This window comes from Eulemur rufifrons, chromosome 10, assembly GCF_041146395.1.
Source record: "Eulemur rufifrons isolate Redbay chromosome 10, OSU_ERuf_1, whole genome shotgun sequence".
NCBI classification, from domain to species: domain Eukaryota; kingdom Metazoa; phylum Chordata; class Mammalia; order Primates; family Lemuridae; genus Eulemur; species Eulemur rufifrons.
Window position 1 is genome coordinate 30,599,078 of NC_090992.1, and position 69,241 is coordinate 30,668,318.

General features: G+C 50.8%; 1 protein-coding gene and 1 non-coding gene across 3 annotated transcripts; both read left to right on the plus strand.

Moving 5' to 3' along the window:
* The first annotated feature begins 8,059 nt into the window (after nt 1-8,059).
* ANXA6 (annexin A6) lies at nt 8,060-59,731 on the plus strand. 2 transcript variants are annotated; one of them, XM_069483909.1, is made up of 26 exons: nt 8,060-8,158; nt 17,762-17,805; nt 23,817-23,907; nt 24,635-24,729; nt 25,305-25,418; nt 26,404-26,494; nt 27,419-27,498; nt 29,096-29,152; nt 30,688-30,781; nt 31,221-31,316; nt 32,625-32,683; nt 33,740-33,862; nt 34,918-34,976; nt 36,377-36,455; nt 38,142-38,223; nt 39,036-39,130; nt 39,767-39,880; nt 42,019-42,109; nt 42,899-42,978; nt 43,540-43,593; nt 49,382-49,399; nt 50,197-50,290; nt 51,448-51,543; nt 54,837-54,895; nt 56,465-56,587; nt 58,913-59,731. In XM_069483909.1, the coding sequence occupies exons 2-26, from the start codon at nt 17,788-17,790 to the stop codon at nt 58,970-58,972; spliced, it is 2,022 nt and encodes a 673-aa protein (XP_069340010.1). In that variant the 5' UTR covers nt 8,060-8,158; nt 17,762-17,787; the 3' UTR covers nt 58,973-59,731. The 2 variants fall into 2 exon arrangements, with proteins under 2 accessions (XP_069340010.1, XP_069340011.1); XM_069483910.1 differs by lacking the exon at nt 49,382-49,399.
* On the plus strand, nt 15,801-15,904 carry LOC138393344 (U6 spliceosomal RNA). Its single transcript, XR_011235163.1, has one exon. It is a non-coding gene; the product is annotated as a U6 spliceosomal RNA (small nuclear RNA).
* Nucleotides 59,732-69,241: the final 9,510 nt, after the last annotated feature.

Here is a 69,241-nt window from a genome sequence, read left to right on the forward strand (position 1 = left end):
CCTTGGAGATGACTCCCTGACCACTCCATCTTAAGTAGACCCTGGCACATTGCCCTGTTTTGTTCTCCTTGTAGCCCTCTACATTCTCTACGTGGTCACATTCATCCATTTCCCACTTCTTCCTCCCTGTTTAGACTATAAGCTTGCAGAGAGCAGAACTCATACCTCTTTTTGACTCATCACTGTAACCTCAGCACCTAGTACAGTGTCTGGCATGTGGTGGGTGTTCAGTAATTATTGTTGGATAAGTTAACAAAGGAGCAAATTCTACATTCTTATGCAGAAACCTGAGAAATTGTTCTATTTGACAAATGAGGAAACTGAGGCCCAGGAAAAGGAAGTGACTTGCGCCAGGTCACTCAGGGGAGCAGTGTCAGAGGTGAGATGAGAATCCAGGACCATCAGATTTTCAGTCAAGCAGTGGTTCCATTCTGCCATGATCACTCTCGGCCCTGATGCTAATCTCTCACTCCCATTTCCCTGGCCCAACACACCACATACACGTGTACACACAGCCTCCCCTTGCTCTCTGCTTACCTTCTGTCCTGGAGATTCCCAGCTAAAGTCCACAGCGATCTTTGGCTCACCCAGAACTGGACAGGTCACACTGAAGTTCTTCCTTAGTTGTACTGATGTTGCTGAAGCTTGGATGGTGGGTTTGGGGGAGGAAAGTGAATCTGTCATGGATGAGAGGGGAGAGAAAATGGAGACAAACATGCTGACTTGATTGGTAGAATGGCTGAGTTCATGGCAGGTAGATGGATGGAGAGGTGGATGAAGAGAATGAATGGGTGGAATGGTTAGATTGATAGAGTATGAGTGATGGAGGTGATTGAATTGATAGATGTGTGGACATGTGAATGGGTATAAAGAATTAATGGGGGATGGATGGGTGATGGAATGATGGACCTGATGGACCGGATGGTTGATTTGAAGGAGGATGGATGAATGGGGTAGTTTGACTTGCTTGAGGATAGGCAGGTGGATGCAAAGCCCGGGCTGGTGCAGGCTGGCTGGGTGGCTGGCTGCTGACTGGCTGGCCAGAGAAAGTGGCTGACTACATGGAGTGTTGCTGAAAGCTGACTGGTTGTTTGGAACTCCATAATCCACATAGCCCAAACCTGAGGTTTCCAAGGAAGATATCTGTCCCCATATCCTCCCCTTCCCTGCCCACCCGGAGCCCTAGACCCACGCACGGTTGATGTAGATCAGCATGTACGTGGTAGATACTTGTTTCATGCCACTGAGCTGGCCAAGCAGAAGAGGGAGCCAGCCAAGGAAGCTCGGGGCCGGTGGATGGTGAAGCCCTTCTTCACGTCAAAGGAGATGTCTGTCCCAGGGGGGGACTCCCGGTGCAGTGTCACCTAGGCCAGGGATGGTCACCTGTCAGGGAAGCAGGGCTGGATGATGGGTGCACAGCTGCACCACCTCTTAGTAGTCCTCCGTAGGGACAAAGAGCTCCTCTGGGTCTGGGAAGGAGGGAGAGAAAAACAAACTTGGGACAGATTTGTTGCTTCCCGGTGCTCTACCACCACCTAGGAGCACAAGGTCCTCCGTGGGGACTTTAAACCCCACTTGCCCTGCCCGTCCCCATTCTCCATGCTCTTTCTTTTGTCATAAAGAAAGGGGTCCTGGACTGTGGATGCTGAAGACAGGCCTAGTAGTTCCAGCTCTGTCATTCGTCATGTACAATAGTGGGAGGTTCAGCCCACTTGGTCTCCAAGGGCCCTTGTATGTAAGAAACATTACAGGCAATACTGAAATTGAAGTCAAAGTTCCTGGTTTGATTCCCAATCCTGCCACCCACCAGCCATGGGATGTTAAGCAACTCACTTTCCTCCTCTGAACCTTGATTCTTCTCAAATGTCAGTTGGGAGCAATAATCCCATTCTGGCCTACTTGGCAGAACTGATAAGAAGCGAACGAGATACTGGATATGAGGCACCAGGCCTGTGGGAAGCGAACATTCATCAAGCTCGCTCGAGGTGCTTTTAACAATCTCAAGTCAGGTTTGCTAAATGAATGAATAGTTGCTCCGGGCTGGTTTCAATAACAGAGACATAGATCAGCCTTCTTTTCTAACCCAAGGGCTCCCACAGAGAAATAATGGAGGCATAGGGAACAGAGCGGCAAGGCACCCACGGTCCAGGCAACACCATGAGATTGGAAAGGTCACTAGCTTCCCAGCTGTCAACGCTGGGATGGGGCAGGGAGTGGGGAGTGTCTGAAATAGAAAATCTTGGGAATAAACACTCATGGAATCTTTGAATTATGGAATTTATTCATTTATTTTTCATTTATCTAGTATCTTTTGAGTATCTGCTTTACCAAGCAATGGAGACAGGAAGAAAACAGGCATTAAACAAAAATATAATTATCAGTTGGGACCCGTGTTATGATGGGAAGGAACAGGATTCTAGGAGAGACAATGGGAAGGGGTGTAGAAAGTGCATTGGAAAATGGATCAGGAAGGAATTTCCGACAAGTGCGGTGATTTAAGGTGAAACCTGCAGTAGGAGCTAGTGAGAGCTAGTCAGGCAATGAACTTTCACCCATGCAGAGGGAATAATTTGTGCAGATGGAATCTCTCAATAGAATTTTGAGTGAGCCATGGAATCTCGGAATCCCAGAAAGAGGATCTTAAAGTCGCAGAATCTTAATCTCATAGAACCTTGAAACAAGCCCAAAGTCTTCAACTAGTAAATGGAATCTAGAATGTTAGAGACTCAGAGTCATGATGTGTGAAAACAAAGGGAATCTTAAGAGATAATTCATTCCCATTCCCCTCTCTCCTATTGTACAGATAGAAACAAACAAAACTAAAAGTGCAAGGTCATAGAACCCAGCCAGAACTAGCTCTCACCTCTTATTATAAATAGACCAGGACTCTATGCATTTAATAATAATAGCAATGCTTATATTCATTCTCATTATTGTGTGCCAGTTGCTCCTAAAGGATTTATATCATTGTATCAGTGAATTCCAACAACAATCCTGGAGGGTAGACACTTCTATAATACTTATGTATTATAACTGATTAAAAAAAAACACAGACCAAAAAAATAAATAAACGGTCGTAGTCACTGAGCTAGAATGTGGTCAAATCAGAAACCCAAGGCTTTTTTGTTTATTTTCTTTTTAATTTAAAGACTGTGCTGTAAAGCACTATAACCTTGCTTTTTATAAGTACACTGCTCTCAGGCCTAGAACTTTTCCCTTGGAGGTCAAGGTGAATGCTAGAACTGGAACTCTGCCTGGAAGACTCATAACACACTCCCATGTTCAAAGATGCCTTCTGAAGACCTCAATGTGCTGTTAAACCTAGAGCAATGAGTGTGTTTACAGGATCTAACAGACTGCATGCAGTCAAGGAAGCTGTCTGGGGTTCGGAGTCAGGGAACCTGAGTTGCAGCCAGAGGGCAGGCACTAAACAGCTTTGTTATCAGGGCAAGAAACAGAGCCTCCCTGGGGATCAGGTGCCAGGTCTTTTAGGAGGATTATAGTGCCTGCTCTGTCTACCTCAAGAGATAATGCATGGAAATGTGTTTCCTGACTGTTGAAGTATACGTAATGATTCTAAGATTCGGTGGTTTCCCTTGTTCCTTGTGAGCGAGAGCATGAAATGACCTCCACTCAATGGGGGGCAACTTGGCAATATTTATCAAAAGCCTTAAAACTATGATTATTATTTTATCTAAAACTCAAGTTTTTAGAAAACGATCTCAAAGCCATGCTGAAAAAATTAGAAACAATCTAAATGTCCAACAACAGGCCATTAGATAAATAAACTGTACTATTACCATATAACGGAATTTGATGCAATTATTTGAAATGTCTTGAAGAATATTTAATCACATAGAAAGATGTTCATAATAAAGTTTTAAAAAAGATAAAGTAATATTTGCAATAAGCTTCAACTTTTTGCAAATAAAACTGTAAGTGTGTGTGGCACATAAGTGCTCCATAAATGTTGCTATTATTGTTGTTGCTGTTACTGTTGTATAAGAAAAGAGTGATATGTTAGCGTAGTGTTAATGTAGGCTATCTTTGGATGGTAGGATTATGGCTTTTTCATCTTTTGCTTATCTACAATGAACACATTATTTTTATAAAAAGAAAAACAAAAACGATGGGAAAGGTGTTCTGTGATTTTTAAGCCTGTCGTTGGTATGCACACGGCTTCTCCATCTCTCCCACCTCTAAGTGGCCTTTCTACCCAAAACTAGGTGTCCTCCCGTTGCCAAGACCCCGTAGTAGAAAATAATCTGTTTCATGCCCAATGGTTAGAAACTCCTTATTTTCTGTCCCATGGAAAGAAGCAATCTTGAACTCTTACGGAGAATGCCAGGCACTGGGAGAGCCCTTAAGGGGTGGTGTTGTGGAGGAAGGCGGTCTTCCAGGTAGTCATTTGAATAGTGTCCCTTGGTCGTCCTTCCTCTAGTGAGCTTGAAGTGAAACCCATCTCTGGGAAGGCACAACGCTGCGCACTCTCCTGATGCAGGCAGAACTGGAACTTGCCAGCAGGTGGCAGTATGTGAACATTGCCAGCTTCCCCAGCCAGCATGGTGGAGAACTTGAACTTTCTCCTATAATCACAGAAACTACAGCCCAGAGAAGGGAGATGACAAAGTCTGGAATCTCAGTTCCTTGTTCTGGCCCAAATCACAGGATCACGCCATCTCCCTTCCAGACACACTTGGATGGGCCACTTACTTCATGGAGGAAGGGGCCTAAGACAGTGCCAAAAAGATGTCATTTTAACATGTTTCCCGCTCATGTTTGCTTCTTTCCAGGGTTTGTTTCCACCTGGAAGCAAGGCTGGATTCACCTCCTGGATGTTTAGGTTGTTTCCTTTTTGCACTTGAGAAATACAATGTTGGGCCTAAAGCTTCCTATGTATTTCAAATTATTTTCTTAGGACTGATTCCCAGAACTTAGGTGATCAGGTCAAAGAGAATGAGCAATAGATTAGCTTTTATTCCTACCCGTGGCTGCAGCTCAGGAATTAAGGTTCTGGGCTCTACAGTGAAGGGAACCTGCCTTTCAATCCTGCCTCCGTCACCTGTGCTGACTATAGGTGTGAACTGCCACACCTGGCTAATTTTTAAAAAATTACTACTCAGGAGGCTAAGGCAAGAGGATCCCTTGAGTCCAGGAATTTGAGGGTGCAGTGAGCTATGATCATGCCACTGTATTCCAGCCTAGGTGACAGAGCAAGACCCTGTCTCAAACAAAAAAATGTGTGTATATATAGATTATATAGATAGATAGATAGCTATAGATATAGATTTATATAAATGAATGAGTGTTGTTAAGGATGTGGAGAAGTTGAAAATCTCATATGTTGCTGGTGGGAATATAAAATGGTGCAGCCACTGTGAAAAACAGCTTGGTGGTTCCTCAAAAAGTTAAAACTAGAATTACCATATGACTCTACTATTTCATTTCCAAGTAAAACCGCAAGAGAACTAAAAACAAGTATTCAAATAAGTATTTGCATACAAATGTTCATTAGTAGCACTATTCACAATATCTAAAAAATGGAAATAACCCAGATGTCCATCAGCAGATGAATGGATAAACAAACCATGGCATATTTATACAAAAAGGAATATTATTCAGCCATAAAAAGGAATGAAGTACTGATACATGCTACAGTGTAGATGAGCTTCAAAAACATTATGCTAAATAAAAGCCAGACACAAAAGGCCATATATTATATGATTCCATTTAAATGAAACATTCAGAATAGGTAAATCTATGAAGGCGGAAAGCAAATTGGTTGTTGCCAGGGACTAGGGGTAAGGGGAATTGGGAAGGGACTGCTTAATGTGTGTGGGGTTTACCTTTGCAATGTTTGACAAAGCACTGATGACAATGTTTTGGAGCTAGCCAGAGGCAGTGGTTGCACAACATTGTGAACATACTAAATGCCACTTCAATTGTTCACTTTAAAATGGTTAATTTTATGTTATATGGATTTCATATCCCCCTTACCAAAAACAGCATGTCCTTCCTTTGCTCAATGCCCTGTGATGACTCAGAGGAAAACACAAAGTCCCTACAAGGGCCCCTGAGGCCCCAGATGATTTGGTCCTTATCTCTCCTCTCCTGCTACTCTCTCTCTCTCACTCATTCTGCTCCAGCCACACTGGCCCCCTTTCTGTTCCCTGCTCCAGCCATTTCCTTTGCCTGGAACACTCTTTCCACAGATACCTGTTCAGCTCTGCTGACTTCCTCGTCTCCTCCGTATCTTTGCTCAGATATCAGTCTCATTGAAGCCTCTGAACACCCTACAAAATATAATGCTGCCACTTCGCCTGCCACTCTGGGACTCTTCATCTACTTTTTCTTCTTTTTGTCCACAGCACATGCCACCTACTAATATACCGTCCTATTGACTTATTGTGTGTCGGTTTCCCCTTTGCTGGAACGCAGACTTCGCAGGGGCAGAGATCTTTGTTTTGTTTGTTGGTAATGCTCCTAAAATGGTTCCTGGCACACAGTAGGTGCTGGATAAATATTTATAATTGATAGATGAATTGTGAGCATTAAATGTGACATGGTAAGCAAAGTGCTCACAGTAGCGCTTGGCTCATAGAATATGCTCACTAAATGCAGGTACTATTATGATGCTTAACGAGACCCCACCTCCACCTTCACTGGATCCAGCCCCTTCCGATTCTGTCTCTGAAGCAGTTGCTTGGACTGACAGCAGATCTCATCTTATGATTATTTTAATTTCCTAGTCTCCCAGTAGAGTCCACTCATCTTTTTGGTTGCAATTTAACATGACTCTCATTCAGAGGCCAAGGTTAGGCTGAGTCCCTCTGTTCTGGGCCATCACAGCCCTCTGTAGTTTCAATGTTGCAACACTCTAGACTTCACTGTAACAATGTAACTAACTGTCTTCCCTCAAAGTAGAAGCTCCCTGAAGGCAGATCAGGGACCCATTCCCACTTGCTCGCTCAGGTCTCCCAGCTCAGTGCCTGGCACGCAGCAGGCGCTCAGTAAATATTTGTTAGGAAAATGAAAAAGTGGAAGAACATATTTTCCAACCAGATTGCCTTGTTAGAGACTTATCAGTCTGTGAACTGAGACAGATTCTGAGGCCAACCCTTGGAGGATGCTTTGGTTACCCCCATCTCTCAGATGATCCAGCGGGAAGTCAGAGCAGTTCTGTGCCTTGCCCACGGAGACGCAGGGGCTGAGCTGGCGGCCCACGTTAAAGCTGGACATCTCTCCTCAAGGAGGGATTCCTGCGGGCGCCAGAGAACGGCAGGAACTGACCTTTAGTACAGCTTCACCTCCTCTGGGAAGTCTGTACACATTCCTCCAAGGGAAGGGCAAAAACTCTCAGTTTCTCTGGCTTCCCAAAGAGTTTATCATTTGTTCATGTTCTAGCATTTTCCCCACAGCCCTGGATTACAACTGCCGGTCTCCTTGACTGCCTTCCCCCTGGAATATGCAGTCCCCAGAATCAAGGGGTGGGGCCCCTGCAGGGGGCCTTCTGGATCCTTGAGTGCAGCCTTTTCACTGAATCCAAATTTTACAGAACTGGCCCAGTTCAAATCTGGCCCAGCTCCACAACCTAGTAGCTGTGCTACCTTGGTCAAGGAACTGGCCTTCTCTGGGCTCTCCTTTTCCAGAAAGTGCATAAACGTCACAAAACCCACAGGCAGTTGAGCCCTGGAATCCGATCAGGTAGGTAAAGTGCTCCGCCTCTAACAAGCCTGTATTTTCTGTTTCCCTACAAAGCTTTGGCGAGTTGTGGGAATTTGGGGGAATGTGTCCAGTACTGGGAGTCAGGAGCCCTGATGTCTAGCCCTGAGTGGCCGAGTGATCTTGGCCAAATCCTCCTAACTCAGGTCTGGGGTCTGAGAACTGACATGGTTCTTCCGGCAGGGCCACTCCGGCTGGTGATATTCTAAGATTCCAAGAGCAAAGAAACTTGAAGGGTGGGGGTGGAGAGGGTTGGAGGATGGAGGGGGGAGGCGGGCGAGCCGGATTGGCCTCTGCGCGCCACGTGTCCGACCCCGAGCCGCCGGGTGTCCTTCGAAGCCCGCCCCTGCGCTGCGGCTGCTGCTCCGCTAACGGGCTCCGACCCAGCGAGCTCCGCGTCCGCGCGTCCGTCTGCGATCAGAGGCTTCGCCGCGCGGTGAGTGGGTTGATCCCGGAGAGGGGAGTCACTCCAGGAACCCCCCTCCTGGGGGCTGCAGGGACAAGGGGACAAGCGATAAACGCCCAGGCACCGGCTGATCGATGCCCCCGCCAGCAGCGGGAACTGGAGGGCGCGGTAACCCGAGAGTGTCGCGGCTGGGTGTGTCTAGGGGAGCGCAGTGGAGCAAATCTAGGGCCGCGCGGAGGAGCAGGAGGAGGGCGCCCGGGGGAGGGGAGTAGAGGGGAGCCCTGGCCCTGCAGAGGGTGTGGTCGAGGGCTGGGGGCGCCGGAGCCGGGGCGGGGCAGGCTGCTGGTGCTGCCCGCTTTAACTTGGGGGGTTGAAGAGACTTCGAAGGCCCGGGATTAGGGGCAGCTGGACGTGGGACTCAGGACCAGCAGAGAAGGGTGTGGCTGAGGACAAAGACTCAAGCGTCGGACCCTCCATTTGCATATGGAATAGCTTCTGTGTGGTGCTGGGGAGGGCTCTCTGCGTGAGAGGGGGTGGAGGACCTGCTGTCCATACCTGTGGGGCCCATGGACCCCCTTCCCTCTTTGGGCCACTGCTTGCGGATGAAGGAGTCTCCCAGCTGGGCTCCCAGGGCTCTTTCTGCTTTCCGTAAGAACAGGCCTTCCCAAAGCTTGGGGGCTTCAGATGACCCCCACATCCTAGCAAGGGAGTGAAATACCCTGAATCCGGATCCCAGCTCCTCCAACAATTTGCATTGTGACCTTGAGCCAGTGGCTTTCCCTCTCTGAGCCTGAATTTCCTTCTCCAAGGAAAGCTGATAAACTCAGCCTGTTTCAGAGGAAACAATGGCTGTGACAAGGGATTTGTCAGCTGCAAGGAACCATTACAGGCTTGAGAATCCTGATCCTAGGTTTAGGAAGCCTGGCCCAACCCTTGTAGGGCCTAGAAGGGGAAGGGGAAGGAGGTCCTTTGGGAGGACCAGTCTGGCCACTGTTTCCTCCCTCCCCCTCCTTTTCTCTAAACTGTGGTGGGTCTTTTCTGACAATTCCAAATTTGGACATATGGCTTCAGGGTTTGTGAAACGACTAGTTTCCCCCGAGAGTCCACTCTTTTTCCTCTACTATTCCTTCCCGCCTTGCCCCAAACACACCTTAAATTGCTGGCCACGCCAACTCAGACAGGATATCCTGACCTGCTTAGCCCTTCGAGGAGCGGTGAATGACCGCCCCAGTTTCAGCCCTGTGGACCCTGCCCTTCTAGCTGGCAGCCCCTGAGCCCTGCAGAGGGCACTGGCCTAGCGGTCAGTGCCGGAGTCCAGTCCAGATGCGCTGGGGTTTCTTGAGCAAGCCCTTTCCTCTCTGGGCCTTTGTTGCCTGCCTGTAGCAATGTCTGCTAAACTGGCTGCCACTTCCGGTGCGGGTGTTCTAAGATTTAGGATTCTGGGAGTCGGGTGGGGCTGAGGAGGGCGGGAGGCAGAGGCTTTCCTCCCCCTCTGCAGCTGTGACAGTCACTCATCCATTTTTCTTTGCCTTCTACCCTTTGTTCCCAAGGGTACCTCTGCTGGGATACAGAAAATATTTGCAGTTTCTAGGTAAGGGCCACAGCTGTTGCTGGGGCCGAATTGGATGTGAGTGTGAGGACGAGGGGGGTGGCCTGGAGAAGCCTGGGGCCTGGCCCTGTGGCGCTGATTTCCTGGGATGAGGTGGGGGAGACTGCAGTGCTGGGTAGCTGCCAACATCCAGAACATCTGCACTGCAGCACCCGGAGGGAGCCCTGGGCCACCAGGCGGTAGCCCCAGTCCCAGGCTCTGCTCTGCCCCTAACCAACTAGGTGCCCTGGGCACACCTACTACCCCTCTGGGCCTCAGTTCCTTCCTCCCTAGAGAGAAGAGGCATGTGTCCAGGGCACCCAGTTGGTAAGATAGTTTGGATCTGATGGCTCTTCTTGCTGTACCATTCTAGGACTTTCTGCAGAGGCTCAGTGGAGCCGCCAGCCTCCCCCAACCCTGCCTCTCCAAGATACTTCCTGGGAGGGGACAAAGCACAGGATGTGGTCTCTACTGTGATTCCTGAGCATGCTTGGCCCTCTAGTCACCCTGGCAATAGAGGAGAGGAAGAGGGGGTGGTCTTTAGGTTTATAAACTTTGCTTAGAATCCAGCTCCAGCGGCATTCCCTGTCCTCTTGGGGTTGAGAAGCCCCCACAGAGACTGACTATGGAGAAATGACGGTCCGTGGGGTCCTTGAGCCTCAGATGCCCCCATCTGTAAGATGAGGATGAGGTCGATACCTGCATGAGGTTATAAGATGGCAGATGTAAAAGTGCCCTGTAAACTGTAGAGTGCGGTAAACAGTTGTAATCTCAGAAGGGTGCGGTGCTTGAGAAGGCAGGCCACCTGAGCCTCAGGTTTCTCTCGTGTCAAACGAGTATCTTGGTGCTCCTTAAACAATAACAATAAAACAGTAACCACGATTATTTATTGAGCCTTTACAACTTCCCAGGCCCTGGCTGAACGCTTGCTATATTAGATGCTGTTATTGTGCCCATTTTGCAGATGTGGAAACTTCAGCCCCCAAGAGTCTGAGGAAGAAATGCTAATAATAAACACTTATACAGCATAGTGTTTCCTTTGGGCCAGGTCCTCTTCTAAGCTCTAGACTTATCTTAATTCTTTTCATCCTCACTATAACTCCTATGAGGTAGTTATTATCGTTATCCCCAATTTTCATATGAAACAGGCACAGAGAGGTTAAGTCCTTGCCCAAGGCCACACAGCTACTAAATAGCACCCTCAGGCTTCACTGTAAGGCAGTCTGGCTCCAGCATCTCTGTACTGTGAGACTTTACCTTTTGCTGCCTCTCACAAAAGTGACCTGAACTGGAATTCAAACCCAGGCCACACCAGTTCCTCTTCTGGAGCAGACAGATGATCTTCTGGGGCCTTGTCCATCCTAGAGTCAGTGGTTCTGGGTCAGGAGAGGGAAAGACACTGCTCTCTAAGAAACCCGAGTGCCTTGAGCTGGGGGGTGTGCCCAGGCACGGAGCCAGGGATGGCGTCATCAGAGTCGAGGCTCCTGGAGGGCTATGGAGCTGGCCCTAGGTGTGTCTACCTGCAGGGCTGAGGGAGCAGCCTGCAGGAAAGGGGAAAGAAGGAAGGATCTAGATTTTATAGGCCAGGGGCTTCCAAAGGGAGTAGACACACCTTGGGAGGCACTGAAGATGATCTTCCGGGACGTAGAAGAAACTGTTAGATGTCTTTTTTTTTTCTTTTAACCTGGCTTGTTTCGGAATGTTAGACCTCTTATTGTGCATACTTTTCATGTCATGTTTAAAAAGTATATTTCTTCATACAGGATAGAGTTGGGGAAAGAAAGTGTATTTCTGTTTATCATGATAACTGCTGAATGTTTTTCTTTTGTTGCTGGTTATATGTAGGATGAAAAAAAATTTGTACAGTGCTGCATTAGACTGCCAGCCCCGTGGGGGCAGGAGTCCCTCTGTCTCATTTTCTATTCTACCTCCACCTCTTACCAGTAGACCTAGTTTGCAGAAGCTGTTCGGTAAATATTTTTTGAAGAATGAGTCCCTGCTTAATAACTGATTTTTTGTGTATGTGACATTGAGCAAGTTACCTAACCTCTCTAGTTCCTCTCCTGGCCATAGAATGAGGGGGAAAGCACAGTTTGAAACCACAAGGCTAGATGGTTCCATTTGTTGTGTGATTTTTCAAGGAGGTCGCTAAAGAAAGCATGAAACCCACTCGGTACGGTTACCCAGCAAATCCTTAAGGGCCACACCCTGTGGTGGGGGGTGCAGCAAAGAGGCGTATGCAATAATTTTCAAAAAAGGGTAGAATCATGGCTCACGCAGATATAAAATGAACATGTGCTCAAGGTTTTATTTTACTCACTAATCAATGACCACAGCAGGCGGTTGTTCAAACCAGCTCAATCAGTGGACACCTTTGTATTGAAAGGAATATGCAATTAGAGGCAAAACTGGTTTTTCCACCTGAGGGGCGGGAAGTCAATTGGACCTTTACCAGACAGGACAGAATGAGCATGTATCAGAATTACTTTGTGTTACTGTCAATTATCTGCAACTTATTGAGCTGTAAAATAGCTGGAAGATGAAAGGCTAGAGTCAGATGCCCCCACGCAGGGCGAGGCCACATGCGGGCCTCCAGGTCCCCAAGTGCGGCCCCTCCACTGAATCCAGACTTCACAGAACAAATCCTAGGGATTCCGTCAAATGGCCTCACTCACTCCAGGATCCAGGGGGCCACATGTGGCCCCAAGGCAGGTTTCCCTCCCGCGTGGAGATTTTTTGCGGCAATACCTCGGGGCCGCATGTAGCCTTCTGGATCCTGGAGTGAGGCCTTTTGACTGAATCCAAATTTTACAGAACAAATCCCTTTTTAAAGTTTTTTTAAAGGGGGAACAGTGAGAAGAGGGAACATCCACCACCTGACCACTTCCCCTAGAACAAATCTTTCTGTGAAGTCTGATTTGGTTGAGGGGCCACACTTGGGGGTCCGGAGGGCCACATGTGGTTCCCCACACTGCCTTGTAGGCTGGCAGCCTCCATCTGATGGAGGAATGATAAATCTGCCATGGTTGACCCGAGCCAGCCAGATGAAGGTGGTTTCAGAGCACCGTGGGGATTCAGAGCAGGGAGAAATCCCTCCTGGCTTCTTAGAAGAGGTGGCATTTGAATTCAGCAGAGAACAGTGGTTCTCAGCCTCTTTGTGCATTGGAATCACCTAGGAAAGTTTTTAGAAATTACCAAAGCCCAGGATTCACCCCAGAACAGTTGAGTCAGAATCTCTGGGGGTTGACCTTCTGCTTTGGTAATTTTGAAAAACTCCCAGGCTGTATTTATTAATGAAGCCAGAATTGAGAAGCACAGGTCTAGATTCTAGAAGGCTGGATGAAAAATGCTGGAGGGAGGCATTCCTGGTTTAGCAGGAGAAGGGGTGAAGAGGAGGGAGGTGAGAGCTGAGAAGTCGGGAAGGATAACTAAGGGCCTGAATGCTGAGCTAAGGGGGCAGCATTGAAAGGCACCATTGGACACTTGTCAGCAAAGGGGTGACATGGCTCAGTGTAGGCCACAGGCACTCCTCTGATTGTCATACCCGGTACCCCCCTTTGGAGACCACTGCTCTGATGATGATGATTGTGGTAACAGAAAGCACCTTTTATTTATTAAACTTTTAATCTATACCTGACCATGCTAAGTATTTTACCTGCCTTACTTCCTTGAATTTTTTCACAAAAACCTTACGACACTGTCATTTCAGAGATGAAGAAACTGAGGCAGAGAGAAATTATATAACTCACCCAGGGTCCTAAGCTAGGAATTTGCAGTGTCAGGATTTGAACTCCTGCCTCCATCTCAAGGCCTGTGTTTGTTACAATGCCACACTGCCTCCTTTGAAAATGTCTGGGCTCATCATAATGAAAGCTACCATTTACTGAGCCTTTACTGTGTGCCAGGCACTGTGCTAAGTGCTTTCATCTGATATTTCATTTATTTCTCAGTACCTGTAGGTGTCTCTACATGCATTTTGCAGGTATGGAAATTGAGATTCGATTTAAGTAATTTACCTAAATCACCAATGACTGAGTGGGGGACAGCCATGCCTCAAAGCTAGCTCATCATTGCCTTCACATGAATTGGACAAGACGCTTGCCCTGTGTAGCTCTCCTGGTTGGGCAGGGCTGAGCTGTCCCTTCTAGAGTCAGCCAGGAGCTCCCAAAGGGGAAGGAAGGAAATGTGCTTGATTGCAGGCCAAAGGACCGAGGCGGGGTGGGGATGGGGGTGGGGGGCTCTACAGCATCTCAGAGCCATCCAGGTGACTCTAGCCCTGAATGGTTTCTGGAATGATCAGTTGTGATGAGCCCTCACCGTAGCTCATCCAGGTCAGAAGAGATTCAGGGTTCCTGCCCTGGCTGAAATCTATAAAAGCCTCTCACGTCTGCTCTGGATCTTCCCCAAGAGGGAGTGATACATTGATCCCCCTTTTATAGATGAAGAGACTAAGGCTCAGAGAGGGAACCTGGCTTGTCTGAGGTTATGGAGGGGGTAGATTGGGAACTAGAACCTGGGTCTTGTGCTTTGGCCTCTTCCTGATATCCCGTTGCAGGCAGGGCCCACGGCTGGATGGGGGCTTCTTATGACTGGTCCCTACTAAGCAGAGATGTTGGCTGCTGCCTGCGCCCTGGCAAGTCACTTTCTCTCCCTGACTTGCTTTTACCCCACCTAGAAAATGAGAGGCTTGGAGTAGTGGGTTGCTAAGGGCCCCTCTGGGATTCTGAAACATTGCACATAAAGCATTCAGCCAGTTTGAGCTGCATGGTCTGGGTTGCTCTGGAAGGGACCGGAGGCCCTCTTTAAGACATGCCAGGGTACACGGCACATCTATGATTAGCTCCAGGCTTCCCTGAACCCTCAGAGGAGAGGCTGTTGGAATCGGCAGGGAAATTGACCCTTTGGACTGTAATCTGAACATGGAGTTCTGGAAGGATCTTGCGTTTTAGGTACACATGAGATATGCACGCACATGAGGCACACAGAATCTGCTCTCAGAACTGAGAGTATTTTCCTAAAGTTTTAGAAGCCCCTCCTCTGAGCCGTCTCTCCTTGGATAGGGGCTCTTGTCCAGATGGGCCTGGGCTATAGCCAGCAGCTGAAGTTTCCACTAAGGAGGCCAAAAGAAAATGCCTCAGGGCTGGAGGTGCAGGTGACAGGCCTCAGCCCTCCCTCCCTTGTGTCACCTGACTTCCTGGGCCTCATTCAGTCCCTATTTCTGCTAGCCTTGGGGTTCCCTCCCTTCCCCCACCCCCAGGCCTGGAGAAAGAAACCAAGAGCTGGCGTCCAGCCTTATCTTGGGTAGATGTGGGGTGCTCCCCACCCCCACTGACACACACACTTGGAGGGGGTGCAGTTCCCATTTCGTGGTGAGAGCTGCATGTTTGTACCAAGGGGCCCCTGGTTGCCAGGGAAACAGCAGTGTTTCCTTGAGCTGAGCTGAGCTGAGCTGCTTTTGCAGCCAGATCTGTCCTCTGCCCTTCACTCCCAGCCCCATCTCATGTCCTCTGCTGAGTGCAGTTTGAGGGGCTCATAATCAGGCAGTGGGGATACATGGGCAAACACTACAAAGCCCCTGTCCTCAATTTCCCACCAGTACAGCAAATGCCACCACCTACTGAGAACATACCTAGTGCCTGGCCCGTTAGGCTCTGCCCTTGACGTAATAACTTATGTCTCAACCCCCAACAACTCTACCAGGCAGGAAAGGGAAAGGCCCAATTTTGTGCTTGAAATAACCTTGAACTCAGAAATGAGCAATGAGCCCATGATCACATAGTTAATAAGTGATAAAACAAGCATTGGAACCCAGGTCTGTGTCCGACTCCAAAACCTACGTCTCCCCACTGTGTCACACGGACTCCAGTATCCCCAAAGTGAGGGCAGATTATGGACTTAAGTCAGGGACTGGTTTCTCCAAGATTTCCCGTAAGTTTGAGGGGAGTGGGGACTAGGTGGAGAACTGCAAAGCATTGAGCTGAAATATCTCCATAGTTTTACTCTCTCTTCTAGTTCTGTTCCCTCTAGGGTCTTGCTGGGTAGGCCTGATTGAGTTGGTTATTTTTCCTTTTTAAAAGCAATACAGCACTCACTTCGGCAGCACATATGCTAAAATTGGAACGATTCAGAGATTAGCATGGCCCCTGCGTGAGGATGACACGCAAATTTGTGAAGCGTTCCATATTTTTGTAATTTTAGGACTGATCCGATCCTAACATTATAATTTGCAATTGGAATCCTGACCAAGATTTCAGAATCAAATAAGTCATAGATATGACTAAAATGTTATAAATTAAAAGATTCAAATACAAGCCTCCACATGATACAATAAAGTTATATTCTAAGTTCTATAAAAGGAGCAAAGATGTGCTGTACACATTGATTATATAAGAGGCCCTGATGCACTGCCAAGCATACTTGTAACATATAAAAATGCAATCGTCTATTTTTGTTTGCTATAATAAAAATTAAATGTTTAATTAACAGTTTTTTAAGAAAGCAATACATAGGTCAGGTGCGATGGCTCACGCCTGTAATCCTAGCACTCTGGGAGGCCAAGGTGGGAGGATTGCTTGAGGTCAGTAGTCTGAGACCAGCCTGAGCACAAGAGAGACCCCGTCTCTACTAAAAATAGAAAAAATTAGCCAGGCGTGGTGGAGCACACCTATAGTCCCAGGTACTCAGGAAGCTGAGGGTAGGAGGATCGTGCTCAAGTCCAGGAGTTTGAGTTGCAGTGAGCTATGATGATGCCACTGTACACTAGCCAGGATGACAGAGCGAGACTCTGTCTCAAAAAAAAAGAAAAAAAGAAAGAAAAGCAGTACATAGTCATAGTTAAGAGAGATCCAATAGTCCTTTGTTTCTCCTCTCCTTGTCCTCTAAGATTGTGTAACTTTCCTCTTTGGCCTTCCTGCTGACAGGGCTCGTGAACCCAGCTCCCACTCCCTTCTGTTCCCCTTTCCAAGTCAGTTACATCCCTTTTTTCCACTTATTTTTAGGTAACATACGTTGTTCCTTCACTGTCTCCCGACACCTCCGCCTCCTCTTCCTTATCCATTTTCAATGAGATCGTGTGTCCTGTGTGTTCAAATCCCCCACAAGGGCCTTGTCCCACCAGAGAAAAATCCAGTCTTTCCAGTGGCCTCAGGCACTGACCCCCTGACTCTACATCCTAGCAGCCCCTGCCCCCATTCCCTGTCACCACATCAGCCACACTGAGCTCTGTGGTGGCTCCTCACTCGTACGGCCCCCAGGTAGCTCGTGAGACCCTCTGACCCCTCTACCTGCGCCCCTGTCACTCTCCTGACCAAGCTTCGTCTTTTCCCCTTAGTTCTTATCTCAGCCTGCTATGTGCCTTTGTTATTCTACCCTCGCAGAAGCTCCAGAGAAGCAGAGTTTGTAAAATCTCTATCATACTTCCGTATCCCCAATTCCTAGAGCAGTGCCCGGCTCAGAACAGATGCAGAATAAATCATCAGTGACTTGTGCAGGAAGGATAGCCCTTCAGACGGTGCAGCAGGTGGCGGGGAAGCCTGAGTCTCAGCTGCAGACCTGCAAGCCCGGGGTTCTTGTTGACCTGGGACGAGGACACACGTGGGGCAGGTGGCATCGACCCTGGAATCCGGAAATTGTTGGATTCGGTTCTAAGCTGTGCGACCTTGGATCATATATTGTGATGCCCCAGCCTCAGTTTCCTCCTCTATGAAAAAGGAGACTCTGATGCCTGGAAGGATTGCTCTGAGGTTTAAGAGAGACGCTGTTGGGACAAGTGTGCTGCATAGCCTGGAGTCAAGCAGCCAGTGACGGGTCGGAGGTCATGCCCTCCCTCCCTCTCCGTCCCAAGTGTGTGCATGTCTGGACATCATCTGATCTATCCATTGTCCTTGGAAAAAAATATGCCTGGGCCTGAGCCAGGTCGTTGGGTGTGATTTAACCTAAAGGGCTGGAGGCAGCTGGAAAACAGCAGGGTGAGGAAATTGGTGGTGGGGGGGAACAGAGAGGAGCAGAGTGTGGGGGATTCTCACGGATCTCTTTCTTCTCCACAGTGGATTCTGCCGCAGAACCTGAGACCATGGCCAAACCAGCACAGGTAAGGGGCCTCTCCTTCCTGAAGGTTGTGCTCCGCCTCCCCTGGGCCTGCGGTCCCCCTGCTGCAGAGACCCCTGGCACCTTCAGCAGGAAAGGTGCTGAGGCTTTGCTTGCTCCCGTTACAAGTCATAGCTCTTCAGATGCAGGTCTCCAGGGACAACACGTAACATCCTAAGCAGAAAAGGATGCGTATTGGCTCACGGAACTGAGAAGCCCAAGACTTCAGGTCTTGTTGGATCCAGGGGTCCAAATGATAGTGTCAGGATTTGCCTCTGTGAGCTGGGCTTCCCCTGGTGGCTTCGTTCTTGGGTAGGATCTTCCTTGCCTTGGCACGGCAGCCACCCCAGCTCCGGGCTTCCGTTCTGCTGTCTGGGCAGCCCAAGGGAAAACAGCATAACTCATCCTTAGTGATTCCAGGGGAGCTCCCAGGTATGGTCCTTATTGGCTGGGTAACCCGCTCTCTTTTGGGCCCAGGAGGGGGAGCTGGGCCCACCTGAACTGCATGGCCCAAGAGTGGTTCCCCAGGAAGGGAAGTGGATGCTGGACAGGCCCAAAAGCAATAGAGGGTCCTCTCTGCTCTGGAGATGGAAATGTTCCTGTCACTCCAATTTGGGATGAACTTCCCTGGCTCGGGACACTCTAACCTCCATCCTTCATGCTGTCCGACCGCCTGCTGGGGAGTGGAGTTTGAGGCACATCAGAGCTCTTACTCCCGTGTGGCTCAGACTGGGTTCTGCCCGTGGTCAGAGCTGGGAGTCGCTCTGCGTCAGGGCGTGCCCCGGGTGCTCCCTGTTGGCCGGCCTTAGAGGAGGAGGCATGGTCAGTGCCATGGTGGGATCCAAAGTGGAGAATAAAACTGAGGGACGCCTGACTCGGCCCCTTTTGTCCCTTACTCCAATCCAGAATACGAGCCATCAAATGCAAACACAGGATCTGTGAGTTCTTTACTTCCTTTGGGCCTCATTTTCCCCTTACGGGGTGGTTGAGCTCAGTGACAACTAAACCTCATCCCTGACTTCATGACTTGCCACCCAGTGAACCTGGGCCTAAAGGAGAGTCACAGTTTTTGAAGAGCACAGTGTGTTGGAGGACGTAGGACCAGCACCCTCAAAAAAGTCCTAGCCGTGGCCTCTGCAGAGCCACTGAGGAATGTGCCTTGCAACTGGCCTCTCTGACCAGGAGGAGAGAGTCGTTGTGGTTATGGGCAAAAATCCAAGGTGAAAATTTTGCTCTTCCCCATTTCCAAAGTGTGGTCATCCTAGGGCCACTTCCTCAAGGGCATTTGAATTGCAGGAATCTAGATGATCCAAGTGCACAGGTCAGGCCCTGGGAGATGAGAGAGGCCAGGACCTAGGCACAAATCTTTGGACTCCTGGTCCAGTGCTCTTGGGCCGTGCCTGGCTGACCTGTGGTTTCTTGTTGCCATGGACCGGGGGCCAGTAGACCTCCTGTAAGCAAGTCCTGGGGTGGCAGGGCCGTCTCCTCCCATGGGGTGCGTTGGAACCCACTGTGCACAGTGCTCTCATGGAGCCAGTGAAGGAGCTCTGCGGGCAGGCAGGAGGCGCCCCGCCCAGGCTGCAGGAACAGAGAGAGCCAGTCAGGGGAAGAGCAAGGGGACTGAGAATAGTCCAGGTAGGAACGGCTGGAACAGAAGGCCAGAGGGGACAAGGAGAACACAGCATGTTCAGGGCAGTGAAGGTACTTGGGTTTGCTTGGAGTGCAACAGTCTGGGGGAGCAGAGGACTTTGCAGATGACAATACTAGAGAACCGTGGAAAAGGTCTCCCTTCCATGGAGCTGAAGTCTGTATCTATTGCTTCCAATTATTAGCTCGGCTTCTGGTCCCCCCCCCTCCATGCATATGTGCAGACACACATGCGCACACACACACGCACATACACACACGCACACGCACGGCAGACCGCCCGCTCTTCTCTGCTCCAGTCACCCCCAGCTCCTCGCACTGTGATAAGTGTGTCACTCTCCTCATCTCTCCTTGCAGAAGAGGGGAACTTGAGGCCCAAAGACATGAAGAAGTAGTGTGGTGTCATAGAGGGTCCAGGAGGCCTGGCGCTGTGGCCTCAGTTTCACAGGGACGTTCTGGGTTTGAACACCATGATGACTATAAAGACAGCGCAAGGACAGAGCAGGAGAGGCAGGTGCTCAAGCCCGGGACTCCTGGGAGCTGTGGAGATGAGGCCTGGGTCAGGTCTGGTCAAGGCAGCTCTCAGCTGGAATCCCAGCCAGACAGCCATCTCTCTGGGGATGTCACCTCTGCTCCCGAGAGGCCGCCGGGACTCCTGTTCAGCAGCGGCCTGGGTGGGGCCGAGGCCCGTAGAGCCCTGGGGCCCGGGCTGCTCACCAGCTGGCAGCGGGACCTGCTGAATATTTCAGGGTGGAAAGTCCCTTGTCTGCTCCCCCTGCTTTGATCACGGGCACTGCGGCCAGGGACCTGTCTGCCGAGGGAGGACAGGCAGCAGGAGGTGGGCAGGGAGAAGCCAGCGCAGCTGCACCAGAGATGCAAAATTCACGAAGTTGCTGTGAGAGTGATTCAAAGCGGGAGCCCCAGGCCTGGGTGATTTGAGGGTCCTCTCTGTCTCCGCATGTGACCAGCGCTAAGCCCCCCACCCCTGCTTCTAGTGGCTGTGGTCCTGTGGGGTCCCAGGATAACTAATTGATCCTTGTGTAAAGAATTCCACAGGAGGCCAACCTTGCTGCTCACGAAGCTTGTCTCTGAGTGTTTTGGCCAAGCCCCATGTAGGTCGTTAGACACCCTTCCCCAGTGCAGCCCTGCCTCATCCCCTGTCAACTTCGGCCCCTTCCCAGACACTGCACCAGGCAGAAGAGGGAGGGACTAGAGGAGTAGGAAAGGGGCGGTCCCCCTGCTGTCGCATCCTCTGCCCTTCATCCTGGGGACGTGCTTCCATCTTCTCCCCACCCCCCCAACCCCCGGCAGCTTGCACTCCCATGATCTTAGTGACTTTGGACATCTGACTTTGAGCTCTGAAGAGTCTGGACTGAGAATATATCTTGGACTTGTCACCACCAGCCATGCCCGTCCCAGCAGACAGGTTAAAAAGTCTTCCAGAGCCCACATATCAACCTGGGGACAGGTATTAGTTGGAGCCACATGAAGCCTACTGCTATTTGATTACTTTTAACCTACCTAAAAGGCAAGTTATGTGGTTCAACCTGGTAAAAGGTGCCAAACACTAGGGACAGGGTTGGGAAGGAGCACTTCTGTTTAGTGGGTAAGGAAAACAGTGCTGGGTGCTGGAGCCTTGCCTTGCCCTGACTTGGTTGGTGAGCCCAGGGCAGCCACTGGCGCTAGAGCCACCCTCGGCAGCATGGCGGGACTCGATGGCTTATTTAATCCCTATGTGTCATGCTCCAGCCTCATCTCTCTGCCCTCCTCTGTCCCAGTGGGTGATCTTAGGGACTCTGGGCGTCACGCTGAAGAGTCTGCCCTGCTTCCCTCCAGGCCTCTGCCTTGTGTTTCCTCTGTGCGATGCCTTCTTCCTCCTCACCTCTTCCCTCCCTCCTGTACCCTTTGGGGCCAACCGTTACTCATCCTTTAGGACTTGCTTAGACTTCACCTCCAGGAAGCCTTCTCCGATCTGCTCGGAATATATTCAGTCATTCATCCATCCATTTATGAAGCAAATGCTGAGTGAGTGCCTGGTTGCTCCAGGCCTTGTGCTAGATGTTGGAAATGCACCAGTGAGCAAGACAGACATGGTCTCTGCCCTTCCAGAGCTTTCTAAAGGAAGTATCTCTTTCTGGCTCCTGGTGTTCTCCTTAGCATAACACCCACCACGCTATATTGTGGTTCAAATATATCTCCCCTGCCAGACTGTGAGTTCTTAGTGGTCCCCGGTCCTAGCACTTAGTGGATACTCAGTAAATGCTGCTTGCTTGGTTGATTGAATGAATGAATGAATGAATGAATGGTAGGGTGGCTGGAGCTGCCCTTGGAGCGTGAGTGTCTGAGTGTGAGAAGCACTTAGGATCCCGTGGTTTGGACAGCACTGCTGCCTATTTATAGCCTTGAAAACAGGGTCAGAATGGCACAGAGATGAAATGGGCCCACCTGTTTAATAAAGAGACCTGGTTCCAACAGAGGAGGCAAAGGGTGCAGTGAAGTAACTGCAGTTCTCCAGTATTCAAGAAGAGGGGCAGGTGGGCATCACTGGCCAGGGAAGATGCCCTGGGCTGATGGTCGTCCCTTCCCACCTCCGCCCCACCTGCATGGGCTGTTAGAAAGAGCCTTGGATTCCCTTCCCGGCTGTGTGGGGGGAGTTTTTTTGTTATTATGTTTTGTTTTGGTTTTGTTTGGTTTATTTATATGATGGATATTTGAGTGCCTCCTTTGGTCAGCCTCTGTGCAGGGGACAGGATGGATGTGGTACCTGTCCCCAGGGGTCCCTGGGTCCCCTGCCTGCCCCAAGTGGAGTAGGCAGCAGGGGTTTCTCAGGCTCCAGGCGTGAGGTCTGAAGTGAGGCTGAGGGAGCTCTGGCAGTAAAGCCACCATCCTGCACTTGCTGAGCTCCTTGCAGGACACCCTGGTCTGGGTATTTGGCATGTGTGACTCTTTCCTTCTCTGCCCAGAGGTGTGATCGGGTTGCAGGGGACTCATGGGTGGCGGGAAGAGAGCCGGATCCCTTTCTGGTCATCCGCCCTATCAGAACTTTAAATAGCAACCCTACGCCCACGCATGCATACCGCGGAGGAGCCAGCCTGTGCAGACGGGAGCCTGCCTGGCCAGGGTCTCGCAGTGGGGGCACTAGGGGGACAGGGGACAGCAGGGGGCCCACTCTGCCTGTCCACTTCTCACTCTTTCAAGACAGCCGGTGTGAGCCACCCCCCAACTCCCTCTTCTGTGGAGTCTCTCCTGGTTTCCCCCTAGTCGGAATCAGCCCCTGCTGTTTTCCCACATCACCTTGCTTCTGTCTTAGAGTGTTTATTATAAACTGTATGGTAATTAGGGTATTTATTACAAGCTTTACGGTAACAGATATACTCCTCTCTCTCTGCCCCTGGGCCAGGAGCTCATGAAAGACGGGGATCTGGTCCCCTCTCTCCCCAAGTCTTTACCCTCTGGCATCAGGCCTGGCACGGATAAAGTGCCTTGCCACTGTGCTGTGTGCTCAGTGACAGGCTCTGGCGTACTCAGCTCTGCCAGCTGTCGGCTGCTGTCCCGGACCCCATACTTCTCAGTTTTGTGTGGCCGACACACATCTGACTCCCCTGTGAACCAGCCCCATTGTGCTTTCAGGCTCAGGTTCAACGTCTAAGATCCCCTGGCTCTCTGCCCCTCCCCTCCTTACCCACAAGGACCAAGCCAGCTTGTCCTCAGATGCCAGTTCACAGCTCAGTGTACTGGGCCGGGAGGGGCAGCACCTTATCTTGGCATTGAACTGAGGGGGGCTCTAGGAACCCCCAGCCCGAGACCCCACCCTCAGTAGCCGGCAGCCGCAGGGTTTCTGGAGCTGGAGAGCAGAGGGGAGCCCGGAAGAGGTCTAGGTTCTGTGTGACCTCCTTCAAGTGTCTCTCCTTCTTTGAGCTTGACTGCTTCATCTCGTGGTGGAGATAATCTTAAGTGCTTCTGCAAATTGCTAAACCAATCACATTCATGAAGGTGAGAGAGTTTTGTAAACTGTAAAGTGCCATAAAAATATGAAGGGCTCTTGTTACTCTTGCAAGGATCATTTCCATGCCCCCCACTCAGCCAGGCTTTTTTACCCTCTCCTGGGGCCTGCGGAAGGTGGTGCGGGGCTGTGGGCCTTGGCCAAGCCACCCTCCCTTGGGGAAATGGCACTGTCGCTTGGGCAGGTTGCAGCAGGTGGTGTGGAGAATCATCCCTACCCTTCCCCGGGGTTTATGTAGTCAGCACCCGATCGTGCAGGGAAAGGGGGCTCTGCTTGGACCAGAGGAGTGTCTGGTTTGAGGTTGGGGACAGGAGCTGCGTCCAGGTCCAGGGTCAGCAGCTCACCCTCTGCTTTCCTCTCCACAGGGTGCCAAGTACCGGGGCTCCATTCATGACTTCCCAGACTTCGACCCCAGCCAGGATGCTGAGGCGCTGTACGCCGCCATGAAGGGCTTCGGTGGGTGCCGGGCCACCGAGACAGGGGTCTGCGGGCAGTGGGCTTCGTGGGAGGTGGGGGGCGTTCCCCAAGTGTGGGCACAGCCCAGAGCCCTTCTGGTGGCGGGGGCAGGGTGAGATGGTAAAATATACTCATTCATTTTTTATCTCCTCCTTTTATTATTTTTCATAATTCTATATAATATATTTCATACAAAAAAAGGTATAAAGAATAATAGAAGCTTCACCCACAGACCTACCACCCAACTTAAGAAATAGTGCTTCATCAGAATATTTGAAGTTTCCCTGGTCAGTCTCCCTCCTGGTGACATCTCCCCCTGCCTTTGCTCGGGTGACCACTACCCTCGATTTGGTGCTTATGTTCTCTCTTGTCCTGTGGCTGAGAGAACCCTGTGCTGGGTGTTACAAGACCTGGGTTTTCTAAGCCAGGCTCACTGTGAGACCCTGGGTGAGTCCTTGCCTTGCTCTGGCCCTCAGTTTCCTTATTTGTGCAGTGAGGAGCTGGATCGAGGGCCTTCTGAGCTCAGAGAGTGTGTGCTCTGACCCCTCTTAGTGGCTACTTAATATGTCCCCACAGAGCCCCCACCTTGACACCAGCACCTCGTGAGCAGAAGGCTCACGCCAAGGGCTGCAGGAGCTGCTAGGCCTGTGTCCAGGGAAGGAAGCAGCTCTGGTGGGCTTCCTGGAGGCAGGGTGGGTAGGGTGACGTGTTTCCTCCCCTCTGCCAGGCAGTGACAAGGAGGCCATACTGGAGCTGATCACTTCCCGGAGCAACAGGCAGAGGCAGGAGGTCTCCCAGAGCTACAAGTCCCTCTATGGCAAGGTAACCATGGTGACTGGAGGGCAGACAGGGTGGGGTTGGGAACAATTTCACTCACCTGTGTGCTCACTCAGGTTCTTGCCTGCACTCACCTGTGTGCTCATTCAGTTTCTCGCCTGCAGAGGGCGCTCCAGGGCAACCTCTGTGCTGACGCCGTTCCCTGCTCTTTTCCTTCAGCCTCAGCTACATCTGGAGCACCTGGTGTGTGCTGGGCTCCTGCTAGGTGTTAGGGCTGCACTGGCTGCTGGCACATAAGACCTGTGAGGTGTCAGCTCTGTGGAGTCCCAGCGAGTGGGGGAGACACGCAGTAAACAAGGGAGCAGACGGTCGTGGGGAAGGGGCCCGGTGCCGTAGGCTTGAACCTGCGTGGCCATTTGCTAGCTGCGTGACTTGGGCAAGTTACCTGATATCTCTAAGCCTATTTCTTAGGGCTGATAATAGTACGTGCCTCCGAGCGCGATGATCCCATGAGATTCCTTAGCCCAGCACCTGCCAGAGCAAGTGCTCATTAGATGTAATTCTTATCATTGTGATACTCTTCCCTTCCTCTTCTGACTCCTCCTCCTCCCCACCCCCAGGACCTCATCGCTGACTTGAAGTATGAGCTGACGGGGAAGTTCGAACGGCTGATTGTGGGCCTCATGCGGCCACTTGCCTATTGCGATGCCAAAGAGATTAAAGACGCCATCTCGGTAAGAAGCGCAGGTGTCTGTGTGGGGGGGGCTGGGGGCGTGCTTAATGGGAAGATTCCAGGTTCTTCAGCAAGCATCTGGGGAGCCCCGGAACCACCCAGCAGATGTGTCCTGCTTCAAGAGGCAGCTTGCCCAAACCCTATCCCGGGCGGCATCGCAGTCCGCTCCAGACATGTGGACAGATGTCAGTGTGATGCAGAGACCATGAAAGGGGCCCTCAGCCCAGACCCCCACACCAGGAGTTTCTAGTCCCAAGGAAGCAGATTGTAGGGACATGGAGACAAATTGTATCCAATGCACCGGAGGCCAAGGGCACACTAAGGTGGTCAGCATGGCCAGACCATCTGCCCAGGTGACTTGAGAGGGCAACTTTAAGGATGAGAGCATAGGCTGAGCCCCAAAACCAGGAGAGGATTTGGTGGATAGGAGTGTCAAGGTCATTACCGGCTGGGAAAAAAGGGTGGGAGAAGTTGTGGAGGTGTGTTCAGGGCATGAGGAGCAGTGAAGTCTGGTTGAGGTAGAAGGTTGCCCTCTAGGAGGAAGAGAGAGATAAAAAGCCCTTAAGTTGGTCTGGCACTTTACAGTTTATAAACTACTATCATCTTTGCCTCTGATGAGCTATTCAGCTTGGATTCGTTTCATAAACAGATACACTTAGCAATGTGAGAGATTATTACCTTCTCTATCTCCCTGTGAGTTTGGTTGAGCAACTAATATCATCTCCATTTTATAGATAGAAAACTGAGGCCCCACAAGATACAGTTTCATAATCAGAAGTCACAAAACAAAGTGCTGGCAGAGGCAGGACTAAAACCTATGCCTTTTGAGTCTCAGGGCAGCAGCTCCTGATCGGTGCCTAAGCGCTGTGATAGGAGCCCCCTGAGTGCTGAGGCTTTCATAGCTCTGGCCACTCCAGGATCCCAACCTGTGGCTAGTGGCCTCCCATCCCAGCCCTTGACTCAGCGTGCTCCTTCTCTTCCTCCAGGGCATCGGCACCGATGAGAAGTGTCTCATTGAGATCTTGGCTTCCCGGACCAATGAGCAGATCCACCAGCTGGTGGCAGCATACAAAGACGGTGAGATGGGCAGGAGGGGCCATTCAGGATCTTCAGATACAAAGTAAAAATGATTGCAAGGGTGGGGACACTAAGATTCTATCTATCCCCCTTTCCTCGTTTGCTCTGATCCGTTCCTCCGACTATCCAATAAGTACCTGCTCTGTGCTGAGTCGTATGCCAGGTTCTTAGGATAAGGTGTTGATTCAAACCAGTGTAGTCCCTACCTCCTAGAGCTTATGGGCCAATGAGCTGATGAGGGAGACAGACAGTAAACAGGTAAGCGTTGTAGCTAGTGTTATGCGGGAAGCAAGACAACAAGAATCAGCCTTTCACTAGGGAGAACCCACTTCAGACTGTGGTCAGGGAAAGCCTATCTTGGGAGGAAACCAGGAGCCAATTGTATGAAGAGTGGAGAGAAGATCCTTCCAGCAGGGGCAATGGCAAGTCCAAAGGCCTGGAGTAAAAATGAGGCCGGCAGCCAGTCTGAGGTTAGACAGGTGGAGGCCAGGGCAGGATCGCACAGGGCCTTGCAGGCCAAGAGAGATGGTGTTTTAGTCCAAGTCCAGTGAGAAGTTGGTGAGTATTAAGATCAAATATGGGCCGTAAGACAGTCACCTTGTTGCTGTGGATTGGAGAGGACGTGATAGTAGAGGCAGAGAGAAGTGTCAGAAAGTTGTAGCTCCTGTCCAGGTGAGAGGCGGTGGTGGCCACAGTGGGATGGTAAAGGTGGGCGTAGAGAGAAGCAGACAGATTTCATTTTATCACATCACGATCAGCACTGAGAACTGTGAAAATACACCCTGGGCTTTGCCATAGCACTCATGTAGACTGGGTTTGGGGATTTGTGACAAAGATCTGATCATTTGGGGGGCAGCAGGGACCTTTATCCTGGATCCACACGGTCTCTGAGGATGAGACTAGAGCTTATCTTCTTTTCTGCAGCCTATGAGCGGGACCTGGAGGCTGACATCATCGGCGACACCTCTGGCCACTTCCAGAAGATGCTGGTGGTCCTGCTCCAGGTTGGTCCATTGGCTGCTTTGTCTTCTGGAGCTTGAGGTGGTGTCCATCTGGCTCACCTGGTGTAGAATCTGAGTGCCCAGGGTCCTGGTCATTTCCCCTGGTTGGCACAGGCAGGTGTATGCAGGTGATCCGCCTTCCCCTTTGGCGCACACTCCGCACTTGGGCCCAGGAGTGTCTTCTCCCATAAGCTCCTTCCTCTCTCCACACTCACCCCTTCCCGCTCCTGTCTGGGCCCTGCTGCCCCTCCCAGCCGCCCACGGAGTCTTTCAAGAAGCTGCCAGCTGGTGTCCGTGGCTGAATGCAATCTGCCGACTTGGATTTTTTTCCTTTGTTTTCCCATACAACGTGTTTAACAAAACAAAGCAAAACAACTTTGAGTGAGTTGCTAACACTTACAAATAGTGAGATTTTGCTGAAAACCCAGATTTCTGGATTCTTTCGATGCAGTGACAGTCCTGGCAGCAGCGGGCCCACATTCTGCACGGCTGCGGGGGCTGGAGCGCACGTCCCCTGCCCGCCGCACCTCGTGCCTTATCTGCTGGCCCCGCAGGAAATCTGTGGCCACGGGCGCTGAGATGTCTCAAGCCCGGCTCCAAGGACCACAACTTTATGAAACTTCATATGTAAATTAAGCTCCCATTTTGTTTCCTCTTTCCATTCCTCTGTCCCCCATGTCCCACTTTATACCAATTCTCCTCATTACCGTGACAACCGGCCCCCCAGATTAACCAGCTAGAGAATTATCAGGAGAAAGATTAGGAGTGGGACAGTGTGACCTTGGCCACGTTTTCAAAGCGGCTTGTTCTGGAGAGGAGAGTCCCACCCTGTATCTTGGCGTCAGGGCTGTCGTCTCCCTAACATCTGACCGCGAGTAATGACATGGCACAGCCCGTAGGCGTGCCAGCCCTGCCCTGCACTCAGCCCCGGAGAGAACCCAGAGGGTCCGCAATCCTGAAATGCACAGTCCGGGGGACAGAGGTGGAGCATAGGCCTCACCACGCCTACCGCAGAGGCTTGCCCCTGGCCCCTTTGAGTATCTTCCTATTTTTAAGCCTCTATCAGATGGGGCCATAGGGCTTGGGCAGCACAAAAGAGGCACCAATAGGATTTGGTGCCTTTGCAGGTGTGAGCTCAGATCTGGGGGCCCAAGTCCCAAATCCTCGTTGGTGAACTGTTTGGGTTACGGTATGGGAACTCCTAATGGATGCAAACATGCAGACCCTTAATCCCTGTGGAATCCGTTTTGGGGGGTGTCGTGGGCAATGCCAGGACCTGTGGCAGGGGCCATCCAGATACTGAGCCCCGTCCCTGTTCTCAGAGGTGTCCTCAGTACAAGAATCTCGCTTCCTCTAGGATGGGGACACCTAGAAGGACCCTGGTTATTCTTAGGACTCGCCTGTGTGGTCCCAGCCCCAAGGATAAAGGGAGAGGCTGGCAGGAGGGACTCTGTGATCCTGCAAAATAGGTGCTGCTGTCTTGATCCGGTGGCAGTCACTGCTCCTGGACACCCCTGGGCCGCCACGGCCTTTTCCGCCTTCCCTGTGTGCGCCCCTGGCCCTGTGGTATCTGAAACATTTCCTTTGTCTCTCTGCCCAGGGAACCAGGGAGGAGGACGATGTAGTGAGCGAGGACCTGGTACAGCAGGACGTCCAGGTAAATGAGCACTGATGGAAGTCCCTGAGGACAGCAACAGAGGGGAGGGTGGGGTTCTAGGAAGGGCTGGCGGGGAAGTCATTTGCATCAAATAGCAGAAATAACCCAGCCATAGCCATCATGTATACAGTGCTTTGTTGAAGAAAAGATTTATCTTTCGAGGGTTCATTACATATACAATGTTGGTGAGCTATATTTTGGGGCTTTCGTCATTTATTCATTCAGTTATTTCTTTCTTTTGTTTACTTTTTTACTTTTTTTTTTTTTTTTTTTTGAGACAGAGTCTTGCTCTGTTGCCCAGGCTAGAGTGCCGTGGCGTCAGCCTAGCTCACAGCAACCTCAAACTCCTGGGCTCAAGCAATCCTCCTGCTTCAGCCTCCCGAGTAGCTGGGACTACAGGCATGCGCCACCATGCCCTGCTAATTTTTTCTATATATTTTTTAGCTGTCCATATAATTTCTTTCTATTTTTAGTAGAGACGGGGGTCTCGCTCTTGCTCAGGCTGGTCTCGAACTCCTGAGCTCAAATGATCCACCCGCCTTGGCCTCCCAGAGTGCTAGGATTACAGGCGTGAGCCACCGCACCCAGCCCAGTTATTTCATATTATTGAAGAAAAACACCTGCACTCTCCCAAGTGTGGGGGAATTACTGATGAGCAAAGTCAGGCAGTACTGGGAGAGTCAAGTTTATATGAATCACACAAGCACCATCTGTGTTGATACACCATACAGTCCAGGTGTTTTGAGCACCCACGGTGTACCAGTAACACTACAGGGGCAGATGCAGAGCCTGCTAAGACACAGTTTCTGTCCTTGAGGAGCCCATGCAATAGTGGGGAAGCAGACCCGTGAAGAAAGCATTGTGATATGTAGTAGATCAAAGTTACAAAGAAGTGGAAAGTTATAGGAGCCTAGAAGAGGGAAGGAGGGAGGGAAAGAGAACTCTTCCTGGGGGCATCGGGAAGTGCTGTGAGAATAAAGTGGACATTCAACCTGAGCCTTGAAAGCTGGGTAGGAGTGTCTCCAGAGAGGAAGGAAGAAAGGCACGCAGGTACAGCCACGTGCCACATACAGTCCAGTCAAAACCACACTGCATATGTCAAGGCCCTCCCCAGGCCCGTAAGATGATGAGGCCATATTTTTACTGTACCTTTTCCATGTTTAGATGTATTTGGATACACAAATACTTCCCACTGTGTTACAGTCGCCTACAGTGTTGTGTACAGTAACATGCTGTACAGGTGTGTAGCATAGGGGCGACAGGCTACACCATACAGCCAGGTGTGTAGTAGGCTTGTGTAGTAGGTTTGTGTAAGTACACTCTGTGATGTTCGCGCAGTGGTGAAATCGCCTAACAATGCATTTCTCAGCACGGATCCCCGCTGTTAGACAGTGCATGGCTGCATATGCAAAGGTCCTGAGGCTACCGACTACTGGTATGTTCAGGGATCAGGCAGTACTTCTGAGTGGCTTGGTCAGCATGTGCCGTCTCCTGAGGTTTCCTCTTTCAGTTAAGTTCCGCCTCTCCCCCTTTAGGACCTGTATGAGGCAGGGGAACTGAAATGGGGAACGGATGAAGCCCAGTTCATTTACATCTTAGGAAATCGCAGCAAGCAGCATCTTCGGTTGGGTAAGCTCCAGAGAGGACCTAAGCTACCCTCTTAGGGTTGTGGCAAGAATTCCTTTCTTTTTTCCTTTTTTTTTTTCTTTATGACCAATGGAACATGATAGCTACTTCATCCCCACCCCAAAGACTGGTCCTGATTTTGTCAGGCAGTGGTTTGTGTGGTCCCTCACCAAAGTCATCAGCAGGCTGCTCAGCCCTTCCAACTAAGTGCCAGGCCAGTCTTCATGCTAGAGAGTGAGGTACAGTCCCTCACCGACGCGTGAAGCTGGTCTGCACGGTGCCTGGTGATACATGTGACCACCCGGCCACCTCCACCGAGGCACCAGCCCTAGCTTCATGTTGGACACTCAGGTCCTGGTCAATGCACCCTCTGCTTTTGAAGTGTCCTTTTCTTCTCAGTGTTATGGGGGCACTCTTGGACATCCCTGTTTCTCTGTCTCAGTGTTTGATGAGTATCTGAAGACCACGGGAAAGCCAATTGAAGCCAGCATCCGAGGGGAGCTGTCTGGGGACTTTGAGAAGCTAATGCTGGCTGTGGGTATGTCCTGACGTAGCATTCCCAGGGGCATCAAGGGACACTGGTCTGGGAAAAGGGGACTGAGAATGGAAAGGGGGAATTTTTATGGTATGGAGTTGGGAAGGAGAAAACCAGATGGGCCATGGCTTCTGAAGGTCTACCCAGGGCAGCGTGGCTGAGGCCGGGCAAGGGGAGGGGGTCAGGTTCTGGCTCCCTCCCACTCCGTTCTGCACTGTGGGAGGGGGAGGAAGAGCATGAACTTGGGGTCGGGAGCATGATGATCATGGTAGTGGGCTTTTGTGGAGCATCTGCTGTGCCAGGCACTGCGCTGAGTATTTGATCTTTTTTTTTTTTTTTTTTGAGACAGAGTCTCACTCTGTTGCCCAGGCTAGAATGAGTGCCGTGGCGTCAGCCTAGCTCACAGCAACCTCAAACTCCTGAGCTCAAGTGATCCTCCTGTCTCAGCCTCCCGAGTAGCTGGGACTACAGGCATGCACCACCATGCCCGGCTAATTTTTTCTATCTATATATTTTTAGCTGTCCATATCATTTCTTTCTATTTTTTTAGTAGAGATGGGGTCTCGCTCTTGCTCAGGCTGGTCTCGAACTCCTGAGCTCAAACGATCCGCCCACCTCGGCCTCCCAGAGTGCTAGGATTACAGGCATGAGCCACCGCGCCCGGCCGAGTGTTTGATCTTTAATAAAGACCCAGGAGAGGCCACTGGCATTATCTCCATTTGACATAGGAGGAAACTGAGTCTTACTGAAGCTGATCACTTGCCGAGGGGTAGTTTTGTGGTGTTTGTTGTTGTTGAGACAGGGACTCACTTTGTTGCCCAGGCCGGAATGCAGTGGCATCATCATAGCTCACAGCAACCTCAAACTCCTGGGCATAAGCAATTCTCCTGCCTCAGCCTCCCGATTAGCTGGAACTACAGACATGTGCCATGATGCCTGGCTAATTGTTCTATATTTTGTAGAGACGGGGTCTCACTCTTGCTCAGGCTGGTCTGAAACTCCTGACATTAAGCGATCCTCCCACCTCGGCCTCCCCAGTGCTAGGATTACCGGCAGGAGCAACCAAGCCTGGGTGTGAGGGTTAGTTTTATAATGAATTGGGGGTACTCTCAACATGAGAATGCCAGGAGCTGACTAGTCAATGTTGCAGTCAAGAGTCAAACCCAGGCCGGGCACGGTGGCTCATGCCGGGGTTCTTCCTGCCTTTGAGCAAGGCGGCCCCCCAAGGAATAGAAACAAAGAAGGGACCAGGCCATCCATCCCCCTTCTGAGGCAGCCAGCATAACTCTACCTCTCCCTCCCTCTTCACAGTGAAGTGTATCCGGAGCACCCCGGAGTATTTTGCTGAAAGGCTCTTCAAGGCCATGAAGGTGCGTGGGGGGGATGATGTGAACGAGGTTGGGGGAGGGGGTCTCCGCCTTCCCGCACAGGACTATTGGGAATCTTTGGCGAGTCCTTGGGGGGTCCACTGGCCAAAGACAGTCCTTCAGGGATGGCCACAGGACTGACCCTGGGGATGGTGCCCTGTCCCAGGTGAGCTCCCGAGCCTGGGCTGCTGCCTGGTCACGTGCCCTCTCCCCTGCATACCTGCCCTCTCACCTGATCCATCAGAGGGTGCAGGGGCAGCCCGCACCCAATCTAGCAGCCAAATGGGATGGCCACCCACAGTTTTAAAAAATAGTAATTAACCAGCATGATTATATGCAGCGCTCATAGACAAGACCACTGTGGAAAGCATTGTCTGCTAAGACTCCCAGTGTTCATCTTATGACCCAACAATTCCACTCTGGGTGTGTTCCTGAGGCCAGCACTTCCCAGGTTTTCACACATATGACACACAGAGAAACTGATGGCAGTCCGTGCACCCCAGAGTAAATGAACGCAGTCACTCGCAGCCAGAGGCCCAAGGCCCAAGAGATCAGGCCTTCCTGGCCCTGCTGGCCAACCCAAAAGGGCAATGATGGCCATTCTCTGTCCACCAGTGCGCCATTGTGAGGTTGGACAGCCCAGCCCTCGAGAGATGTTCGCCTGTGTGCACGCGTCATATGAATGCTCATGACGGGATTGCCCGTGTTAGGGAAAAAATGGAAACAATGCCACGTCCATCAAGAGTGGAAAAATAAATGCACAGGGTGTATTTGCAAAGTTCCAAAATGATTTGGTTGCAAATCTAAATATATTGCTTAGAGTTACAAGGTTATGGAAAAATTATAAGGAAAATCAAAGATGGAAGTGATCTATGAAGGGAGAAGTAGGGGTTATAAAAGAGGTGCACACAGGGAGCGTCAAAGGGACTGGCAAGGTCTGCTTATATTGGTCTTAATTTTAACTTTTTATTATGAAAATAGTGTTTCCAACTGAGCGGGGGCCTATTAGCACCCTAACCTCCTCTAAGTCCCCGTTCCTCAAACCCGCCTCTCTTCCAGGGCCTGGGGACTCGGGACAACACCCTGATCCGCATCATGGTCTCCCGGAGCGAGCTGGACATGCTTGACATCCGGGAGATCTTCCGGACCAAGTACGAGAAGTCCCTCTACAGCATGATCAAGGTCAGCGGAGCTCTTGGGGGCAGAGAGCTTTCCACCAAGACACAGGGCAGCGGGGACCACTCCCAGGGGGAAGGGAACTGCCCTGGAAAGCTGGGAGTCCCTTGGAAATTCCAGGAGCCCCCGTCTTTAGCACATTCAAGGAATTTAAGGAAATTCACAGAGGAAGGCAGGGGCTGGATCACGAAGGGCGCACAAGCTGAACTAAGAATGGGGACTCTGTCCCAAGGGTGCTGAGAGTTCAGTGTCCTGGAAGAAGCAGGGCCCTGGAAGAACACAAACGAGGGATTGTGCACAGCCCTGCGCCCAGTGACTGGTGACGACTCTGGGGCCATGAGGCTTTGTCAAGAGAACAGATGGAGAGTTGGGGTTTTCCTCTGTTTTTGGTCCGTTATGAAGCCCGAAGAGGGACATAGAGTACGCCACCTGTATCAAAGTGTGCATCTATCAAGCATATATTTCTTTCGGTTTGGGCGTTTCCCAGGGCATTTGTTCATGGAACCCTGTCTTCCTGGAGTGTTTCACGTGGCAGGGCCGGGCTGGGGGCTTCTGAGGCAGTGGTGTGCCGGGGCCGTCTCGCACTGGCTCGGGAGAGCCGCGAGCAGCTCCTGTCAGCTCCATGTTCAATGAAGCCGTGTTGGTAACTTGAAATTATCCATCATTGGAAATATTTACACCACAGAAATGGGCAAATGCTACAAATCAGGGCCTGCCTGCTTTCTTTGTTTCTTTCCTTCCCTTACCCCCTTTCCTTCCTTTCCTTTCCTTTCTCTTTTTTCTTTTCTTTTTTTTCTTTTCCCTCCCTCCCCTCCTTTCCTCTCTTCCTTTCTTCTTTCCTTCCCTCCCTTTCCCAGAGAGCCCGTTGTTAAGTAGCTACCAGCACACCACTGTTGGGTGGGCTCAGCCACCTCCACACAGGAGGAGGGTCGGGGCTACTGTGGACAAGTGTTCGTTCAGCCTCCCCCCTGTTTTGGGTTTGGGTTACGCAGGCCCTTCCCTCCTTGTCTGAGAGGAGCCCAGGGCTGGGTAAGAGGTAACCTTTTTTTCTTTCACCCCAGAACGACACCTCTGGCGAGTACAAGAAGGCTCTGCTGAAGCTGTGTGGGGGAGACGATGAGTAAGTGGCTTCTTGATCCCGGGCTGGAGGGAGTGGCCTAGGGCGGCAGGCCGGGCCTCTCCTGGCTTTCATCTGATGGGTGGATTGGGTGAGCTGGGGGTACCTCTGAGCTGGGAGCACCACACAGGTGACAGGTGGCCTTTGCCAGTGTCTGTTGTGCTTGTGGGTCTGTGTGTGTGTGTGTGTGTGTGTGTGTGAACATGAATGTGGTCTGGCATGGACATATCTTCCCTCGTGAACGTGGAAAGTCAGTCTGGGGTCATGGATTCAGAATATGAGGGTCCAGGCCCGGCCACTTCTTAGCCATTTCTCAGTTTCGTCATCTGTGAAATGGGAAGAATACAAGTCCCTGCTGTCTACTCATTTGTGCAGCGCATTTGTATTACGCGCCTTCCTGTGCAGGCCCGTGGGCAGCACCTGAAGAAGCCTTAGAAGAGCACACAGACCAGTTTGCCAGGCAGGCCTGGGTCGGGGCAGAAGTCTAGGGGTCACATAATAAGAGTATGCGAAAGCTCATCTAGGTGCACCAGCCCAGAGTGGGGGAGGCACTTTGGAGATCTGAGGCCGAGGCCCAGGGAGGAAGAGCCAGGTGAAAAGGGGGTCTGGGACAGTGTTTTGGGTAGAGGAAATCTCCTATAGAAAGTCCTAGAGGTGAGAAGGAACAGCCTGGCTCGGTTGTGTGACTGTGGTCACACCTCCGTGAAGTACTGGGGAGGGAAACAACACAGAGAGGCGGGCAGGGCCGGGGGCCTCCTCCGGGAATGTTAAGTTGGGCGGTGACTTGACTAGGTTTGTGTCCTAGAAAGGGAATTAGAGGTGCTCAGATTTCCCTTCTCTGGGACTCCTAAGGGTCCAGCTAAGGAAGGGATGTGAGAACTTCCTGCTAACCTTTGCTAAGTGCCGTGGGGCTGAGGCAGTTCAGCAGACGTTTCCTGAGCACCTGATATATCCGGGCACTTTGCTGGAGAAGATGTAGTGCTCATGTGGCCACAGCCTGCTCACTGGCCTGTTTGAAAGGGGAGACTGGGACAGATGTCTCTCAGACTCTAAGGAAGAAAGGGGAGGTCGAGGGATTGGAGAGATCCTGTCCCACTTGGGCCCTGGGCCAGGAAGGCTGCTGGGAAGAGCCAGCGTGGCAGGGGGTCTCAAGAGGTGGAAAGTTCTCAGAAACGTAGGGAGGACTCTGGTGAATGGATGAGGTATAGACTGGAGAGAAAGAAACCTTTGTGTGTGTGTGAGAGAGAGAGAACGTGTGTGTGTGTGTGTGTGTGTTTTGGGGCACTTATGTATGTTGATGTGTGTGTGTGTGTGTGTGTGTGTGTGTTGGGGTGTGTTGCACATGTGGCATGTTACCCGAGGTGACGTTCCCTCCTATCCTGTCCCCAACCCCTCCATTCCAGTGCTGCTGGCCAGTTCTTCCCGGAGGCAGCGCAGGTGGCCTATCAGATGTGGGAACTTAGTGCAGTGGCCCGAACAGAGGTCAGACCCTCCCCTCTGCTTGACCTCTCGACCACAAGCTTGTACTCTTCTGCTCGCACCTTCCTGCTGCTCTGATTGGCACCCAGCTGCCCCCTGGCGGCCAACCCGAGACACAGCTTCTCACACCTGAAGCTTCCTTTTCCCCCTTGGGGTGATGAGCTGGTGGGTGGCCCTCTGGGGGCGCTGGATCCCGCGTTAACTTCTGGCACGCCGGGGAGTGTTCTGTCCGCTGACTACTAACAGGGCCTGCAGAAGTGGAGACCTGGCTGGTTCCAGGGAGGGGCCTGTCCCGTGCTGGGTCCAACAGTGGGGCTTCAGAGGCATGAAAGCTGAGAACAGATGGGCACCCCTGGGTGCCCTGGAGGATTCAAGGTTGTCCCCCTGAGCACCCTCAGAACCGGGGTCCGCAGAGGACAGAGTGAAAGGCTGCACAGAAGTACGAGGGGCAGAGCCTTCCAACCTTGGATTCTCACTGTTATTTGCTGTGCTGCCTCTGGCAGGTCCCCACCTCTCTCTGGGCCTCTGTGTCTCCATCTTTAAAATGAGGGGGGTAGACGTGACAATCTCTGGGACCTCTAAGAGCTCCTGAGCTCTGATGTTCTAGGACAGCGTTTCCCAAATTCTAAGGCAAGAACTATCATTGCAGATGATCTTAAGTGATCTGAGAAATGAACTTAGATTGGCGGGGTGGGGTGGGCTTCCGTGGCATTAAACAGCACCGAGCCTCACACGGTGAGTGAGGAAGCCACGCCTTTTCAAGTCCATCCACCTTTCTGATCGCGTCAGAGAGAAAGTCCTGGTTTGGTGCCGCATCTGCGACATTCGCTGATTTTGCTTTTTCACGGAGAAAGCTGAGAGAGTGAGCTTTCGCTTCAGAGCTTTTGGCAAGCAATGGCATCGTGTTCAATTTGATTCTATTTCACATTTGTTTTGTTTTTATTACATTTGTTTTTGTGGTTTATCGTCTTTTTATGACACGTGATTCTGACTTCCTAATTTATGATAGTAATATAAAGTTATTTCCATTCATTCATTCATCGAACAAATATTTTCTGAGTGCCATTTTGTGTGAGGCACTATTCCAGGCACTTGGGATTATCACAGGACAAAGCAGACAAAATTCTGTGCCCTTTAGGAGTCTTTTAAATGTACTTCAAAATGGACACATTTAAGCAAATCAGAAAAGAAGTGCAACTGGGTAACGATATTCAGGAATAGCAGAGGGCGGATGGGAATTGGGAACACACTGTGAAAGTCACCGAGTGACTGAAGTTTGGGAAACTCTGTTCTGGTGTTTCAGAGCATTTCTGCTGCCTTTTCGGGGGAGTGGCTCTTAATGAGGCACAGGGGGCCTCGGAGGCAGGTGGGAGTCTAAAGGATGGGGTGGAGGGCGCTGATGGCATAGAAAGCCCCAGGGAGCTAAGACAGCAGAACCCCAGCAGGCAGGAGCCTGGCCACTGTCCCCCGCCCAGCACTTGCCCTGCTCCCGGGCCGGATCTGTCTCTCTCTCTCTCTCTCAGCGCTGGTGCAGGGTCTGTCTGCTGTGGCTTGACCTCCGCCTCGTCCCCCCAGGCTGCTTGGTTTGGGCTCATGGGGAAAGCTGCCCACCCTGTGCATCTTCTCTCTCGGCCTGGCCCCCCGGGGGGGCCTTCGGACACCTGCTGAGTTTCTTTCTGCTTCTTGCAGCTGAAGGGCACCGTGCGCCCAGCCAATGACTTCAACCCTGACTCGGATGCCAAAGCGCTGCGCAAAGCCATGAAGGGAATCGGTAAGGGGGGCGTGGAAGGGGCAGGGCCCGTCTGTGGCAGTGGGTGTGCTGTGTTTGGCAGTGGGCTGGGCGGTGAGGGGCCTCGAACTGGGGCCCACGGGATGAGGAGGGCTCAATCCTGCATGGTTTTGACGCTGCACCCAGCTGGGATCAGGGCGTCCAGGGTTTGGCCTCCATTGCCTTTCTCCCCCCATCTGGCCAGCAGCAGCTCCAGGGGGTGGAAGGTTAAGTCTGTCAGCTCCTGGGCTTCATTCCATTCATCTTGATAGACGTAAAAATGCCTTGAAAGATAGTCCCACGCCAGGTCTGAGGCTACTGGCAGTCACCTGCAAGGCACTAAGTGGCATCTTAATGCCTTCCAGAGCCAGCCTGCTGTTAGAGGGACTTGGGGTCCAGCAAACAAGACTTAGATTGCCGGGGCTGGAAGGATCTCCTAGTGACTGCTCCAGCCTCTTCATGTCACAGATGTGGAAACTGAGTCCTAGCAAGGGAAAGGGACTTGCCCAAGGTGGACAGCCATTGCCAGAGCTAGGACTAGAACTCAGGGGTCCTGACTGCCAACCCAGTACTCTCCACCCACTGGGTGTCCTTTCTTCTTAACCCATGACATGACAGAAGGAAAGGCAGGGAGCAAGCCCAGGGAACTTAGTGGCTTGAGTCAGATGCGAGGTGCCTGCGGGGGCTCGAGCACAGGGCTGCCTCGCCAGGCCTCTACCGTGACAGCGGTTGATGGAGACCATCAGTGGGGGGGCAGATGTGGGGAAAGCTGAGCCATGAGCCTTCTTCTGAGGCATGTGGCTTTGGTGACTCAGGAACCGATGAAGCCACCATCATTGATATCATCACACATCGCAGCAACGCCCAGCGGCAGCAGATCCGGCAGAACTTCAAGTCTCACTTTGGCCGGGTAAGGGCCTCCTCCTGGGCCCCAGGCCCCACATCCACGCACCTCCCCTGATGGAGCTCAGCCAGGTCTGCACAGATGAGCACCAGGGTCTCCATGGCACCCACGTGGTCGTGTGATCTCAGAGTATCTCCAGCGTTGGGTTTGGGCAGATGTAACTGTCCATTCCTCTAGTTCCTTGCGATGGGCAACACTTGTGTGGGATGGCTTGGTGGCATCAGGCTCACTGTGGGGCCAAAATCACGAGTTGTTTCTGTACGGTGCTTTGTGTGTCTTGCAGTTCCTCTGCACAGAGAGCACTGGCTTCAAGGCCCAATGCTGAGTGTTAGTGACTATGGCACTTTGGTGGCATCTGGCTTCGGCTCATGAGTTTCCCCCAGATGGAAATGGCATCCTTCGATGCTGCCCCCTTCCCATTCCTGCCTCCTGCCTCCAAGGAGAGCAGGTCTTCCTCCTGGTTGGTTTTTCCCTACCCTCTTTGGCTTCATCTAAATAATAAGTCCGACATCAGCAAAGACAGACACAGGCTTCCCTGATTCCCTCACGGAGCCCATTTCCTCATCCCGTATGTCCTCCCTGTCCTGGGTCACGTGTGGGCAAGTGCGGATGTTGGCATGACCTTGGCTCTGCCCTTGGCAGGACTTAATGGCCGACCTGAAGTCTGAGCTCTCTGGCGACCTGGCGAGGCTGATTCTGGGGCTCATGATGCCACCGGCCCACTACGATGCCAAGCAGTTGAAGAAGGCCATGGAGGTATAGTGTGGCACCAGAGGGAGGGGGTCCAGTCTGTGCGGGTGACGGTGGGGCCACAAGTGCCCCTCCTGAGCCCAGGTGGTTGGCTGTAACTCCTTGGTGGGGTCCCTCCCATCCCTAATTCCAGCCGGCAGAAACACGAAAGGGGAAAGTACAGGCATGGCCGAATGCAGACACTCAAATGATGCTCTCTGGACTCTTGGCTGCCTCCTGCCTTGGCTCTGCTGTCCTCTGTGGTGGCTTCACTCTCAGGCAGCCTTTCTCCCCATGGCGACAGGGTGGCTTGTCTACATCCTACCCGCTAGGAGCTCCAGCAGAAAGGCAGTTCCTTCTTGCCAGGAGTTCCAGCTCTTGCTGGCACTTGGCATTTACTCTGCTCGATTCAGTTTGAGTCACATACCCAGTAACCAGAGGGGTCGGAGGTCTCGCAGAGCAGCTGGAAGAAGCAGGGTGGATGTGGAAGGAACCTGACAGTCTGTGTTCCAGTCCAGCCTGCCACGGACTCACTTACCCTTCCCAAGCCTCTGTGCCTTCATCTGTGAAACGGAAATAATCTCTGCCCTTCAAACTGGACAGGTCAAACAGGTCACGGGTATGAAGGGCACGGTTAGCTCCGAAGACCTGACCCTCCATTTAGCAAGAAAGAGCAGTAACATCCCCAGATGCTACTGGAGCAGCTTTGCTTCCCAAGGCACCAGTGCTACTATTGGTACTATGAAGAACATACGGTACCTACCCTGGGCTGGGTACAGTAGCTCGATTAGTTGTCTCATCAAGCCACAAGGCGAGGCTCCTATTTTGTCCCCATTTTGCAGAAGGGAAACTGAGGCTAGGGGGTTAAGTTACTTGATCACGGTCACAGAGCCATGAAGTAGCAAATCTGGGGTTCCGACCAAGTCTTTCTGACCCTAGAGCTTGTCTTGACAACCACAGGAAACCACTAGGGCTCTTGGCCCCTTGAAGATTAAGAGAACAGCAAAGGAGAACTAGAGGACTTTAAAGAAATATTGCCTCAGCAAAGCAAATTGAGATTATTTTTTTAAAATTCTAAGTGAAAAAGCAAATGATCTAAAGATATAAGAGTTCATGTCCCTTCTTTATGGAAATAGAAGGGACCAGTGAGCTAACCTGACCCAGCCCTTTCCGTTCTTGCAGTTTACAAATGGGAAACCGAGCGGGCCTCAGAGAGTCAGTGAGCTGGGGGAAGGAAGGGGCTGGATCCCGGGTCTCAGGACCCTCCCGATTTTCTTACCACACACCTGCTTCTAAGAAAGGGACTACGGAGGCTGGCCTTCAGGCTCGGCCTCCTTCAGGTCAGAGAACCCAGGGACCAGTGGAGCACTAGGCGGTAACCTCTGTGAGGACAGAGAACATGGCTTGCCGTTTCTTTTGTAGCCACGGCCCCAGCACCTTGCCCAGTGACCGGCACGTGGCAGGCGTCTGACAGATGTTCGAAAGAGTCAGTCAGTCGTCAGTCTTGTCTGTCTGTCTGCCGCCCACTTCCCTCTGTGTGGGGACCTTTGTGCAGCAGGTTCCCCAGCCTGTCCCAGTCCAGGGCCCTAATGTCACAGTCCACATGTCACTCCTCAAATCCAAATATAAACAAATGTGGCATGTTTTTATCTTAAAGCATAAAACTTTTTTTTCTTCTGATAAAACAATGCATGTTCTCTGGGAAAACTTGAGAAAATATAGATAGAGCCAAAACAGAAGAAAATAGCACTCATCTATGGTCCCTTACTCACCGAGGGACCACAGCCACCGTTAACATGGTGATGCACATGCATGTCTCCTGTTCTTTTTATGTACTGACATGTAAATATTCACACTTGCATAGGTATGTGCATATGTGTTTTTATATACACATACCTATATATCTTTCCTTTCTTTTTGGGGGGTGGGTGGGGGCCTAAAGCAATTCTCATGGGAGGTCCTGGAAATCGTGAGCAACCAGGATGGTCGGCCCTGATTGTGCCGAGGTCCCCGGTGTGGGGGCCATGGCTGGAGGTGAAGGGCAAGTCCAGGAAGGCTTGGCCTGGGCTCCAGCCTCCTGGGTGGTTTCTTGGAGCAGGTGTCTCCTTGGCCTCTGCACAGGGCTCAGAACTGTGGCGGAGACTGTCTTTGTCTCGACATTCTAGGGAGCCGGCACAGATGAAAAGGCTCTTATCGAAATCCTGGCCACTCGGACCAACGCCGAAATCCGGGCCATCAACGAGGCCTATAAGGAGGGTAAGTGCGGGAGGCCCCGGCCCCGCAGCGCCCGAACCCAGCCCATGGCTCTGGCCTGTCTCCTGTCTCTCGGTCCACAAGGCTTTGCTAAGCCCCTGAGTGTGTCCGGCTCTGTGTCTGGGGAGAGACAGGCGTCCCAAAAGGACAAAGGCCTGGAGGTAGAAGAGAGCTTGGCTGGAAGCGGGAAGAGAGAACATCCCAGCCTGCTGGAGAGAGGGTGGGCGACTTTGGGGGTGTGTGGCCTGCACGGTTGTACTGGGCCCACACCTGGTTGCGTGCTATGCTGTCGCTGTCTTGAAATTCTTAATTTTTAAACAAGTGGACACATAGTTTCATTCTGAAGACCCTTGAGTGCCGGTCAGAAGTATTTAAACTTTTTCTTTTGTAAGTAGCTTTAAAATGGTAGAATTTTTGAGCAGGGCAGTGACATGGTCAGAGCTATGCTTTGGTCTAGCAACTGCCATGCGGGAGGAAAGGTAGAAGAGAGAATGAAGACAGAGAGGTGACCTAAGAGGCCGTTAAATGATAGAGGCCAGATGCAGTGGGACCTCAAATAGAACAGAGCAGAGGGGAGGGACAGAGAGGAGGTGATGGGTTGATGGGAGTGCTGGTTGTCGTACACACTCAGTGGGAGGATGGCTGGATGCCCCTAAGAACCAACTATAAAATCCTTCGCCACCTCCCCCTGCCAATGGTGCCCTGGCTCTAATCTGAGCTTCTGGGAACCCCCTTCCACCCACCAAATCCCTCTTGGCTGGCAGCTGCCCACAGCCCCTTTCTCTGTCTCAGACTATCACAAGTCCCTGGAGGATGCTCTGAGCTCAGACACATCTGGCCACTTCAGGCGAATCCTCGTTTCTCTGGCCACAGTGAGTGAATTCGTGGGCCCCAGGCCGGCTTGCCCTTCTGGAGGCCTGGGAGGGGGAAGGGCTCCTGTGGGGAAGGGGCGGGCGAGTTAGAAACCCCCTCCCGAGGCAGAGGGTGTCTCCCCACCTGCCTCTTTCGAGTCCCATTGCCTACCTCTGTTGTTCATTTGTCAAAGCTAGCTTGGTGCCACCTTCTCCGGGCAGCACCCCCTGAATGTCCCTAACCTGGTTTTTTGGGTCCTCAGCTCACAGGACAAAGCCACGTGGTGATCCTCTCGTGGGAGCCCCCATCACCATCTCTCGAATTTCTATGACCCAAATGTCAGCCCCCAATTCACGGTTACTGAGAGTTCAGTGTGTGCCAGGCATTGGGCTAAGCACCCTACGGACGCTCCTCATTTAATGACGGAGACAGCCTGCCCTGTGGAGGCAGGATTATTGTCCCTGGGCTACAGATGAAGAAAGGGTTCAGAGGGGTGAGGTGACTGAGCAGGATGTGTAGTGCCTAAGGGACAGAGGGGCCGGATGTTTGGGGACTGACCTTTCTTGCTGCTCCTGCTGTAGGGGAACCGCGAGGAGGGAGGAGAGGACCGGGACCGGGCCCGGGAAGATGCCCAGGTGAGACCCCCCCCCCCAGCCCACCCACTGGCCTCTGCTGGGCTTCCCTGAGAAGTGGCTCCAGCTGATGTCTATCCATGCCAGGCCCTGACTGTCTGGGAGTGGGAAGACCCCTGGCAGGGCGTGGCTGGTTTGATTGGCTGACACTTGAGTGACTTCCACCCTTAGGAGTGAGACTTTGAGGGTTTTCATGATGAGATGTGGGATGCTGGTCTCACTGGCATGTCCTATGTGAACAGCAGGACCCTCAGAGCTGGAAGGGACTTATAGACTGCCCAGGTCAAATCCCTCATGTTACAGTGGAAAATGGAGGCCCAGAGAGAGTGAATAACTTTTGAAAGTCACACAGCAAATCAGTGGCCCAAGTGTAATTGACCCAGAGGGAGCAGGTCTGGAAGCTTGCTGGGCAGGGAGCCTGAGTGCTAAAGGTCTCAGTTTATCATCTGTAAAATGGGACCAAGGTCGAAGGGAGTGTCCTGGAAGAAGACTAGAAAGGAAGTTCCTTGAGGGCTGGGATCTCGTTTTGTTCACGCCTGTATCCAGAGTGGCCTGTGATCAGTGCTCAGTAAATATTTGTTGAATGGATAAGAGGGGAGGGGGTTCTCTGGGGTCCTGTGGCTGCTCTGCTTCTGCCCTGCTCCGTAGGCTAGTGATCTGGGCATGGCTTCTCACGGAGGCTGCACAACCCCAAATTCATTTTCTCTGAGGGTTCCTGTGGCCGGGCGGTCCCCACTGAGGCCATGTGCACTGTCCCTACTGACCTCTGCTTGACCCCAGCATCCACTGGCCTGGCCCAGGTGTGGATCTTTATCCTGCCCACCCAATCGCCATCCTCACCAACGCTCTGTGTCCCAGGGCTAGGCATAGACAGCACTGACGGGGAATCCAGCCCCCTTGTGCAGCTGGAGGGTTCAGAAGAGCACTGCTGGGTTGGCAGTCGGGACGCCAGCTCTTCTGTTCCCAGCCCCACCGGTGGAGGTGTGCTGTGTTACAACAGCGTCGGAGCCAGAACAATCCTTAGCTGTAACCTGACGATTACAGAATCGTAACTGTACTTATTAGAACGCATGCTACACACTGAGCATGATGCCAAGACTGTTCTGTACTTTGTTATGTTCCCTTTTTTACTGGAGGAAAATGAAGCTCCTAATTTATCCCAGGGTACAGTTTCCAAGTGGCAGTGGTTTGACTGGCACTCAGGCTCGCCCAACTGCAAAGTCTGTACTAAATACGGCGATATCTTCTAGGACTCAGGCCAGGTCAGTTCCCCTGCAGCTTCCAAATCAAGTAGCTGCTGTTGTCCAGTTGTCCAGCCCTCGCTCTGCAGTGCGGTTGTCAGCAGCTTCAGGGTTAATTCAAATGCCTGGTATTACAGCTACACTGTGGGCTCATTCACGGGAGCTTGCCTGGGAACCAGCCAGACATTAGGGTGGCTTGCTGAGGCCACATGTCATTCACTCATTCAACAGATGTTTATTAAGAATGACTCTAAGCAGCTTCATTGCGCTGCTGAGGGTTTTTGATCTTAGATCTCACCCCAAATCCATCCTCCACTCCAAAATCCATTTTCTGGGGAGCACTTCTGCCTGGCGTCTGGTCTGCCTGTGAGGCTGCGCTTCTAGTTGCCACCGGCAGGGGGCGGTGCTGGGCCTCGCAGGCAGCTGCTCTGCAGGCGAGAAGGGGAGAGAGAGAATCCGGGCAGAGCCAACTAAGGGACCCTGGACCCAGAGCCCTGCCCAACTCGGCTGCTTCTCCAGATTTAGTACGCTGGACGCTGATCTTAGTGTGGACTCGTTTTCTTGTAACTAGCAATATATTCTTTTATAGAAAATTTAGAAAATAGAGAGAAAAAAAACCCATAACCTAATAGTAATAGCCATTGTTAATATTTTGGCATATATTATTCTAGTTATTTTTCTATGTATATATATTAATAGATCCCTGATTTGATAAGAGTTAAGAATTAATATTCTGTGAATATCTTTGCATATTTTAAAAAATCAACACTATCATGTAACTTTATTTAACCAACCCTCTTCCTAGTAGTATACTCTTTTATCATAATCGTGATTTTTTTTTTTACTTGGAATAGATTTCCAGAGGTGAAATGGGAATGCTAGAACAAAATGTATATAAAAATTGCGGGGGTTTAATAGGCAGAGCTAAGCTCCCTGCTTAGCAAGATAATGTGCATGAGTGCTTGGCAGGTTCTTTTTTTTTTGACACAGAGCTCACTCTGTTGCCCTGAGTAGAGTGCCATGGGATCAGCCTAGCTCACAGCAACCTCAAACTCCTGGGCTCAAGTGAGCCTCCTGCCTCAGCCTCCCGAGTAGCTGGGACTACAGGCATGCGCCACCATGTCCAGCTAATTTTTTCTATATATTTTTAGTTGTCCAGCTAATTTCTTTCTATTTTTAGTAGAGATGGGGTCTCGCTCTTGCTCAGGCTGGTCTCGAACTCCTGAGCTCAAACGATCCTTCCCCCTCGGCCTCCCAGAGTGCTACGATTGCAGGCGTGAGCCATTGCGCCCGGCCTGCTTGGCAGTTTTCGTTTGCCTGTTTTACACTGCCTCTCTCCCAGCCTCTCACACTGGATTCTACACACCATCAAGCTCTTAGAAGTCTGGGTCTGGTATTAATAGGTAAACGCATGTCCATTTCCCACCTGTTCCCCCACGGTAATTGTAATAGCTTCCCCTTTCACTCTCTGTTCTAACTTGAGCGATAAATAATATAGATAACTAATTATTATAGACCCACAATGAAATGAAGAATTGTCATTTTTAGATAGTCAATCCTCAAGTTTTAAAAAAATATAACAGCTTTATTGAAATATAATTTATATTCCATACTATTGGCCATTTAAAGTGTAAAATTTGGTGGTTTTTGTTATTTTCACAGCCTTGTGCAGCCATCACCACAATCAATTTTAGAACATTTCATCACCCCAAAAAGAAACCCTGTGCACATTAGCAGTCACTCCTCATCCCCCCAGCCCCCGAGGCCTAGGCAACCGCTAATGTGCTTTCTGTCTCTCTAGATTTGCCTATTCCGGACATCTCATGTAAATGAAATCACAATATGTGGCCTTTGGGGACTGGCTTCTTTCAGTTAGCATGGTGGTTTTTTTTTTTTTTTTTTTTTTGGTTTTTTTTGTTTGTTTGTTTTTTGAGACAGAGTCTTGCTCTGTTGCCCGGGCTAGAGTGCTGTGGCATCAGCCTAGCTCACAGCAACCTCAAACTCGTGGACTCAAACGATCCTCCTGCCTCAGCCTCCCAAGTAGCTGGGACTACAGGCATGCGCCACCATGCCCAGCTAATTTTTTCTATATATTTTTAGTTGTCCAGCTAATTTCTTTCTACTTTTAGTAGAGATGGGGTCTTGCTTTTGCTAAGGCTGGTCTTGAACTCATGACCTCAAGCAATCCTCCTGCTTCAGCCTCCCTGAATGTTAAGATTACAGGCATGAGCCACCATGCCTGGCCTTAGCATGGTATTTTCCAGGGTCATTCGTGTTATAGCATGTGTCAGTACTCCGTTCCTTTTCCTTACCAAGTAATATTCCATTATCCATTCATCAGCTGATGGAGATTTGGGTTGTTTCCACTTTTTGGCTATTCTGACTAATGCTGCTATGAAAATTTGTGTACACATTTTTGTGTACACATACATATGTTTTCATTTCTCTTAGGTAGCTACCTAGGAGTAGCATTGTTGGGTCACATACTAACTCTATGTTTAACCTTTTGAGGAACTGCCCAGATTAATTTTTGCATAAAGTAGCAAGGCAAATAAGGAAAAGCTTTTGTGTTGAATATTATTTTAGAACCCCACATTTTTTAATACTACAGATATTATTGTCTTGAGGATGCTTTGAACAAACTAATATGTCTCAGGTTCTCTTGCCTGAATAAATGAGAATATTTGGCACTTTAAATTCTTTTTGTTTAATTTTTTAAACATCTTCCTCTTTCTGTTTTTTAAAAAAACAATACTAAGTTTTTTTAGTGTAACTTTAAAAAAATTTTTTGATAAAATATATATAACAGAATTTACCATGTTAATCGTTTTTAAGTGCACAGTTCAATGGCCTTAAGTACATTCGCATTGTTAGGTGACATCACCTCCATCCATCTCCAGAACTCATCATCTTGCAAAACCTAAACTCTGGACCCACTGACAGTCACTCCCCATTTCCCTATCCGCCAGTCCCTAGCAACCACAATTCTGCTTTCTGTCTCTGTGAAATCTGACGACTGTAGGTACTTCTTGTGAGCGGAATTGTATAGTATTTGTTCTCTTGTGACTGGCTCATTTCGCTTAGAATAATGTCCTCATTTTTCAACTACATTGTTTCCAGTACAGAAAAGTATTGAGAAAACCAAAAGCAGCCCATAATCCTAGCAGCCCTGATAACTCTTATTTGACATTTAAATTTAAAAAATGAAATAATACATTTGCTTGTTTAGGAAAGGTAAATGTAAAATTTCAGGAAGAATAAAAGAAAATGCAAACACTTTCCTGCATAGTCTTTCTCCTTGACAGTAGCCACTGTTAACGGCATCTTGACAATTTCTTACCTATTTCCCTGTAAGTTTGAGTGAGTGTTTATGGTTTCTTATCGAGATAAAAGAAACACTCTTATAGAATGTGCTACATTTTACTTTTTTACTTAATTTAAATGGAAACTCTCCTTATCAGCACTGTAGATAAATCTCATTCTTATTAAGAGCTCCGTGGATTGTTCCTATTGCGTGGATAACCCTTAACCTGTGTAACAAGTCATCTATTCACATCTCCCAGTTTTTCTCTATTGCGAAGAATGCTGCAGGGAACAGTCTTGTATTATATCGTGGGAGATTTTTGCCCAGTGTATCTGTAAGGCAGATTCCTAGCAACATAATTGTTTGATCAAACGGCATATGTATTTTAACTTTTGATAGACGTTGCCAATGTATATGATACAATAAAAAGAAGATCGAAGTTTCCAGAGTGTAAGCTACTGTGAAATTTACAAAGAGAATAGTTTCAGTCTATCCAGTAGAACAAAGGGGTCCACAGAGCTTCAGGGAAAAAGACAAAAGCAAAACTCAGGCTGGATAGGCAAGGGCTGGCTGTATTTTGTTCCCAGGCACTCAAAGTCACAGCTATTTGCCTAACAAAATAGTGTCCTAACCACAGAATTTTGTGCTCTGCATATTGCAACAATTAAAAAGTAGCCCTTGTAAAATGACTTTCCCACCTCCGCTTGGCTGTGTGTCCCCAGGCCAGTGACCTCTCCTTCGGCCCCCACCTGGCCGTTTTTTCCTGTCTGTAACATGAGGTGCGAGATACCTGTCTCCCAGCCCCTTCCGACTCTGGACGTGCTAAAGGGCGCAGGGAACTTTGCGCTCCTCACATTTAACTTCCCAGTGGCTCTGGGGAGAAGTGATGGGGATCATTTCTCTCTGTTTTCAGACAAGAAAACTGAGGCCTGGAGTCTGCTCTAGGTTATGGGGTACACAGGGTAGAGTCCCCGTTTCTCTCTTTCTCTGATCCCTCAGGTGATCACGTCTTTAGTTAACGCTAGGCCTAGCCCCATTTTGAGCTCCAGCCCAAAAGGTCAGAGAAAGGTATTTTTCCCTCATCCCTGTCCCCCATCATGTCCCGAGCTCCCTCGGGGTCTCCTGGGATCTCCGCCACTCCCAGCCAGGCCCCTCCCCTGCACCCCAGGGCCCCAACGCCACCCTCCCGGCCTCCTCTGACTCTTGCCTTCCCTCTCTCCCTCCTCTCTCTCCTCCCTGCTCTCAGGTGGCTGCTGAGATCTTGGTGAGTGTCCTGTTCTTCGTTTGGATTTTAAGGGCCTGAGTAAAGTCTGGCTGGGCCCCGGGGCTGGGCCCAGTGGGGCAGAATCGGGTCGTGATTTGGGGGTTTGCTCTGCAGCTTCTCTCTCTCCCTTTCCTGGCCCCTTAGGGACTCTGCCGGGCAAAAGATGGGCCAGGCAAGTGTTTCCCAAACTTCGGCCGTTCGTCTCTGGCATGATTTGTGCTACATAACCATCAGCTATTAATAGTTACCTTTAAATCGACTCAGTTTTAAACCTAAAATGAGTTATTTTAAGGGACGTTTAATATCAGTATAAATAGAACTAATAGCTGGCTAGGGGATAATTGTGGAAACATACCCAAGCAGAATGTTAACATGTGTTTGCATTTGACCTCGCCTGGGGAAACACTGGCCAGGCCATCTTTCCCGCACGTGCGCACATACACGTTCCCCAGGGGGCTTTCAGAGAGGTTGAGGGACGGAAGCAGAATGGCAAGTCTCTTGCCCAGTGTCTCGGGAGCCCCTCCCATGGGGCCCAGTCCCATGGCCCTGAGGCCAAGTCCCCAGTGCTAAGGCCATCTGTGTCGGTCCACAGGTCCCTGGGAACTTGAGAGTGGAGTGTGAATTCGTTGTGCTCGAGGCGGAGGGAGGAAGAGGGGGCCAATCTCAGCTCCCTTGGATGGCTGGGTTAGCCCAGCTTCTGGGTGTTCTCAGCCCAGACAAAGACACCAATGTGAATAATAACCAAGGCTTTCTCTTGTCTCCCCTCCCAAATCCTTGCCCCAACCTGGGCTCTGCAGGAAATAGCAGACACACCTAGCGGAGACAAAACTTCCTTGGAGACGCGTTTCATGACCATCCTGTGCACCCGTAGCTATCCGCACCTCCGGAGAGGTGAGGCCTGACCTCCTCCCCTCCCAGTTCAGCAGGAATATCCCTGAATCTGGTGAGAGGAGAGGAGGAGTTGCCCACCTACCTCCTCGCCCCAGCAGTGGAGTATCATGGCTGATGGACTAGATGGTTCTAGTCCCGGCTCTGCTGCTGACCATGGCTCAGCCTTGGGCCAACTCCATTCACCTCTTCAGGGATGCAGGTGGATGCCCAGGATTAGGGATAGCAAGTGAGTTTCACCTTGAAGGCCAGCTCTGATGGATTGGTAGCAGCTGCCTAGAATGCTGTGTTGAGAAGGATTCTGAGGTTCGGCCTCATGGTCCATGTGTGATGCCTGCCAGGATCAAGGTAGTGAGGAGTGGTTTGAACCACAGGCCGCCGCATGCACAGGGCACCCCAGTATGCAGTGGCCCTGCTGTTAGGTGATGGTGAAGTACCCTTTCCACTAAGACATTTACATTTTAACATGCCTCTGTCTGGCACTTTTCCATACTTAAGGTGCTTTAGCACAGTGGCTAAAAATGCACCTGGGTGCTGGACCGCCTTGATTTGAATCCCCCCTTTACCAGCCGTGTGACCTCAAGCAAGTTACTGAATGTCTATATCTGGACTCCCTTTTCTAGGAATGGGGGTTTTAGTTCTACTTCACATGATTGTTGTGAAGATGTAAAACCTACAACATAGGTAGAGCACTTGGCACAATGCATGGCACATAGCAAGTGCTTCCCAAGTGTTATCATTATGTCATAACTTACAGTAGTCTCTGTCCCAACTTGACACAGGAGGAAGAAGAGGCCCAGAAAGGGGAAGGGTCAGTCAGGGTCACTTGGTGAGCTAGAAGCAGAGCCATGACCAGGACCCCTGGCCTTTTTACTACCGCAGCCTAGGTTCCCAGAACTTGTCCCAGGCTCTGGGGTTGTTGGCCAGGCCTGGAGGCTCTGCCTCGGCACTGAAAGCCCGAAGCAGCCTTGATGTCCCGACTTCCCTCTCGCAGTGATCCCGCCAGATGCATTTCGGCCTGGGCTGTGGCCACGCCCGCCGCCCTTTCCACTCTCCTGGGCACGGCCCATGTGCAGACCGGGCGGGGCAGGGGAGGGTGAGCTCCTCCAACCCCCAAACTGGAGCTCACCCCCTTCCTCCGGGGCTTCTCTTGGGGCCAGTCTTCCAGGAGTTCATCAAGATGACCAACTATGACGTGGAGCACACCATCAAGAAGGAGATGTCTGGGGACGTCAGGGATGCGTTTGTGGCCATTGGTAACTGGCGGGGACCAAGGGAAGGGGCCGGGCATTAGGAACTTGGCCAGATTTTCTGGAAGAGTGTAACTTTGGCAGCCCCCTCAGCTACTAGTATTGGAAAGCACATGCTGCCACAGGTGGCCTCCAGGGTCCTGCCTGACCGGTGATTGTTGGGGGCTATGAGGACTGTTCCAGGCTGCAGCACAGAGTGAGAAAACGATTCTCCCTGGGGAGGGGCCAGAAGGCTAGTGTAGGGCGGGGGGAGGCACAGTGTCCTGCAGGACTAGGGTGTATGCACACACACACACACTCGATGCATACCACATACACACATGCTCACACATGCAACACTACATACACAAAGCACATTGTACATACACACGCTACACACATACCCTACACACATGACACGACATCTACACATACACACCACTTAATACACACACACCACATACACACATACAAGACACACACTATACATATATACATCACACACACTCTTTCCTCCTCCCAGCACTCTCTTTGGTTACTCTTTTCTTACATAATTTGAGTTCTTGACTTTGAAAAAGTCTTGCCCTTTTGGATCTCCATTTCTGCGTTGTAAATACAGATGAGTAGGCATGAGCAAGGGTTGAAGTTGTTGTTTTCATTAACATTGATTATTATTAGTATCTTAATTCATTTACTATAAAATGCATTGCTTCGATAGACATATTTTTTTAATCTTACCAGGAGGTGCCAATGGAAGATTTTCACTTAATTGCTATCAGTTATAAAATAATCTTGATTTCAGAGACACTGACAGATGGAGGGGGAAGGTGTTTTAGACTGGATGAAGTAGAGGTATTGTTTTTGTTGCCATGTGGCTCGCAGTGGGCCTTCACCACCTTGGAGCAGTAGCCAGGAGGCAGGATCGCCTAGTGGCTAAAAGCACAGAATTTAGGTTGAATCCCTGCTCCGCCACTTACTAGCTGTATGTCTTCCGGCAGGTCACAAAACCTCCGTGTCTCAGTTCCCTCCTCTGTTAAATGGAGATGGCGGCCGGGCACGGTGGCTCACACCTGTAATCCTAGCACTCTGGGAGGCCGAGGTGGGCGGATCGTTTGAGCTCAGGAGTTCGAGACCAGCCTGAGCAAGAGCGAGACCCCCGTCTCTACTAAAAATAGAAAGAAATTATATGGACAGCTAAAAATATATATAGAAAAATTAGCCGGGCATGGTGGTGCATTCATCTAGTCCCAGCTACTCGGGAGGCTGAAGCAGGAGGATTGCTTGAGCCCAGGAGTTTGAGGTTGCTGTGAGCTAGGCTGATGCCACGGCACTCTAGCCTGGGCAACGGAGTGAGACTCTGTCTCAAAAAAAATAAAAATAAAAAAATAAATGGAGATGGCAATAGTACCCAGCCCTTAGGGTGGTTTTGTAAGATTCGAATGAGTTAATTATACATAAAGCACTTAGAACGGTACTCCTGGTTCACAGTCCGCATTGGGCAAGGGTTAGCTTTTACTGTTGTTTCCTGCCAGGCCCTGTGCTTGATTAGCTGCATGCAGGCTCTGTTAAGTCCTCACCAGGTGCTCTTATCAACTTATTTTACAAAGAGGACACTGAGTTCAGAGAGGTTAATACCAGTAGTGGAGCCAGAACTCAAACCAGAAGCTGCCTGAGTCCAAACCCATGTTCTTAACAGCAGAATAATTGGCCTTTGGAGACACTTTCAGATCCTGCCCTCTTGGTGTTTCTCTCGCTTCCCTCTCTCCTCCCACCTTGAACACGTGTGCACGTGCAGACACACACACGCACACGCGCCATGCCCCGCCATTTCACACCACCCCGTCCCCTGGCAGGCACCAGGGTCCCCTGTAGCAGATGGACAGGCTCAGTTTCTAGGAAGGTCTTACGGGGTGGGTTGCAGAGGAGAGAAGTTTCTGCCCAGAGTGCTCCTTAACCAGACTGATGAAGCCTTAGGCCTAGAATCCAGGGAGGCTTCCTAGAGGTGGTGTCATGACTAGGGATGCGCACATCAAGTACAGCCAGGGGGTGGGGGGTGGGATTTGATTTGGAGAGGTAAAGTCGGGAGAGACAGATAGGAAACACATCCATACCAGGAGGACAAGGCACAGAGGAATTTCCAGTATATTCAGAGAATGGGGGAGCAGAGGCCGTAAGGTAGTGAAGGAGGGCAGGTGCTTGGTCTTCCAGGCCGAGGAGCTTGGGGTTGGTTTGGAAGGTATTAGGAAGCTGCATGCAGAGCTGGGGGAGGGAGATGGGTGATGTGATCTTTCCCGTGGGACTCCTGAGTCTGCCGCAAGGGAGTCCTTTGCATGACTGTGCTCTTGGGGTGAGAAACTCCAGCTTCTGGCCCCTTGTTCTCTTTAAAGATACTTTTATATCCAGGGTCGTTCCAGCTCTGGAGCTGGTATCTGATTCCTCCTCCTTAAGCTATCTGAGACACCCCCATGTGGGCTCTGGAGCCTTGAAATGAAACTAAGGCCTTGAGAAAGGGCTGAGTTGGCCTAACCAGGCAGGCATTATCTGGGGTGGGGGTGGGGAGCGTGGGCTGCCCGTGTGGCCAGAGCGTGCAGGCCCTGGGCAGCACTCAGCCCCAGGGATTAGCTTGGTGCCTTAAATGATGCCAATGAACAGCCATTCTTTGGGACTGTATTTCTGTAATTCAGTAGCTCTCAAACATTAGGCCGCACTAGAGTGGGGTGATCAATTGTCTTGATCTGTGCAGGGCTTTAGGTGCTAAAACCAGGACTGTCTCAGGCAAATTGGGACGAGTTTGTCACCCACCTCCAGTTTCAGTTTCAGCACATCTGGGGTGGGACATGAGAATTTGCATTTCTTCCAAGTTCCCAAGTGATGCTGATATCGTTGGTCCAGAAAACACACTTTGAGAACCAGTGCTCGAAATGTTTCTAGAATCTGAGTCTGTAGGATGGAGCCTAAAACCTGAGTTTTAAACAAGCTTCTCAGGTGATTCCGATGCACTTAAAAATTTGAGGCCCAGTGCCTTGGGTTCATGACGAGTTAATTCCCTTTGAATCCTATACTAACCTTGGTTAACTCTAAGCACCTTAGCAGGAAATGAGTTGCAACCAAGTGAGAGCCAGGCCTAGGGATGAGCCAGACAAGGAGGCTCTGGGATGGCGGGGTGAAGGGGTCACCGCCAAGCATGACCCTGGGGTTGGCAATGATCTGCAGACCCAGGTTGTGGGAGAGGAGGCGGGGCAGGGGGTGGGGGCCCAGTCCAGAGGCTGGGTGTACATCCTCTGACCAAGCTCCCTGCATCTCTCTCCTCTCCCCACCAGTTCAAAGTGTCAAGAACAAGCCTCTCTTCTTTGCCGACAAACTTTATAAATCCATGAAGGTAAGAAAACTTGCTCATTCGCTCCTTTCCCTTCAGGCACCGACTTCCACGCACACACGAAGACAGGTGTGTGCCATCCCCCAATCAGGACATCTGGCAGCTGTTTCCTCCCATTTGATATTTATCAGCATCTGCCCTTCTCTGGCTCTAGGACGGTAGCTCCCAATCGGGGGTGATTTACCCCCCAGGGGACATTTGGCAATGTCCAGACACTTTTTTGCTTGTCACAACTTGGAGTGTATTGCTCCTGGCATTTAGTGGGAAGAAAGCAGGGATGCAGTTGAGCATCCTACAGTGCACAGGACAGCTCTGCAACAGAGTATTGTCTGGCCTGAACTGTCAGGGTTGAGAAACCTGCTCTGGGAACACAGGGCTGAGTAAGACACAGTCTCTGCCCTCTTAAGAGCTCACGTTCTAGCAGGTGACACAGGGCCTCCTATGACAAATGATTGTCCAAGGTCACAAGTGCTCAGCTCTGGGACTAGCTCTGCCTTTCCTGAAGAGCCCAGGCCACACTGGCCATCCTCTTAGCCCAGCCACTGGAGTCTCAACTGCCGGCAGAGCCTGGGCAAGCTGGTGGGTGGGAAGGAGCCTGAGACCCTCTCAGCCTACAGTGCCAAACATGACAACCATTTCTTGAGCGCTTACCCTGTGCTCATGAGCACCAAGCCCTGTGCCAAGTGTTTCACCCCAATGACCACGGCTGACCCTTGTGGCAATCCTGCGAGGTCATGGTAGTATCCTCATTTTACAGAGGAAGAAACTGAGGCCTAGGGAGCTTAAAACTTTGCCCAAGTTTATATGGCTCCTAAGTGGCAGAGCTGGGACTCCAGCCTCACTGTGACTCCAAAGCTGGCATTCCTCGCTCCCCGGGGGCAGAAGTGGGCCCTGGCTGCCCACGCATTCCATGCCCTGTGCCCTTTCCTTGGGGCCCGTGTTAGTTTCCCAAGGCTGCTGTAACAAATCACCACAAACTGGGTGATGACAGAAATTTATTCTGTAACAGTTCTGGAGGCCAGAAGTTCAAAATCAAGATGTCGGCAGGGTTGGTTCCTTCTGGAGGCCTTGAGGGAGAACCATCCCATGCCGCTCTCCTAGTTCTGGTGGTTGCCAGAGGCCCTTGTATTTCTTGGCTTGTGGACGCACACTCCAATCTCTGCCTTTATCTTCACATGGCTTCTTTCCGTATGGTAGAGTCCCCTCTCCTCTTCTTGTAGAGCTACTAATGATTGGTTTAGAGCCCACCCCAATCCATTATCACGTCATCTTAACTTGTTACATGTGCAAAGACCCTATTTCCAAATTAGGTCACATTCTGAGTTTCCCATGGGACATGAATTTTGGAAGGGACACTATTCAACCCATACAGGCCTTTTTTGCCTCTCAGTCTGGCCAGTCCTGGGCATAGGAGAGTTTTGGTCGGGACTATCTGTGGAAGACAGAGGCAGAATAGGTCACCCTGGTTTCGGAAGGTGAAAGGGACTAAGGCAGATGGACACCCACTATGTCTTGCCTGACCTGCCTCTGCCTCTCCTCCTACCTATGTCCCCTCTTGCCTGGCTCCACCAGGGCGCTGGCACGGATGAGAAGACCCTCACCAGGATCATGATCTCCCGGAGTGAGATCGACCTGCTCAACATCCGGCGGGAATTCGTTGAGAAATACGACATGTCTCTGCACCAAGCCATTGAGGTAAGGGAGGGGTTAGAGGTCAGTGGGAAGGGAGCGAGTGTCAGATCCCTAATATGAGATTAGAAGTCTTTTTATTCCCATTGTCTTTTTCCCACCGGATTGCCTCTTAGAACAGCCAGGATATTGCTAAATGAAAGGAGACCTGCCTCATTGTTTATACCAAAATAAATTCCAGAAGAATCAAAGGTATATAATTAAAGATTTCCAAATAAAACAAGAGCCCATTTTTTGCTTTTTAAAAACAACTTTAGGCTGGGCGAGGTGGCTCACGCGTGTAATCCTTGCACTTTGGGAGGCCGAAGCAGATCCCGAGAGGCCAGGGTCCAAGACCAGTGTGAGCACAAGCGAGACCCTGTCTCTACAAAAAACAGAAAAATCAGCCAGGCACAGTGGCAAACACCTGTAGTCCCAGCTACTTGGGAGTCTGAGGCAGGAGGATCGCTTGAGCCCAGGAGTTTCAGGTTGCAGTGAGCTATGATCATGCCACTGCACTCTAGCCTGGGTGACAGAGTGAGACCCTGTTTCACAAAAAAAAAAACAAAAAACCTCACTTTATTAAAGTATAATTTACATACCATAAAATTCACCTGTTTTAAGAGCGCAAGTGAATAATTTTTAGTAAATTTACCGAGTTGTGCAACCATCACCACCATCCCGTTTCCAGACATTTCCATCATGCCACTAAGATCTCTTATATCTGCTCACCGATTTCCACCCCACCACAGGCAGCCCCCAAGCTACTTTCTGTCTCTGTTGATTTGCCTTTTCTGGATAGTTTATATAGATGGAACCATGTAATATGTGACCTTTTATGTCTGACTTCTTTGACATGTGGAGCCCACTTTTTTGGTCTTTGATAGTGGCCAAGATCTTATCTATACTTGCTGACAAGACCGGGCATCTCACAGGCATTGTCATGTAGACTTGCTGGGAACGTAAATCATTAGCACATTTTAAAGGATAATTTGGCAGTTTCAAAATGTAAAATATGTATATTTTTGACTTGTTAATTGTACTTGTAGGAATTTATCCTACAGACTTAGCTACACGTTCTCAAAGACATGTGAGAGGCTATTTATGCCAGCATTGTTGATAGTAGCCAAAGATTGGAAGCCCTCCCTACAGAAGCGGCTAAATAAGTTATGGCCCATTCATATGCTAGAATACTTACAGCCGTAAGAAACCATGAGAAATCTCTGTGTACTGATCTGGAATCTTGTCGAAGTGCAGCCCAGAACAGGATACGCTTCCATTTGTGTAGAAAAGGGTTGTTACACAAATACACATACTTGTATGCGCACAGACAATGGCTGGAAAACCGTGCAGGAAAGTAGTAACAGGCTGGTCCGAAGGTAGTGAGTTATCTCACTGGCTGTTCACAGTCACAGGTCAAACTCCTTGTTCTACTACTCTCCCCCCTTCTCACTGCTGCACTTCACTAGTCTTTAAAAAAAAAAAAAAAAAAAAAGAGTTAACAGTGGCCACTTCCTGATATGAGGAACTAGGGGGTCAAGGATGGGAGGAACAGTTTTATTGTATAATCTTTTCTTTGATTTTAATTGTATAATCTTTTCTTTGATTTTAATTGTTTATTATGATAATATATTATTGTTCAAAAATCATATCAAAAAATACAACAAAAAAAACGCTCAAAATCCACCTCTCATAGAAATGGTAGGTACCCCTCTAAGAGGAGAGACGTCCCCGTGGGAGAAAGCCTGGCCTCCCCCGGCCCGACCTGTGTGCCAGACCCTCATGATGTGTCGTGCACGTGGTGATGTTCACACACACTCCCAGGAATGGCCTGGCAGCTAGTGCACCATAATGTTTGTGCAAACAAGGAATCACGTGACACAGTGTGCAAAGGGCCACGAGGGGAGAGTATTAGCAGAGTAGAAGGGGTCCAAGAGAGGCTGGAGTTCACCTCCTGAGATGAGAGGGCGGGCCTGGTGCTTCTCAGAGCGGAGGGCACTGCTGTGGACAGGATTTGGGGCAGGGCACGGGGCATGCTGGACGGGAGGGGCGGGGGTGGGCAGAGGACCGGGATGCTCCCAGAAGGCAGGCAGCAGGTGAAGCTGCAAAGCTCTGCAGGTGACAGATCACAAAGGGCCGTGAAGCCAGTCCGGGAGCTTGCACATCTCCCTGAGGGTAACAGGAGCCACAGGTGGGACATGGTGACGTGTGTGTGTTAGGGAGACCCCTCTGGTCTTGGTGCAGCAGCTGCGCTGCCAGGGGAGACGTCCAGACTGATGGGCAACAGTGGGAGGGGCATTGAGGCCAGAAGGACTGTTCTCGCTCACTCTGCTCTCCCTCTGCCCCTGCCAGGGCGACACCTCCGGAGACTTTCTGAAGGCCTTGCTGGCTGTCTGTGGTGGCGAGGACTAGGGCCACCAGCTTTGGAGGTTACCTCTGCCGAGAAACGGTCAGCAGCTCCAGCCGCCATGGCCAAACGCGATTGTTCCAGCTCCAGAGACTGAGGAAGGGGCGGGGTGCGGGGAGGGTTAGGGTTGGGCTCTTGTCTTCAACTGGGGCTTAGGAAAGGCTCCCACCCCCACGGGCCACTGAGGGCCCAGCACGGTCACTCCTGCTCACGGCCGGCCGAGCGGCTGAAGAACCGTAGCCATAGATCCCATCCACCTTCACTCCCCTGATGTCTCAGCCTGTCCCAGCTTCCTTCCCTTGCCACAGCCTGTGCCCTGGTTTGGGCTTTGTCAAATCCAAAAACATACTGAGCCTCTGTCTGTAATGAGTGGTGTGTGTGCTTTGAATGGTGGGTTGGTGGCAAGTGCCAGTCGAGCGTGCTGGGGTAGCGGGAGGAGTTACTAATATGTGTTTGGGCAAACTGACACCCCGCCCCATGCACTTCACACCCCTCTCTATCCAGGCAGTGTAGGAATGCTGGCCCGGGAGCAGGAAGCCTGGGTTCAAATTTGCATCTGCCATGCACTTGCATTCTGACCTCTGGCCAGTCCCCTTCCCTCCCTGAGTCTCTATTTTCTTATCGACAAAACGAGGGAGTTGGATGAAAACATCTTAGTTTCCCTTCTAACATGGACGTCCTAAAGTGTGCCTCCAGTTCTCTCCTTGACGCTTCTCTCTTTCAAAAAGAAATGAAAAGAGAGACGCACAAACACGTAAACACATTTCCAATGAGGGCCTCTGTCTTCTACCTAGAACCTGCAGCCTGGATTTTCCTTATTGGAGCTTGAGGTTGTGAAATCTGCCCATGAGTATGTTATGTCTTTAAACTCTTCCAAGGTGTTTCCTGGGAAGCCCACAGGGGAATCTGAGCTCAGGTGCCCTCTCCTCCCGTCTTGCTGCCTGGACGTTTCTCTGTGTGTTCTTCATCCATTACAACCAAACCCAAACTTCCTCTTTTGAACTCTTCGGGGGTCACCAGATGTGATCGCGATCTGGGGAGGCCCATGGAAAGTTTCCACTTCGTGAAGGACACTGATAAGCAAGTAGGCTCAGCTGCAGTTTCCCTGCCTTCCCTTCCCCCAACCGACTTCTGGCCCGTGACTTGGGTCTAAGATTGTCCCGTGACCATGGCGTGAGGCTGCCGGCTGGCTGGAGGGCTCTGCCCGCTACCCGGCTGACCAGAGCAGTTTGTTGCAGTTCAGTGCGTGTTTATGGTAGCAGCTGTGCAGATAATACGGGCAGTTGAGACACTTGCTGAGTCTGGTCTTGTTCCGCCCTTGCAGTGTGATCTTGGACCAGCCATTGCCCTCACTGGGGCTGTTTCTCCATTTGTATGATAGGGGTTGGACCCAACAATTTGGAAGAGCTGTCTCTTCATCTCCGCCATATGAGTCCGCAACTAAGGAAATGTACCTTGCTGTGTCTTCACTTCCTTTGCTCTAGCAGGCTGTGAGCCCACAAGCCTTGAGGATCAGCTGAGAGCTTTCTGGGGTATTTGCCAAACTTAAACTATTACTGAAAGATAAATTGACGAAATGGTTAGGAGCTATGGAATAAGATCTTTGTAACTATGAGCACATGAACCTCAGTTTCCTTATCTGTGAAATGGGGCTAATTCTACCTGTCCTATAGCCTGTAAAATGAGCTGATGTGTGGAAGTGCTCAGCACGGTGCCTGCCTGGCTTGGGGTCAGCTGACATCAATGCCAGCTCTGAGCCAGGCTCCACTGTAAATACGGAGAGGTGAAGCCTATAATGTTTTCTGGCTCTGATTTCAAGTCGGCTGCAGATCACAGAGACATCCGAAGCTGAAAAGGAAAATGCCTTAAAAATATATTCTGAGGGAAATGGGCCAGGGAAGGATGGGAAAGAGCAGGGAATCTGAGGACTAGAAGTGAGGATGCCGAGGGGCACATAGAAGAGGGGGCCCAGAATCCAGGAATGAGAATAGCTAAAGCCAGGCACAGTGGCTCACGCCTGTAATCCTAGCACTCTGGGAGGCCAGGGCAGGAGGATCGCTTGAGCTCCAGAGTTCGAGACCAGCCTGAGCAAGAGCGAGACCCCCGTCTCTACTAAAAATAGAAAAAATTAGCAGGATGTGGTGGTGAGCGCCTGTAGTCTCAGCTACTCGGGAGGCTGAGACAGGAGGGTCGCTTGAGCCCAGGAGTTTGAGGCTGCCGTGAGCTAGGCTGACACCACGGCACTCTAGTGTGGGCAACAGAGTGAGATTCTGACTCCAAAAAAAAAAAAAAGATAGCTAAAATTGCGCACTTACCATGCATGCCTCAACATGCATTTTTCACTTAAATTTTCAGTTAAGGTGGTTGCCTTCTGGGATGGGTCTGCAGCAGGAGGGAGACCCTGCGGCGTTAGGTGAGGTGGATGAAATTAGATGTGGGAGTTTGCATCCAATTATGGAGGACCTTGAATGTCAGGATTTTCTGTTATAACCTAGGGGGAGACTGTGGAGGTTCTCGGGTGGGGAAGGTACATCTAGCTACACGCATAAGAAAAACCTATGAAGGAAGGAAGGGTGCCCAGTTGGGAGGCTGTTGCAACAATCCTGCTAAGACCCAGGTGCCTGCAGGACAAACCACGTGTTTTCTGGGAGTTGTAGCAGGGGAAGGAGTAGCCACTATTCTGAATCCAAGCACCCTGTTCATTCACTGCTTTGCTCATTCATGCAGCTTATACTTAATGAATGGCTCCTACGTGCCACGTCATGTGCTGGGCGCTAAAGATATGAATCCTTATGGTTCTGGTCTTTAAGGAGCTTCCACTGAGCGTCCCTCCCTCTCAGCTCTCTCTGAAATGACGCTGGAGATGAGCAAAGTTCAACGAGCAGAAGCGGTGGGGGCTAAATTAAACTAAAAGGAAAGAGAAAGCAGAAGCCCAAACCACAGCTGTCTCAACGTGGGAGAAAGGGAGGATGGTTGTGATGTTCTAAGTGTGGAAGGGGCCCTCAGAAATTCCCACCTCCCTCTCTCAGTTGCAGATGACACAACTGTCACTTCCACAGAGAGGAAGCGCTGGCCAAGGGCCACATAGCGAGTTAGCGGCACACAGAACTGGAACTGTGGCGCTGGCCCAGGTGTGGTGCTTTTGTAAGCACCTGTGTTTTCTCCTACCTTGTTGTTACCCACTGAGCCGCCTAGCTCCTCGCTGCTCCCCCTCCTGCCTGGAGCCATGCATTTCCCCTTCAGGGCAGACCCCTTCCAGAAGCTCTGGAGTGGGATGAGCTGACCTCGGTCTCTGGTTGGGAGGGGGTTGCCATTTTAACCCGAGCACAGAGCAGCTACTGGGAGTTGCCGCTCTCACACTTCCTGCCAACGGAGAGCCCCGTGGGAGCCGTTGGCTATTTGAAACCCCCTGGTATTGGCTGTGCCCTGGCGCAGCTGAGAGCAACGAGGCACCGCCAGAGTGATCCGCCTTGAGAAACTTCGCATCCAGAGCCATGACTTCCTTTGCAGCAATACTGGGGTGCTCACCCTCATTTAATGATGAGGAAACTGAGGCTCCAAGTGGTGACACAAATGTCTGAAGATACAGGCAGCACATCAAGGATTGACTGAGCTGGGAATGGTCTCAGAGCTGATCCCAGACAACCCTCCTGTTACACACGTGCGGTAACTGGGGCCCAGGGAACAGCACTGTGACCGGGGCATTAGTAAGGGCCACATCTGGGGCTAGAATCCAGGTCTCCTGATTCCAGGCTCTCTCTGCTGACACTTCCTCCTCTACCTCTTGCGGGCGAGAGCCAGCCTGAGCTGAGAATGGGAGGGAGAAGTATCAAGTTGCCCAACCCGAATTTCAGAACCCAGAAGCGGTAAATGAGCGCTCTAACGTGTTTCTCCATTCCCCACCAGACCTCGGGTTTCCTAAAGGAGATTTCCCCACTTTACGGTCACAGGGAGGCGAGTGGGAAATTCTAGTGACACGACTGCGTCCTCTACTCAGGGCTTAGATCCGTGGGAGCAGGCAGGCCTGGGTTCAAATCCCAGCCAGCTACTACTGGATATATTAACAGATAAGTCACTCGACCTGTCTGTGCCTTCATTTCCTCATCCATAAAATGGGAATGACGAAGGTTTCTATTTCACAGTGTTGTAAAATTAAATAAGGCAGTGTACGTATATCTCTGAGCACACTGTCTAGATCGTAGGAAGGCTGCAATAAGTTCAGCAGCTCTTTATTAAGAATAGGCAGGATTCCATTTTATAGAGGAGTAAACAGGCTCAGAGAGGGGGAGCCTCTTTCAACAGCCTCTGAGAGCTACTGACTCCCTGCACTATGCCCCTCGCCCTCAGGGAGCTGCGGGGGAAAGATTGTCAGAACAAACTCAGCCAAGCACACAGAAGCAAGGGACACTGAGAGCAGAGGCCCCAGGCTCACCGTGGCAAGGACTGACAGAGGCTTCCTGAAGTGGGCATTGGAGAGGCACCTCCAAAGATGAACGAGAAGCTCTCACCTGTAAACAATATTGAAGGAGGGGAAAGATTTCCAAGCAGAGGCAATGTCTGAAGCAAGGCACAGAGTTGGGAAAGTAGAAGCAGGTGGGACCCCTCCTGGGGGGGCCTTGGGCATGTCAACCTCTATGCGAGGACACCGTCTGGGAAGGTCACCAAGAGTCAGGCTAAAAACTGTGGGGTTGGCCAGGTGCGGAAGCTCTTGCCTGTAATCCTAGCACTTTGGGAGGCCAAGGCAGGAGGCTTGGTTGAGGTCAGGAGTTTGAGGCCAGCCTGGGCAACAAGTGAGACCCCATCTCTACAAAAAAATAAAAAAAATAGCCGGGCATGGTGGTGTTTGCCTGTAGTCACAGCTACTTAGGAGGCTGAGGCAGGAGGATCATGTGAGCCCAGGAGTTCGAGGCTGCAGTGAGCTGTGACGACACCACTGCACTCCAGCCTGGGCTAGCCCCTGACTGTGCTAGGGCTGGGGAGTAGTATGATTAGAGATGTCCTTTAGAAAAGATATTCCTGGGGGCCAGTGTGGAGGAGACAGGCCGGCAGCCGGGGTCCCTGAATGTGCAGGGATGAGGACATAAGCCAGCACAGAGGAAGCAGAGATGGAGAAGACAAGAGAGACACTGGGGAGCAAGAAAACAAGGAAAGAGCCTCAACCTGCTTGGCGAGTGAGGGGGAGGAGGCAGATGTGAAGCCAGGTATGACCTGGGAACCCAGAGGTGGGACAGAAGACCAGAGACCCCTGCTGCAGGCCATCCGACTGCCCTCCTCTCAGCTAGGTAGGGACAGACAAACCCCTAAACCAGAGCCATCTGGGAATGGGCCCTTCCCCCAGGCCCAGCTGTTCTAAGACGTTTTCAGAACATGCATTTCCTTCTGTGGGATGGTCCCTCCCTTTCCTCTCAATTACCACCATCTGCCTACTGTGCCCCCAGCTGCTGTCAGCCCCTCCCCCTGGCTTCCCCATCTTGAAGGCTGTGGACCTTGACCTGCAGGGTGGGATAGGACATTTCCATTCCCCAGTTTCCCTCACACCTGGCATCCACTCAAAGCCCGTAAATACTGCCTGGCACACACAGAATTCCAAATCACTGCCAGCCATACCCACAGGGCACGCGCTAGAATCAGAAACACACTGCTGGTAAAACAGAGGCACAGACTCTGCCAGAAACGTGCACACAGAAACACACATTGTCGGCCACATAGAGAAAAAGAAAATGATTAGGCGCACAAATGCACCGCTGGTAACCAGAAATAGACATTGTTGACTGTATATATATACTGCTGGCCACACGGGAAACACCTCCCGCAAGTACCCTAACTTGCCTTCATGCTCACTCGCTGGGCACAGACGTGCTCACGTTTTTCCTGGCATACAGCCTTAGTTGCGCTGCACACAACTACAGAAATCAGGGACCTGCCTGTTCTTTTGGAAGCTCTTTGATAGGAGGAGAAAGAAGCAGGCCCTATGGAGCTCAGCAGCCCCTGACGCGAGCTCTGGTCCTACTGGGTATTCTGCCCTGGGAGACAAGACCAGCCCAGCCCCATGTAGAACCAGACAGTAAATGAGGTGAAGCCTTGGAAAAGGAGTCCCCAGGGAAGGCTTCCGGGAGACGGCGAGGCTCTGGGTGAGTGAAATTTAAAGGAGGGAGACATAGATTCTCCTTCAAAAGCAGGGATCCCATTCCATTCCCTTTCCCTGGAGCGTTCTAGAAGCTGGCAGTGAAGGGGTTAACAGTGCCAGCAACCACATCCCCTGCCTCCATGGGGCCTTGAAAAACCAGAGCTGGGATTTGCCCAAGGTGAGTCAGGGTCACTACCTTCCTGATGCCTTTGGCTGTTCCCAGGATAAAACTCCCCTGGTGAGTGAGATGGAAACTTAAAATGAAACTTCGCTAGACTTCTCGGGCCCAAGCCTCATTACTGTCACCTTCGTCAGCAGCAGCACCGAATCCATCCATCGTCACCATCATCGCCTCTCCCTGAGGCCAGGTCTCCCCTTGGGGTTTGAATGTACTGCTTTCTCTCGGGCGACACACCGACACACCTTCTCACTGGGCCTCACGCTCCCAATTTTCCTACCTTGGAGGATGTTTTCGGGGCAAAATGAGATTAAGTTTCCATAGGAGGAGCTTAACACAGTGCCTGGAACCCTGGAGATGTCCAGGCCCTGCCCTGTGTCTTTCCCAGTGTCCTCTTTCCTCTTCTTCCTCTCCCTTCCTGGGGTCCAGGTTAATTGAAGGGGAATATTTGCATAGACATGAGCCCTCACCCGGGGAAATTCCCCCTGGTGACCAGGCTTCCTTTCTGAGGTCAGGCCACATCAGCAGATGCTGCTCCTTCCTCTCGGGCTCGCCGCTGCCACCCGCTGACTGTAGCCCCTGTCGTCTGGCAGGTGTAGACCCAGGCACACAGATTCAGTCTCATCCTTTGACCTCGGACCCCGTCCAGAGGAGACCTGGAGAAAACCAGTGAAGTGACACATACTTGAAGAGTAAGAGAAAGGGCGGCAGGTAGCAGGGGGTCAGCAAGCCTGGACGGTAAAGCTAGCTCCTCAGCAGCCCCTGCCCGGCCCTGGGCACCTGCCTTCCCGTCTCCGGCCTTAGTTTCCCTCTGTCCAGTGAGAAGATTGGTCAAGATCGTCTCTAAGTTTCGTTCCAGATCTGATAGACTAAGAAGCCACTTCCTTTGACAGCACAGTCTTGCAACATTTGTACTTGGATCCTCTGTCTTTGACAGGAATCTTGCAACATCCTGCCTCGTATCTGTTTCCTTGGAAAGCACAATGTTGCAAATGCATCCCTGAATCCCATTTTTCAAATGCTCACAGAATTACACATACCTCCTCTCCACTTTGCGACCTAGTTTGAGTTTTAGTTTTTCCTTTCCCATCTACCATGTGTAATGTTCTGTGACCCACAAAAAGAAGGCTAGAGCTCTCTCCTCTCCTCACGTTTGTTGTCCTCACAGTCTCTGATTCTGGTACCGAGAAGTCACCTTCCTGATATAAAAAGGATAGAACAAGTTCAAGTTGGGAGACCACAGCGATCCAAGGATAGCGAGGTCCTGGGACCACCTGCATCAGAACCAGCTGTGAAGAGGGCAGCGTCTAGGGCAGTGGCTACAACCCTGCTCCTCAGACTCACCTGGGGAGCTTTGTAAATCCCTGTGCCCAGGCCACAACCCTGGAGATTCTGATTTGATTAGCCTGGGGTGGGGCCTGGGCATCTGTATTTTCACAAAGCTCCGCAGGTGATTCGGTTGTGCCTCCAGGATTGCGAATCACTGATCCAAGGCCCCACCAAAGACCAAATGGGGATCAGATGACAACCTCCTGGCCTATAATATTCTTTACGAAATTATCCTAATGGGTGCCCCTTTTGTGCACACAGCCCATCCTAGTGTTATAGGCAGGCAAAGAGAATTGGCCCCCTTTCATAGATGAGGAGGGTGAGGGAAAGAGAGAGGAAGTTAGTGCTGTGGTCACATGGTGAGTGAGTAACAGCAGTGGGCCTGGCACCTAGCAGATGCATCTAGACTCAAAATGTTTTTGAAGTTGCTTCCAGCTCTTCAGACAAATTGTCTGCAACCAGGATTGCCCAACGTGTATCAATGAAATAAGGTGGGATATTTTGTGGAGTCAAGACCTGCCTCATGCAACCTCGTGGTGCAATGGTAGCACATCTGACTCCAAGATCTGCCTCTGCCACTAACGAGTCAAATCTCCTTCCTCATACTTCTCGCTGTCCCCAGATCTCTTCCTTAAGTGCCAGTTTGATCAGATCACTTTTAGCCTCAAAAACCTTTCACTAGTGGAAAGAAAGTCTTCCATGGCTCCCTATTGCTTATAGAACAAAAGCAAACCTCTTTAGCCCAGTGTTCAAGGCTCCTGAGGTCTGTCTCCAGTCTCTCTCCCCTGTCTGCCACTCTTCCCAACCTCAGGGACATGGTATAGATCAGCCACAGTTGATGTGGTCTAGCACTTCATTCTATAATCCGTTTCCTCCTTCCCTCCTTCCCCCTCTTCCTTCCCCACGCATTCGTTAATTGCCTGCTGTGTGCTGGGCACTGGGGAAATTGTGAAAATCAAAGAAGAAATAGTTCCTGGCTGCATGGGGCTTATACTGTAGCACAAGTTTCCCTATTGACACATTGACAACACTATTGACGCGCTGGACAGATAACTCTTTGTTGTGGGAATCTGTCAAGCAGCATTCCTGGCCTTTGCCCACTAAATGCCAGTAGTACACCCTCTCTCCAGTTGTGACAACCAAAAATGTCTCCAGATACTGCCAGATGTCCTGTGGGGGCCAAAATTGCCCACGGCTAAAAACCATCGCTCCAGTCAGACACTAAACTAACCGTACCTATAATCATTTTATTACGGATGCAGGGAGAGAGGAAGGGAGGGCTTGAAAGTGCAGAACAAGGGGCCTGGTGGTGTCTGGAGGGCAGCTGTCGTGATGGGGAAGGTCATGAGAACTTCCCAGAGTAGGCACACTTCAGTTCAGACACGAAAAATAAGTGGGCACTGGCCAGGAGAAAGGCACAATGGAGGGAAGGACCAAGGCACACGCAAGGAACCAAAAAGCAGCAGAAAGAAGCTGGCACATTTGATGAACCAAAAACCGCCAGCTGTGATTGCAGTGAAACCGGGAAGGGACAGTGAGTAGAGACCAGTCCATAAAGGGCCTTGTAGGGATTCGTCAGCCATTGAGGGGCAGCCATCAGAAGGAGGCAGATCTGAGCTTTACATAAGTGAGAGCCGACTGACAACGCAACAGGCTACCTGTGAGGTCGTGAGCCTCCCGTCTTTGGAAGTATAGCAGCAAAATTTGGGTGGCCACCTGCTGATGGGAAGGACACGCTGGCTCTGGGTGGGCTATTAAGCCAGTGAACATCTGAAAATCTGTAATTCTATGACCTCTTCCAGCTGCCTGTCCTGAAAATTCAGAGAAGACGGTAACTTCACTGGCTTGAGTAGAACTTTGCCAAAGTTACGGATTTGATGCTTGAGTGACTCAGAGAAGTAAAAGCATCCTCAATACCTCCCACTGATTCATGACAATGAGTTCTCCTTGGCTGCCTGCATGAGAGCAGATAATTCTCACTTTGGAGTTGGAAGACCCAGCTCAGGGAGCTTGGGCTTCTCAAACTCTACCGAGTACCAGGCTCACACCTGGGAGTTTAGGGCTGGATGAGTGAGGCGGGGTTGGATGATTAAGTATCGAGAGAGTGGTCCTGTGAGAGTTTCCCTGTATATAGCCAAATTTCACCCATCTTTGGAGGTCCAGCATAGGTCTCCTCTCTTCCACGTGAGCACTGGAGACATTACTTGAATTTGAACTCTAGCTGTGCCACTTATTAGCAGCGGGCTTAAACCACTCACTAGGAGCCTCCATTTCCTCATTTGTAAAATAGCAGCACCAGTCTCCGGGTTTTTATGAGGAATGCATGAAACAACTCATTCAAGGGCACTGAGTACTGTGCCTGGCACAGGATACGCTTAAACACGCTATTAGTGTTACGATTTCCTAACTACCTCGGCCCACCCCGATTTCTCCTTCCTTTGAACTTTTGGACTTCCTTATAGTGTCAGAATGGAAGGTCCCTTAGTGATCATCCAGTCTGATTTTTTCACATTATAGGAGAAGCTGAGGACAGAGAGGGGAAGGGACTTGCCCAGGGCTACAGGGCAGAACCCGGACTCAAACTCAGCTCTACCAACGCCCAGTTCAAGGGTCTCTTCTTCCTTGGTGTCCATCCTCTGG

Excerpts from the sequence above, each read along its gene's own strand:
- ANXA6 (XM_069483909.1), top strand. Across the intron at positions 39,131-39,766 it reads TCAAGTCTCACTTTGGCCGG|GACTTAATGGCCGACCTGAA; the intron begins GTAAGGGCCTCC and ends TGCCCTTGGCAG. Across the intron at positions 42,979-43,539 it reads TCCTCGTTTCTCTGGCCACA|GGGAACCGCGAGGAGGGAGG; the intron begins GTGAGTGAATTC and ends CTCCTGCTGTAG.